The following is a 72,089-nucleotide window of genomic DNA, read 5'->3' on the forward strand; positions in this document are numbered from 1 at the left end:
GCTGTTGGGAACTGGCACTTACCTCCATCCAGCTGGCAAGGACAAGAAAACTGGCATCGACAGTTTTTGACTTAGCTAACGACTCTAGACAAACACTGTAGATCCCTGTTTCAGATTAAAATGCCCTAGGCAGCATGCAGTTTAATCATTGGAAATAAGTGGGTTAAGGCTAGGAATGTGAAAAGGGAAATAAATAAGACTACATGAACAAGAAACATTGGGGTGACTCAAAGAAAACGATTGCTTGCGGTGGTGTGAATGATTGGCAGCCAATCATGAGCAAACCAGAGGTGTTCATCCCACGTATAAGTCAGGGGGCACGGAAGGAAAGAACAGACTTTTGCTGAAATCAGGACCTTAAAATAGGTGAAGAAAAACAGAAACCTGTTCTCCAGTGACCTCACATGAATATAGGACTTTGTAAGACCACTGTTGATTCCATGTTCACTCCATATGTGTTTGATTATTAGGGTTCCTAGTCAACAGCTTGTGGTTTCCTGGGCCCTGTTTTTATGGTGTATCCCTGCAAAACCCGCTGTTTTACTCACCCGGAGTGCTGTTGCGTAATCCTGAGGCCAAGGAGGGAGTGCCGGGTTTCTGGAGGTCATCCAGAGCTGCCACCCTCCCTCTTCCTGGTGGAGGGCAACCAATTGCCTGTTGCCTTCCACCAAACCACCCCCTGGATTAGCCCTGGGAACAAGGTCAGACGGTGAAAGTCCCTGACTTTTTCAAAACGCAGCTTCACGGGAAAGCCCCGAGATAGCTGCGAAGCTGCAGCTGTGGCATATAACTGACGCAGCACAGCTTTGTAGCCACCACTGTTCTTTCCCTGTGTATAGACAGCCCCCTGGTCAACAGCTGGTTGGCCACTGTATGAACAGAATGCTGGATTGATCCAGCATGGCTCTTTTTATGTTCTTAAACTAGTAAAAAAAAATGGTTGGACTGGAGTGTTAGCTTTTGTCATGTGAAGCTATAACATTTGTGGGCCTAAAATACTTTGCAGCCTTTGTAAGTATTTATTTAAAATTGCTTTGCTTTAGGAGTTGTTGCTTATTGGGGGATAAGTACATGAAACTTTGAGGAAACTGTAATCCAGTCCCCACAATACAGCCCCATATTTTTTTTGAGGTCCAGAGATTTTCTTTGCTGATATATGATCTTGAGGTATTGGATTAACATAAATTTCTTGGGTAGACATTCTGATTCTTGCACAAAATTTTTTTAGGGCTATTTTCAAAATGGTGGACAATTATCTTTAGGTCATTAGTTTTCATCAACCATGGAAGTAACTATCTTGTGTTTGGTATCAAATTACAGGTTTTCAGGATCAAGGAGTTCAAAGATTATGCTATTTTAATTGTCAGAATACTCCTTCTGCCAGATGGCGCTGAAATGTATCATTTTCTCAACAAATCAGCATACAAATGTGATTTTGGCTTTAAACTATAGTTTTTTTGGGTTAAGCAAGTCAACAATGACATTAATTTTGATGGAAGGACAGTCCTTCCACTATTTTTAAAAATGGTGGCCAAGCGTCTGTTGATATAAACTATCAGACATTTTTCTGTCTTGTCCAGAAGAATTCACTGATCTGTATCCCATGGTGGGCATGTTCCATATGACAAAAGAAGCGTTAAAGTGTACAGTTGAAGTGGCATGGATGATGCCCTTATTGAAGCAGAAATTTTTGGTTGTAAAACTATCCAGTCAGTGCTGAATGGAAGTGTTATGTAAAATTTAGCTAATTTCCTATGATTCCCTTTGTCCATTCTCCCCTCCTCTTCTTTTGTCCAAGATCCTCCACTTCCCCGCCGTGAAACACCATCTTTTGGGTGATTTCTAAATGATTTAGATGAGTAGAGTAGACCCTTTACTCCCAGGTAGAGAGGGAAATCCCATTTACCTAGGAGAGTAAGTCTGCTTACTCTCATGTAAAGGGGCAAGCTCACTTATGAGCGGTAGCGAAACCTGATCCGGCGCCATATTTTGGGACAATAGCTTAGTTCTAGGGTCTCCTTCTTCCTCCTTCTCTTTTCCCATGGTTCGGTGGGAATCAGAGAAGGAATGGTGAATTGGGATTGGCTAAGGGAAGCAGGAGCAGAAAAATCTCTCCAGACAAGGGGGGACTTAAGTAATCTGGGATAGGAATGTCCCAAGGTGCATTGCTGAAGGGATCATGCAGTAATGGAGAATATGCAAAGCTAACCAATTTCCTCCCTATCTGAGCATGTCAAGAATTCTGGAAGTGACATCAATTGTGATGAATTGGGCTGCTAGCCAATTACAATTGTTTAAAGTTCATCCTCTGTATAAAACTCAAGGTTAACATCCCTTCGGGGTCTCTCTCAATTTTGGTCTGGAGGGAGGGAACCCTTTGTGCAAAGGATCTCATTGTTACTTGCAGCGTTGGAATAAAGTATTTTTCTTTGAAACCAAAATCATCGCATCCGGATTGCTTTTTATTGGATTTAGTCACAAAATTGGTTCGTATTATTCCTATTTTTATAACAGAAGTTATTATATTCAGTCTTTCCAAGGTATGATAATAACATCAGAGGCAATACAAACACTACAGTGGAATGTTTTTTGGTGCAGAGAGGTCAAGTCAGTATTTTTGGAAGTCATTCAAGAGGTAACAGAACAACAACAACAACAACAAGCTCACAAAATGTTTGATGCACTAAGTGGGAAGGTCGTATATCTGAGAACCAAGTTTGAAGCTTTTGTTAAAGAATGTGGAGAGAAATCTGAACTGTGTAGGTATTGGGAAATCTTCCTCAAGATAGTTTCACTAGTGAAAAACTTGATTGTTGCTGATCGTGATGGTAACTGGAATCTTCATGTTGACTCTGTTGGGTCTTTGCTTCCCATTTTTTGTGAATTTGACTGCATCAATTACCTATGGTATGGCAGCTGGTACCTGGAGAGAATAAAGGAACTGGAGCATGAGAACCCCTTCCTTTACCAAAACTTCATTGAAGGACATTTTGTTGTGAAGGATAAAGAGGGGAAGTTCAGTGCTGTAACACCTGATATGAAGTTGGAGCAAACCATTCAAAACTCCCAGAAAAGTTCAAAAGGTATTGTCGGGCCTTGATGTCTTAAGACATGGTACAGACCTGTATCAGCAGCTCAGGCAGGAGAGATTTCAATCAAAAAATAAAAAGCTGTCAGACACAATCTCTAAAGTGTCACAATCTCTTTTGCCACAAAAAGCATCACAGAGCCTACCACACCCAAACTGACAACTAAGAAAGTAATTGCTCAAGCACACAGAGAAATGGAGATTGCAAAAGAAAGGGGACAATAAATAGAGAAAATGATGGGACCTGATGTACTGCCAACAAACATGCTGTTTGGTGTTGATGCACCTACAAAACCAGCAAAACACATTCTCATAGCACAGCTTGAGAAGCATCTCTCCCCTGAAGATTTTGAATTCAATGCATATTCGCCATTGAAAACCACTGTTGTAGTTGACTTTATGTCCCAAGTACGAATGGTTAAGATGTCAGCAATGAAGAACTTTGGAGAAGTTGTTAACAACATAGTGAAGAAATCAACATCTGCATGTGGTCTTCAAGAACTTTGGCAGCTTTTTGCAGTTATTTTCGACAGCTATTTGCCACTGTCAGTAAAGAAATGTGAGAGGATAAGAAGAGAAACTACCAGTGGTACAGCAGATGTGGGCGTAATTGAAAGCAATATACCAATACCTGTTCAGCTAGCATGAACAAAATTGCAAGAGGAAGCAGGAAAAGCTATACTTCCACTGATATCTAATGGTTCAATTGTTGCTGATGAGCTGGAACCTGCTGTTCTATTCATAAGAAAAGGGACTCATGTTCTTGAACAACTAATGAATAGATTGGAAGAGGCTAACCTTAGAATTGTTCCACAGGTAGCCTGGGCAGTTCGCAACAATACAGAGAGAGTTGTGCTTTCGAATGATACTGATGTCATCATCTTGCTTCTTCGGTTTATATCCAATTGGGTTTCCAAAGGTATGTCTCAGTTATGGGTATGTTTTAGAACAGGGGAAAATAATCGCTTCATTCCAGTTCATGAACTCTTCAAAATGTTAGGTCTACAGATGTTAAGAGTAGTCATAAAGGCTCATATTCTAACAGGAGATGATGACAATGGAATCAGTTACCTAGGGAGGTTGTGGGCTCTCCCACACTAGAGGCATTCAAGGGGCAGCTGGACAACCATCTGTCAGGGATGCTTTAGGGTGGATTCCTCCATTGAGCAGGGGGTAGGACTCGATGGCCTTGTAGGCCCCTTCCAACTCTGCTGTTCTATGATTCTATGATATGAGCAAAATCAGGATAAAAGTTGGAGCTCTGAGTGCCTAAACAACAAAACATCTTACTGAATTTTGGGAAACATCTGATGACTGTCATTTTGAGGAAGTGGAGAAGTACCTTGTACATGTCTGGAAATCTCACTCAAAATGTGACACTTTTGATAATCTGTGTTTCAGTAAATATGAAAGATCTGGACCAATCAGTGAACTTCCTTCTCCATCATGCTCCATACAAGGGCATATCACAAGAGCATTTTATCTGGTAAGAAGATGTATGTGCCTTTTCGAGAGTGTTTATCCAGTAATAGACCCATGTGATTTCAGTTGGGAAAATGATTACACTGTCCTACGACCGAGAAAGTTCTTAAATTTCCTGCCAAGTGATATTTGAAGTGTAGGTTTTGGTACAATGAGATGCCCATGTTGAAACACAGTGGTCAAAGGCACAAATTTCTGTAAATGTTTGGGGGGAAATTGCAAAAGCGCTTATGTTAAACTATTTTTAATATTTCTACATAAATATGTTTTTTTCTGTTTTAGCAAGTCTTTAGATACAATAGTAGCACCTGATGAGTATACAAAATAAAATATATTCAATTTTTTAAAAATGAATGATGCAATACACCATAATATTTTAGCATACATCATGAAAAAAAATCACCATATAAGCTAAATATTCACATTACATGGCCTATTGTAGGGATAAAAGTTTGGGTGCCATTTTTAAAAATGGTGGAAGGACTGTCTTTCCATCAAAATTAATGCCGTTGTTGACCTGCTCAGCCCCCAAAACTTATAGTTTAAAGCCAAAATCACATTTGTATGCTGATTTGTCGAGAAAATGAGACATTTCAGTGCCATCTTGGAAAATTGCAGAAGGGGTATGCCAAGCCCCCCGTCTTTTCTGATATATCTTTGAAGATTTATAAGAGCCAATTTTTGGTAAAATAATTACAATTACATCAAATTCTTAGGCTCAAGGTGGGGATAGTACTAATACGTATTTGGCAATCAATATTTCTGTTTTTGTTTCTGCTTTTCAGGTCCTATTGGAAAATTTTGCATTTGGGGCATAAAAAAAAGTTTTTAAAAGTCTGTGTAAATCCCCCCCCCCAAATGATGAAGAACCTGTAGGTTGAAATGCATTTGGGATTATTGTTTGTTGTATGTTTGTGGATCATTCTGTTCAAATTTTAAGTGTACTTAAAGTTTGGTTGTGCTTTTTATATTGTATTTTGTATTTGTGTTTTTAGACTGTTGGTTGTTTTATTATGCTCATCATGGTTTTAATTTTTGTGAACTGCCCAGAGAGCTTTGGCTAGTGGACGGTATAAAAATGTATTAAATAAATAAATAAAGAAATTGTTTTATGATTAAATATATTGTCTATGGACACATGATTTTATTTCAACAGGCCTTGCTACACTTGAATTTGGCACATTGTTTCAAATCAGTTTCCTTAAACCTATTTTTTTCTTTGGTTTAAGATAACACTCTTTTATCAGGTTGGTGTCACTTATTCCTCCTCCATGTCCAGACAATCCCATTGATTTGCCAAGAATATCCACTTAATTAATTAATCAATCAATCTGTGAGGAACTGTGAGTTCTCTGAGGATGAGGACTCTGGGGACGAGCAGCCACAGGCGGGACCCAGTATCAGCCTGGCTGATCAACAGCCAGCAGAGGCTTCATCCAGTGCAAACTTAGAAGAGGAGCAAACAGACTTGTTACACGTGCCCTCGTTCAAACAGCAAAGGGCTGAGAAGGAGGCTTTATGCCGATCCAAGCGGATTGCTAATAAATGCCAGCTGAACAGGGAACAGCTGTGAGGCTGAGCTGGTGTATTTAGGTAGCAGTGCGCAGACCAGCAATTTGTCAGAGCTTATCTGGTTTGCCTGGGAGAAGCTCTGGACCGTGTACCCTTGACCGTGCCGTGTTCCTGTTGGATCGTTTTGGACTCTGGACTTCTTGGACCCCGTGACTCTCTCCTGCCCTTTGAAACTTGGACTGGCTTATCGACTCTGGTGACTTGCTCTCTTGTGCCTTTTGAACCCTGGACTGTTATATGGAATTGGCTTGGAACTTTACGTGAACACTAAAAGACTGTTCTATTTTGTGTTTAACTGGTGTGCTGAATACACATTATTATTTATCGTTTAGTGCTGTGTTGTCTGATTCTTGGCGGGCTTCCCAGTCTGGGCACACTGCCCAAAGAGATAAGCGAAAGTGGCTGGTTACAGACTAGCTTCTTCAGGACACAATCAATCAATCAATGTGTGCTCATCTCCTACAAGGCCATGCAGTGGGTTCCCAGAGGAAAGAGGGAGTCTACTTTACAGACTGAAGCCAGGATCAGGATGTTTTTTCTCCAACTTCAGTCTCTGGTGGAGAAAGACGAGTTTTACTTTTTGCTTTCTGAGATAGCCCTAGACAATCTAATGCATGCCTTCATAAAACTGGCCTGTTGTAATATGAGGTTAATTCATGGGGCTGTACGGGAGATCTGTTAGGAGCCTTCAGCTGCTGGGCTTTCCAAGATAATATCACTTATTCCTAAGCAATCACATTGATTTGCCAAGAGCATCCACTTAATTATTTCCTAACCTTCTGCATGGGCATGAGGAGAGATGTTATTAGTCTCTGGCCTCCAACTGCGAAACTTTCCCACGTCTGAGCTTGGAGTGGGAAATTTCATTGGGATCGGGGTTTGGTTGCTGGCGTTCAGATTTCTTTCATCATCCAAAACCCCATGAAAAGACAATGGCAGTGACACCTGTGTCACCCACAGAGGATTGGTATGATACAAACCTGGTTGGAAATTGGCCAAGGATTATTTTGCTATAAATACGTTCAGCTTTTGTTTGAACTAGACTGAATTAATTTCAGTGGTTGCTATGTCCCCAAACTTTGATTCTTGGAAAGTTCAAATTCAAATGGCTGCCAAAGAAAAGCAAATTCATTGTTCCTGTTTGCTTGTTCTGTCTTTCAGGATGTGTTCGCACAAGATGATTTCCTAAAAGAAAATTAGCTTTTGTTTTGTTCTGCTTAAGATTTTATCCCCAACTGAAAGGAAACCCAAGTATGTGTAACTAACTATGGTGTAGTGGTTGGAGTGTTGGACTGGGACTTGGGAGACACAGGTTCTAGTAGGGTGACCATATGGAAAGGAGGACAGGGCTCCTGTGTCTTTAACAGTTGTATAAAAAAGGGAATTTAAGCAGGTGTCACTTGTATGCATGCAGCACCTGGTGAAATTCCTAAAGCTGTTGTGCTGGCCACTCCAGCTAAAGAGGCCAGGGGTCCTGCAGCTTTAACTGTTGTGATAAAGAGGGAATTTCACCAGGTGCTGCTTGCATACAAATGACACCTGCTGTAATCCCCTTTTCTATGCAACTGTTAAAGGTACAGGAGCCCTGTCCTCCTTTTCATATAGTCACCCTAAAGCCATGAAGTTCATTGGGTGGCTTTGGGCCAGTCACTGACTCTCATCTTAACCTACCTCACAGGATGACTGTGACAAGAAAATTGAGAGGAGGAGGACCATGCAAGCCACCTTGGGTTTCTTGTAAGGGGGGTGGGAAGGCAGGATATAAATGTAAGCACCAGTTGCTGGGGAACATGGTTGAAGGGTGCTGTTGCACCATGTCCTGCTTGTTGGTCCCTGGCCAATGGCTGGTTGGCCACTGTGTGAACAGAGTGCTGGACTAGATGGACCCTTGGTCTGATCCAGCATCAGGGAACTTCTTATGTTCTTAATCCCTTATTTTCTCCTGCTTCTGTCCATACAGCCTCCCACCCGTTTTCCCGATCTCCCCTCCTACTGTATTTGTCAGAGTTCCAATTGCTTTTGCAGTTCTGTAAAGCACCATGTACAGCATGTGTATAGCGGGTGTGCTTTACAAATGTATATGTTTATAAAATTCATATCCCTCCTTTCTGCCAAAAATGGCATTGACGGCATCAATGATGAAAAAGCCCCATCATAATAGTGGTACAGAAAAGTATGTGCACAAACGTATAGAAATGGGTAATAAGAACTAGGGGTGTGCACGGACCCCCTGCTCTGCTTCACTTGCAGATCCGCCATTTTCCAGATCGGGCCGCTCCGCCCTGCCCCCGCTCCGCCCACTTCCTCTCCGCTCGGAGCTCCGGATCCGGATCGGAGCTCCGTTTTCCCCCCCCCCATAGGCTTGCATTGAAAGCTAAAAAATTATACAACTTTTTTTCTGTTCAAGTTAGAAACCTCACGTTTGGCACCATGACACCTCATGGGGGTATACACACGCATGCCAAGTTTCAAAGCAATCCCATCATCCCCTGATTTTTGGGGAATTTTTGAAAATCGGGCACCCCATTCACCCCTTTCCATAGCTCCATCAATTTGCACGTTAAAAAAAAAACCTCAAACTCACCACCATGACAGCTTATCCAGGGATACATACGCATGCCGAGACTCAAGGCAGTCCCATCATCCCCTGTTTTTTGGCGGGGCTTAAACCTGCAAAATTTGGAACTTCCAAAACTCCAAGTGAGCGCAGGAAGGACTTCTCCCCTGAGTCAAAGCCACACACACACAACATCCCTGCGAGGTGGGCAGGGGAGGAGGGAGGGAAGGCAGGCAGGCAGGCATGCAGCTGGCATTTCTGGGGGCATAAGGAAGTGAGCCAAGGATAAGCCAGTAATGCATATAAAATGGAATAAATCAATAAATAAACAAAGGAGGGGTGGAATTAAAAGCAGCAGTGTTGCTCAATAAACAGCAAGAAGATTTTTTTTAAAAAGGCTATATCTGTCTTTTACCAGCAATAGGGGGACGTGCCCGGGGGAGGGGGAAGCAGCTGCCAGTTCAACTCAAGACAGCCATTGCTTCACCAACAGCTCTGAGATTGAGAAGTAAACGCTCACTTCAACTCATAATAGGCATCGCTCCACCACTAAGAAGTAAACGCTCACTTCGACTCATAATAGGCATTGCTCCACCGTTTTACTCTCTTTGGAAGGCTCTAATGGCCTTCCAGTGCAGGAGAGAGTGGGGGCACGTCCACGATGAGATGCCCTAGGGGAGCTCATCCCCTTGCACCACATCTTTTCAGTTGTTCCCCAAAGTTAGGGTGGGTAGCAGTGCTGTGTTTCTATCTCTTGTTCTTGGCTTAGTATATGATTTCAGGTTGTGTTTGTGCATTTGGTGGGGCTACTGTTTTAAAAAACACTGGGAAAAGCCTGTTCAGATGAAGAAAGAGAAGTTTCCCAGAATCCCAGGTTACCTGTTTTGCCTATGCCCTCCTCTAACTTTGGGATCATGTGATCATGACCGGGAGCTGACTCTGCCCCTCAGTCCTTTGAAAAAGGTATTTTTCCCGCCGATTTTTTAAAAAATTCTAGCGCGCGACCCGCACGACACAGAGAGGTGAGAGTAGTCTCAAAATGACCCCCATCCACGACTCTCTGTGCACAAGAATTTTCAGAATGATAGCTTAAAAACCAACCCAGTTATGCCCGAGTCTTTCCCTCAATGCAATCCTATGGGCGAAAAGCCGAAAACGCCGTTTGAGCCGCGCAGTTGACCCGATTTTCAAAAAAATATAGCACATGACCCGCACGATGCAGAGAGGTGAGAGTGGTCTCAAAATGACCCCCATCCACGACTCTCTGAGCACAAGAATTTCCAGAACGATAGCTTCAAAAAGAACGTAGTTATCCACGATTATTTGCCGCAATGCAATCCTATGGCGAAATGTTTTCAAGATGGCGATCGGAGCGCTCCGCGGAAAGAGAAGCACTCCGAAAATGGCCGCTTCTCTTCGCCTTGCTTCTAGGGGTCCACGGTCCGCTCCTACTCCGCCTCTGGGTAAGGCGGAGCAGGCCAATCCGCTACTGCTTCTACGCTCCTAATCGGAGCGGATCACACCCCTAATAAGAACACACTGTGAGCACATTGACAAGGGCAGGCTTTGCTCACACACGCGTCTGCCTGGGAACAATGAACCACTTCTGCTTCTTGGTGGTCCCCATGTGATTGCTTGCAGGAGGGCACAGGGCTACCAACAGACTTTGGGACACAACAAGGACTGCATAAAGGAGCTGATTGTATCCCTTGCAACCAGCAGACGGGAGTTATATGCATGGCCTCTGCTGTTTGTGTGATGACAACAGGTCTCCATGTGGAGTGTTGGTTCATACAATTGGCACCTTCATGCGATCCCTCCATGAGAACCCTGCCCATGGCCTATAAGCAATCTCATAAGGGCCAGTAACAATCTGAACTAGGCCACTGGCCAATCTGTTCCAATTCAATGTGATTTTTCCATTTGAAAGCAATGCCAAGCAAAGTAGCATCAATTCATAGTCATACATGCAGTTTCAATCAACTTCAGAGAGTATAATTGGCGTTTGTTTAAATATTTATCTTGCATTGGATTTACATTTTGCAGAGTTGCATGAGAATCAACAGACGCTCTCCATGGGATGGGATGAGCATTCCATCACTTAGAATAAATGCATTTGATTTATTTAATGGGAAGAATATTCCATCATTTATTTGATTTATCCCATGCCAAGCTTCAACCTCCGTACAAATTTCAGGACGTAATTTCTAGTGGTGTGCACGGACCCCCCACTCCGCTTCACTTTAAGATCCGCCATTTTCGGATCGGCCCGCTCCGCCCTGCCCCCACTCCGCCTGTGCCCACTCCGCTCCGAGCTCCGTATCCGGATCGGAGCTCCGGTCCCCCCCCATAGGGGGGGTTACCGGGCCCTGCCGCCTTCGCTGCCCATGCGGCGACGGCAGCAGAGCCCGGTAAGGAGGAGGGGGGCAAGTGCGGCCCAGGCTGCCTCTCCTGCTGTGAAAATCAAATGGGCAACTCCTTGGCTGGCTGCTCGGCAACAGAAGCAGGACAAGCAGCAGGCAGAGCCACTCTCTTCTGCAACTTGTGCCTGGCGTTCTCTTTTTGAGGGTGGGAATGGGAAAAGTGCCCCTTTACAAGAGGCAGGTGGCATTAGAGGATGAGGAGGAGGAGTATCCCCAACTCCTTCATTATCCTTTGAGCCTACGAGCCCGCTGATGGACCTAGACGAGGTCCTCAGCACAGTGGAGGGGGAGGAGGAGGAGGCGGTGGTCCTCCAGGATGTGGGGGCTGAGGAGGAGCAGCAGCAGGCCGAGGCTCTCTCCCCAGTCTCATCCCACCCCTCTTCCGCTGCCACCCCTGTTTCTGTGGCAACACCAGAGAGCTCAGGCGGGCAATTGGTGTCACCACGGAAGCGAAAGACAAGTATAGTGTGGGACCACTTTGAGGTGGGAGCGGATCCCCGCTTTGCTGTCGCCACTGCAAACTCACCCTAAGCAGGGGTTCATCGACAGGGCATTATGGAACCAGCAGCATGAAGATGCATCTTCAGAGGCAGCACCAGGCGATCTTGCTGGGGAAAGAGGCGGGCAAGGCGACTGGTTCCAGGGGAAAGCCGAAGGCTGCTGCTGGCACTGCCACTCTAAGCTCTCCATCTCCCATCCCCACAAGGGTTAGGCAGGCAACCCTGCAGGACATGGGGTGGGGGAAGTATGGACCCACAAGATGGTGTTTTCCAACGCCCACCCAGGGTGCTACTGTGGTGGCGCATCTGCTGGGACTGACTCCTCCCCAATACTAGATCTATGACATGTCACTCTGCCTGCCCCTCTGCTAGCCTGTCCTCCTCGGTGACCGACTCGCTGGGATGGTTTGCGTTTGCAATGTGTGACTAACTGCAGTGCTGGCTTAGAAACCAGCTATCCTGGCCTCACTTCCTTGTGCCCCCAGAAATGCCCGCAGCCTGCCTGCCTGCCTGCCTGCCTGCCTGCCTTCCCTCCCTTCTCCCTCACCATCGCAGGGATGGTGTATGTGTCTTGCTTTGACTCAGGGGAGAAGTCCTTCCTGCGCTCACTTAGACTTTATCAAGTTCAATAATCCATTTTTCAAGTGTGGAAGAAGATTTAGGGTTATCTCATGGCATGTTGGGATTTCCTTTGAACTGGCCCCATTGAGCTGTCTGCATTGCAACTTTAAATCCCTGACATACTGGAGTGCCCGATTTTCAAAACTTCCCCTAACATCAGGGGATGATGGGATTGCCTTGAAACTTGGCGTCCATGTGGACACGTGGATAAGCTATCATGGTGCTGAGTTTGAGGTTTCTAACATGCAAATTGACGGAGCTATCGAAAGGGGTGTGAATTAGGGTTATGGGTGGTGCGTTAGAGGTTAGAGCCGCGCCAAAAATCAGGGGATGATGGGACTGCCTTGAGTCTGGGCGTCCATGTGGACACATGGATAAGCTGTCCTGGTGCATAGTTTGAGGTTTCTAACGTGCAAATTGACGGAGCTATCCCAAGGGGTCTGAATGGGGTGCCCGATTTTCAAAAATTCCCCAAAAATCAGGGGATGATGGGATTGCCTTGAAACTTGGCGTCCGTGTGGACACATGGATAAGCTGTCCTGGTGCCGAGTTTGAGGTTTCTAACGTGCAAATTGACGGAGCTATCCCAAGGGGTCTGAATGGGGTGCCCGATTTTCAAAAATTCCCCCAAAATCAGGGGATGATGGGATTGCCTTGAAACTTGGCATGCGTGTGTATATGTCCATGAGGTGTCATGGTGCCAAACGTGAGGTTTCTAACTTGAACAGAAAAAAAGTTGTATAATTTTTAAACTTTCAATGCAACCCTATGGGGGGGGGGGGAAACGGAGCTCCGATCTGGATCCGGAGCTCCGAGCGGAGTGGAGCGGAAATGGGTGGAGCGGGGGCGGGGCGAAGTGGCCCGCTCCGAAAATCGCGGATCTGGAAGTGAAGCGGAGCGGGGGGTCCGTGCACACACCTAATATAAACCACCTTTCATTTTCTAGCTCTCAATTCTTATCACGGGGAATTGGGAAGTCACAACCCATCGCTCCCATCTTGTTTAAAATCATGTATCACTCTTCTGCCTTTTTGTTTTTTTAAAAAAAGCCCATCTCAGCCCATTAATGTAATCATTTTACAGATTGAAAGTTATAATCACTTATGTTGGAATTGAGTACTATGACATGAATACCAAATATTCTAACAGGATATTTGAATCAAGGAGCGTCATCAGACAGGGGGATTTTCGCATTTCCCTTCCATTGCTATGGCCTCCTGCTGCTGCCCCACAATAGTGATGGTCTCTTTACACGAGGAGAGTAAGAGGAAGCAGCAATGATCACGTGGCCCATTCAGTGGGCATTTTTATTGTGCTGCTTTTCCTGCACACAGCAGGAAATTGCGGCAAGTTACAAATCAGTTGGATTCTCCAGGACTTTTTTTGCGACGGAAAAACGAGCAGAAGGGGGGGGGGGAGGAGCACATCATCTAAAGAACACGCAAAAAAACGGAGTGGGCAGTAACAAACGTGTGATAAGACACTCATCTGATGATCCCCAAGGGTCCCCTCTGATGACTCAGGGAAGTATATGCAAACTCTTGAGTGGAATGTCCCTCAATCTATGAAAACTGTTATCCACATTTTAAATGGAACAGAAACATATTTTTAATAAAATCACTTTGTATATTAAAAGTTGCTCTCTAGCCCTATCAAACTAGCTTTCAGAGTATGTAAAATATGATAGTAAGTGCTGGTGAAGAGAGTGGTACTTCTGAGTAAACAAGCTCAGGATTGCACGGTTGTTTCTCCTCTAATTGCAACTGTTTGTATGTTCAGAGTAATTCAGAGCTTGCTTACTATGGAGCAGTCCCACGTGGGAAGCCTGTAGCTCCTGGATTAGGTGCGTTGAATTCCAGGTTGTTTCTCTCAGTCTTGGGCCCTACAATTTGTAAGAGGCAAATTCCCTGAGGGAAAATGTAGAGGACCAATGTACAGGATCACAGCAGTGTAAGAACATAAGAGCCATGCTGAATCACACCAAAACCCCATCTAGTCCAGCATTCTGTTCCCACAGTGGCCAGCCAGATATCTATGGTAAGCCCACAAGTAGGACCCGAATGCAATAGTCCCCAGAAATAGGTGAGCAGGGGGTTGGAGCTGGTGGCCTTACAGGCCCCTTCCAACTCTGCTATTCTAGGATTCTGTTCTATGATATATGGCGCCATAGGGCCTCCAATACATAGTCACCGTGACTAGTAGCCATTGATATCCTCCATCAATTTGTTTAATCTCCTTTTAAAGCCATCCAAGTTTAAGGCCATCATTTTAACTTGTGGTAGCAAATTCCATAGTTTAAGTATGTGCTGTTTAGTATTTCATTTCATCTGTCCTGGATCTCCCACCAATTAGCTTCATGGAATGACCTTGGGGTCTAGTATTATGAGGGAGGGAGAATATGTCTCCCTATCCCCTTTTTCTATTCCATGCATAATTTTGTACAGCTCTAACATATTTATTTTATTTTATTTATTACATTTTTATACCGCCCCTTAGGCAAAGCTCTCTGGGCAGTTAACAAAGGTTAAAACAGTAAACATTAAAAACAAATATACAAAATTTTAAACCATAAAAACTGACAATATCTATTTAACATGTCTCCCTTTACTCTTTTTTCTAAGCTAAACAATCCCAACTGTTGTATTCTTTGAGTTGCTCCAGGACCTAGATCATTTTTGTTGACCTTTCCTGCAACTTTTTCAGTTCTACAATATCCTTTTTGAGGTGTGGTGACCAGAACTGTATACAGTATTCCAAGTGTGTTTGCATCATAGATTTGCATAAGGGCAATATGATATTGGTACTTTTATTTTCAATTCCTTTGCCCATCATGTCCATTATGGAATTGACCTTTGTTACAGCAACCACACACTGGGTCAACATTTCCATCAAGCGATCCACCAGTACCCAAAGATCCTATTCTTGGTCTGTCATTGCTAACTCGGATCCCAGCAGCATATATGTGAAGTTGCGATTTTTTTGCCCCAACATGCATCACTTTACACTTGTTTAAATTGAATGAACTACTCCACATAACTAATCCCTTGGTAATTTCTATACATTGGAAGTAATACACACACACCCATTTTGAGAGACACGGGTTGTGTGTTACTGGCTCTATACATGCTATTACCAGTAGATAATAGCGCATAGGGTCATCCCATGAAACTGATTGGTGGGAGATTCAGGACAAATAAAAGGAAGTACTTCTTCACACAGCGCATAGTTAAATTATGAACTCACTACCACAAGATGTAGTGATGGCCATTAATTTGGATGGCTTTAAAAGGAGGTTGGATAAATTCCTGGAGGCAAAGGCTATCAATGGCTACTAGCCCTGATGGTTGTGTGCTATGTCCAGTATTCAAGGCAATACGCCTGTGTGCACCAGTTTCTGAGGAACAAGGGTGGGAAAGTGCTGTTGCACCATGTCCTGCTTGTTCATCTCTGGCCGATGGCTGGTTGGCCACTGTGAGAACAGAGTGCTGGAGTAGATGGACCATTGGTCTAATCCAGCAGGGCACTTCTTACGTTCTTAGATATTTATTATTTATTTATTTATTTCATTTTTATTCCGCCCAATAGCCAAAGCTCTCTGGGCGGTTCACAAAAATTAAAACCATAATTAAAAAAACAAAAACCTTACTTGGACCTGATACAGATTGGATGCAAGATTAGAGCCTTGCTTAATAAGCTGCTCCAAGGGATTGTGGTATTTCCACATGTGAGATATAATGTGAGCCAAGGAAGAGTGATTCTGTTGTCCTACTATGCATTGAGTTTACACATTTTCTCAGACTCAACCATTTGGTAAAAGCAGGAGTGATCACAATATGGATTCTTCAAATGGAGATATGGATGTAAACGTTCACCACATAAACACTTCCAGGAGAAAAAAAAAAGTCTTAGAACAATTAAAATGTACTCCAACAAAAATGTTTTATTCAAAAGAATTCACACAAAGAACTACCAATAAAGGACGAAAAGAGACAGGAAAAGGTGAGCTGCTGTCCTATTTGCAATATCTATCAGCTTTCAATTTTGCTCTCCTAAAAGACAAGGGGGGAAAAAGGATGAATTAAAATGAATGACGTATCTATCTAATGCGAGTCAACAAAGTAAACGGAATACTAAAGTACTTTTACAAGCCATTTGGTTTTAGGCAAGCTACAGACCCAGCCCTACAGAGGTTCTCCATCCAGACTACACAACCTCCTTGGATTCCTGCAGGGGCCGGGACCCTGGAAGATCCCTCACTGTTACCTCTGATCTGTGATTTCCCTGCGTGCTGCTTGTCCCCTGCTGTCATCTGGCCCGCAAAGGGACAAATGAGTGGTGTGTGTGTGTGCACGTGTGTGTGTGTGTGCACCATTCAGCACCTTTCCTGAAACTGTTCCCCATCCCTCATGTAAAATAAACCTCGGAGACCTCAACCGATATATACACGTATCTGTGAACCAGGCTTACAATGTGGTGTTTGTACATTTGTTTACTAAGCGCACTGCACATTTTCCCTCGCCATAATACACAGTTGAGACATGAGCAAATGTGCAAAATGTGTTTTCATAATATGATAGTAAGCAGTATTTAAAGAGTCAGCATTGCTAAATCCAGAGCAGCTCTCACCAAATACTGAGGCTAAGAATGGGGGAGGGTGGGAGCAGGCTAGTCATGGAAGCCAGTACAAAAAAATAAAATAAGATTTGCACTTAAAAAAAAAAGGTCCCACTACTAGATTTGAATACAAAGTTATATGGTAATAGAGCTATTATAAAGACAACAATTGTCCAAATTTAGAGCATAATTTGGCTCCATGGAAGGATTCTCCCAGGACTCAATGGCACCCTCTTCTCTCCCTGGGCATGCCAGCAATTCCCTGGAATTTGAGTCAAATATGCTGCACATTTCACTATCCAGCCATCGGTCTGTATCCCAGGCCTCTAGAAGGGAAATTATATGAACCTAGTACATGTCAGAATTGAGTGGGGAAAGAAGGCCCCCCATAGGCCTCATTGTGATCACTTTACATGTGAGGCTGTAATTCTGCAGGGATGGATTGTGCCCTTTGTTAAAAAGTGGAGAACGCAAAGTCGTTGTCCAGTAGCCTTATACACAGTGAAGTGCGCTAGTTTGGATAGATGCAAGTCTTATTAACATTTCATTTAGACAGGTTTTGGATGTGGCAGGAGAAGGGAGAACAAGAGGGCTACCACCAGTAAATAATTGCAAAAATAGTTTGGAGCCTAGCATTAGTACTCAAAATCTTTGATTGAAAATTGGCATTTTATTTGAATGGGAATAATACCTGTCCAACAGGGCCTCATGGAAAGTGCCTTCTTTCCTAGCTTTTTTCAGAGCTTTACTGTCTTCTTGGCTTACTTTGAGTTTACGGTCTTGAAAACTCTGAAACTTCTTCCTGGAAAGGAAATAATAGGCTATAAATACCTTCAGTTTGAACGAAATGTTATAACTGAGTGCCCTATAACAGCAAACTTGTGTGGTTGAGTGTCAGAAGAGGACCACTGAGACTCAAAAGAGAGGTATTGTTATGCTTAGGTGTGAGGTATGCAGAAATACAAAACGTTTTTAAAATGCCAATAAAACAGCCCGATTTTTTGGACTGAACACGCTCAGTGGCCTTTGGGAACTATAGAATATTAGTTGGAAAAGAAAAAATGCAAAACCAGTCGGTGGGGGAGTAAATAGTAATTGACCTGCTTGAGTTCCCTATGGCTCTCTCGGCTGGCTACAATCCTGAGTAAGAAAACCCTGCTGTTGTTACAGGTCCCATTTTTTTAAAAAAATATTTTATTTTATGTTTTTATACTGCCCAATAGCCAATTAAAACCATAAAAATACAATAAGTATAAAATAAATGTAAAAAGTTAAAAGCTTTAGAATGCAACATAAAATCAGATAAATTACAGTCCAGGGAAAGCCTGTGGAAAGAGGTACATTTTTAGGAGGCGTTTAAAAGATGTTATATTTTCCGCCTCCCAAACTGCACAAGGGAGGGCTTTCCAGAGGGTGGGTATTCTTCATGGCGACATTCCTCCTCTGAGGATCATAACTGTCATTTGGATGTATAATAGCATATACCAGAGATTTAAAGTTTCATCAAAAAGGTTGTGGGTGGTGGGGAAGAGAAAGTATGGATGGTTAATGAGGACTAGAAGCATATGAAGTCAAGTTCATCCAGGCATCAGGACCGAAAAGCCTTGAAGGCTTCTAACAGGGAAACTAGGAGTTATTTGTTCACCAACACAATCCACTTGTCTTGCCTTAATTTTTTTTACAGATAGTCAAAATGCCCTTGCTACATACACGTAGTTGATTTCACACTGCTTAACATTTCCTTTGTCTTCTGCTGGAATGTCATCTTTTTGCTTGGCTTCTCTTTCAGCACATGTTCGGATCTAAACACAAAGGAAGAAAGAAACCAGAAAAGCTGTCTATTTAACAAAGTCAGAAAACTTCTTAATTTTCCTCTTGGTGAGAGATTCCCCCCCCAAGTTTTGCTTTCCACTTCATTGGGCGTAAGAATACAACAGTCACATCAGTAAGCAACTCATCTATTCTGACAACATCTCATTGTACAGCCTTTGCACATACAAAGTGAAGTAGTATCATCTTTCTATCATGCAAGCAGGGCATGGAGGCAGGGCTTGATTACTGGAAGGACTCCCAGGGAAGGAGGAATAAATGGAATCTGCAGTGCATGAATGCAGGTAGGATCAAACCCTTCTAGCTAATGCCTAATTTCCTACATCTAGGGAGGAGCACATGACAATGCAGACAAGGGGTGAAATCTAACAGCATCCAATGGAAATAGACACCATTGATGGAACAGATTCCTTTCCCCCTGCAGCCCCCCAAATCCGCTCTAAATGGTTGGGGGACCCTCTGGAGCAGAGTTCAGGGGGATGGAGGAGGGGAAGGGAAAGTTCCGCTGTGTGAATCAAAGTCCACGTTGTGCAACATAAACCCAGGAGCCCCTTAGCTGAAGCTTGAATTAGTTTAATCCAAAATAATAGTTTTTCTCCTCGCCAGGTAGTTCAGCTAAAATTGCTCAAAAAAGTATTCAGAGCCAAAAGAAATATGGGTTAAAAGAAATGTTCTAAGTTATCCAGTTTGTCAACCTTCCCCAACCTGCTACATTGCAGATGTTTTGGCCTACAACTCCCATCAACCCAGCATGGCCAACAGTTACGAAATGATGGACACAGGTTGGGGAAAGGCCAGGGGTGGACAGAAAGTAGTTCTCCAGATGTTTTGGTCTTCAACTCCCAGCATTTCTAATGACTGGCAGGAGCTTCTGGGAGTTGAAGTCTAAAGGGGCTGGAGCATCTCCCCTAGGAAGGAAGGTTACATCAACTGGGATTGTTTAGCTTGGAAAAAAGGAGGCTAAGGGGAGACATGATAGAAGTGTACAAAATTATACATGGTATGGAAAATGTGGATAGGGACACATTTTTCTCCCTCTCTCAAAATACTAGAACCCAAAGGGGTCATCCCATGAAACTGATTGGTGGGAGATTCAGGACAAATAAGAGGAAGTACTTCTTCACACAGTGCATAGTTAAATTACGGAACTCACTACCACAAGATGTAGTGATGGCCATTAATTTGGATGGCTTTAAAAGGAGGTTGGATAAATTCCTGGAGGCAAAGGCTATCAATGGCTACTAGCCCTGATGGTTGTGTGCACCAGTTGCTGGGGAACATGGGTGGGAGGGTGCTGCTGCACCGTGCCCTGCTTTTGTTCGTCCCTGGCTGATGGCTGGTTGGCCACTGTGTGAACAGAGTGCTGGACTAGATGGACCCTTGGTCTGATCCAGCAGGGCATTTCTTATGTTCTTAAGTCCCAAACAGCTGAGATCTAACTTCTGCCCACCTCTGAATTAGACAATGTATTGCTTATTACCCAATTCTTTTGCCCATGACAGCTGCTTACCAAATGTTACATGGAGATGCACCACTTGTTTCTGCGATGTTCCTTAGAATATTCATATAAACGGCAGTTTCGGGCCATACCTTAATCATTTCCTCGTTTCCTGCAGTTTTGCTTTTGGCTACTATATCACCTTCTTCATTACAGCTGATAAAGCAGCTGTTTGCTGCTAAGAGAGCCATTTTCCCCTGCAGGAAAAAAAAAAAACAGCAAACCAAATTAGCAACACTACGATTATGTTCAAACAAAAATGTTTTATGATTTTTATCCTAGATGACTTCAATAGTGAAAGAACGAAATTTCAAAGTCGACCACCCCGCTTCAATCCAAACTCATTAATTTCAATTTAAAAATTGAAATCATGAACGCTGATTTCAAAGTCACAATTATTCCTCTTCGTTGTTTTAGGAGTGTTACAACTTTGGCGTTGGAAAACATGGCAAGAGTAACGACATAAAAGCCCTGTTTTTTAAAGTAACAAACCCAACAAATTAATCAGCTTTCCAGTTTTATTTCATTTTAACAACATATTTCATCTTTATTTAGTATATTTATACCTTTCAACTGTTTGTTGCACACTTAATGACACCTGAGGTAAAGAGGGGTAAAATTAATGGAGGTAAATTTATGTTGGCTGCAGGAGTGGGGGAATTCCCACATTTTAGTGTTGGTACCAGTGGGGTGTCCCAGGGAAGGGTGTCCTTCCACACCCTGTATTTGTAGATTAGCGTCAACTTTTCAAGGGCATGGTTTGTCCGTCTGAACAGAACAGCCACTCTGGAAATTTGGTTATGCCCTCATAAAGCATGTTCCATCACAGTCCTTTGGTATCAATTCAAGCTCTCCCTCTAGAGACAAGCCTACTTTACCCCTCTGGCCCAGGGACAGGGGACCTTTTTCCTGTTGAAGTCCAAGTTACCTTGGCCCAAACCTGTTGGGGTCCATATTCCAGCAGTGGGCATGGTCAGAGCCAAAAGTGGATGCGACCAGTGGGCAAAGTCATAGATGTGCCTCTTCTTACCTTTGTCCAGTATGCAACAACAAAAAAGACATCTATATCCAGGCATTTCCTTCCCGAACTTGTATAAAGTTCCCTCCAGCAGCCTCCCCCCCACCGCCCCAATAAATTTTAGTTTGAAATAAAGATAACAAAATAAAGTGAAGATCAGACTGTAGTTGGGGACAGATATCCCATCTTTTCCCTTTCTTGCAAGGAGCCCAAGACAACTTACGTGGCCCTCCTCCTCTCCATTTTATCCTCACAACAATCCTGTGAGGAAGGCTAGACTGTGAGTCAGTAATTGGCCCAGTCACCCAGCGAGCTTCTTGGGCAAGTGGGGACTAGAACCCAGATCTCTTGAGTCCCAATCTAAAACTCGCACCACTGCACCACACTGGCTCACTGTGGTACACCACTGGATGAAGTAAATAATAGCAATAACCTGGAGCACGGCTGCGAGGAGGTGTGACCCAGGAAGCGTACAGAGGTTGGCATTTGGCCTGCAGGGCGGAGGCCCCTCACCCCTGATCTAATCCATTATTGTCTACTCTGGCTGGCAGCAGCTCTCCAGGGTCTCAGGCAGGGGTCTTTTTACCACTGCTTCTATTGACTGGAGACAGTAGGGATTGAACCCAGGTGCTTGCAAAGGGAACCACTGAGCTATGATTCACCCCCGCCCCCAAATGAGGAAAAGCTAAAACGGGGAAGGGGGATCATCATACTGTACATTAAGAATGACTGCTGAACATTTTAGGACACTTGCCTCTTCAAACACAGGCTCCCACTGCTCCCTCGAACCTATTGCATCGGAACGTCCAATAACCAGCCCGTCTGAATTAATGCCAAGGTATTTGCCATAGCCTGATTTCAGTGCAATTCTTAAAGGAAAAAGGAAGTAGTAGTAATGGCATTAGTAACTGAGCAGATTTTTACTGAGACTGATGGTTCAATACCGATGTAACACTCATGGTTCCAAATTATGTTCCAGGAAATCTTTGGATGCTTACGGGGGGGTAACAGAAGCTTACCAAGGAGAACATCAGTAATGGGGAACAAACATCCCTAAATGACAGTTGGAAGTCCACCACTTCCAGCCTTCCCCTGGCAAGGGTAGCTGCAGGGGAAGTGTGCGCTTGTGGTTCACTCAGGGAGACAGCAAAGTCCAGAGTCATGTGAACTCACTGTACACCCTACAACATGGCCCAGAATGTTCTGAAACACAAAAGGATTTCATGGGAGACATACTGGGGTTCTTTGGCAGAGAGGTCAATATGAGAGAAGTTCCTTCAAGGTCAGATGCTTTTAAAAAACAACCACTGGGCTTAGGTTAAAGCAACATCAGAGTGGGAGAGCACTCTGATTTTATTTATTCTATTTATACTGCACCTTTCTCCAAGTTAAGTGTGTTAAAACACATCAGTAAAATAAGAAATATATACAGTATGAACAATAACAAGAAAAAAAACGTGATCAATGCTAGGAATTGAAGTTGGAGGGCTGTATGAATATGGGGTGCATTCCAGTGAAAGGACTCCAATTTCAACGGGAAAAAGGTCTGGTCCAACTTTTGCCTAAAGACAGTTAGACTAAAACTGCATAAAGTCTAGGGGAACTCATGCAAGCCCATCATCCCCACTACATGACAATGCCTCTTGATATCTTTGTGCGTTGAGACTGAAGCTCTAAAAAAGGGTTTTCTAAGTGCATTTGACTGAATGTCCTTTAGAAGCCTCTACTTGAATGGGAACCATACCTTCTCAAGGTTCCCAATTGTGTAGGAAATATGTTATAAGTATGTTCAGTTATATACACTGGAACTCTTTTCAGACCTTTGAGCTCAATATAGGTACATACTGTATGTACCAGTTTATCAAAGGGGAACAATATTGTTTCAAACTACGATTAGAAAGCAGATCTGGGGAAAGACAATCTATTCCAAACACCCTTGTAAGCAGAAACCTAAGAAATCCTGATTAATTCTTTAAGGCCCAGGAGAGCAATTACCTTGAATCTGACAGCTTGACAGCAGTAAATTGTTCAGGAGGGATAGGACCTTCATCTGAATGTATTAAAAAGATATTAGACAATATTGTAGCTAAGGCTGAAGAAACCTGTGAACAATTCTTGATGCACAAGACTCAAAGAATGTACCCATCACACTGGGAACATTAATACTTTTTACATTGTTTATTTTGTCACTCTTATTGCATACACTACTCTATATTCCAGAGTAAAACAAGTAATCAACTATTTATATAGCAGTCGGTAGGCTCAATGAGAGATGTAGGACCAAAAGAACATGAATTTTCCACCCAGATATTGGAGCACAAGAGGCAAACATGTACAATCTAAAATCTAACAATCTAACATAGGTACACTGTCATAAACTGATGACTAAAAATATGGTCAGCATCATTTATCCGAAGGCTGATTACATATAAACTGTTGAACAGAAAAGACTTCCCCCTTTATTTCTTTCATGGTCTTAGCCTTCCACAAGTGATTAAAATAGGTACATGTACATGTAGGCAGCTGTCTGAAATATCTTCTGTGTTTATTTGCAAAAATGGGCTACAATACAGATGGTGTCAAAGGACAATAGAGAATGCTCTAAGACAGCCTTCTCCAACCGGGTGCCTTCCAGATACTTTGGACTACAATAACCATCATTCCTGAACGTTGACCATGCAGTTTACAGCTGATGGGAGTTGTCCAAAACATCTGGAGTGCCCCAGATTATGGAAGACCCCTCTGAGGATGTGTATTTTATGCCTGTTATTGGACAGATTAATAAATAAATAAATAACATTTACTAATTTCAAAGGTAAGAACATTTATCTCCACTTTCACAGCAATACCAACCTTTATGTGGTGCTCCAAGAGTAAAAAGGCCATTATCAAGAGCATTGATATAGGTTCCAAGACCCATCTCTATTGCTACCGTTCCTGTGATGTCGCCAAAATTTGCTACTGTCCACCAGCCTTCTAACATACAAGAGGAAACAAGAAGAAAAAATAACACATATGTTGCATGATTCACAATATATAAATGATGGTAAATGCTTACTGGGAAAGCTTTGGAGATATGAAACATTCAAACAGCTTTTACTTGCAACATTTATTTTAATGAAAAATGCTGAAAAACATAATCAACAGTGACAGTTATTTAATCAACAGCCTTGCAAATTGTCAGTGAGAAGCACAAGAAATTGTTGGAAGGATCACTTTATAATTTTCGGTTTGGAAGGGGCAAGTTCTCTTGTCTTGAAAGTAGTGAAAGTAGATGCTTGAGAGAAAGCATAAAGCAATGGGACTCCAGCAAAAAATTTGACTGTGTATTTAATTACAACATGAGTACATGTTGTGCCTTGTGGCACCAGGAATCACATGGATGCTTCCACCACACTCAGCTGAAGATCAGAGGCTGCTTTGGGCACTAGCAACATCTTGCAATCAATAGTCTACATCTTTAGTTTATAGTGATGAGAGAATAACAATGGAGAGAGCATGAAAGTAAGGCATAGTGGTTAGAATGGAGAGGTTCAAATCAGATTCAGATCACCACTCGACCATGAAGCTCACCAAGGTACTTGGGGAAATCGCAATCTCTCAATCTAAACTAGCTCAGTGTTACTGTGAGGATAAAAGGGGAGTATTCCACCTTGATCTTCTTGATGGAAAGGTGTGATATAAAAGCAATTTATAAATAATAAAGATACGTACACCCTTTTTAAAAGTCAAAATCTCAACATTTCCAATAAATAGTATGTATGTTGTGTAGTGCTTGTGAAGCAAAAGCATCCTCAGCGCCCCTTCTGCCAAATGCAGATAATATTGACTGTTGTAAGGACAACAATGTTTTTTTAATTTTGTTTTTGAAGTTTTAATATTTATTTTAGATATAACAGGAAACAAAACAGTCCCCTAACAATAGGTACAGCTGTTACAGAAACTTGTTTAATACAATTTTAGGGGGAGAAACAAGAACAAAGAAAGCAAAAAAGAAAAGGAAAGGAAAAGAAATAAATAAAATAATTAATGTGTGCTGTGTAATCTTCATCTGTTGTTATAATATCCAAACGCTCAGAGCAGAAGAAGGCATATATTGTTGTAAGTCTGACTGTGACGTATGTTGAATGAATCTCCACCATATAGCATAAAATGCTAATAGTTCTGTTTTTCCTTGGATCAAAAGCAAATCGTGAGTTATTTTTTCTGATATTGCCACAGACCGTATATTTCGGTGCCTTGCAGGTAAGTTCAAATTATCCAGTTTTTTCCACTGCTGGAAATAATTGAAACAAAATAATGTATGTGAAGTGTTTTGAATACTACCTAAATGCTGAATATTATTATGACTAGTGGTGGGTAGAGCAATCCTAAGGAGAGTTGGGAAGAGGGGAGCAGTGAATCTCCCACAATAAGCCAAGCTTTGCCGGCTTGCAGCAGCAAGAGCAGAAGGGGGTGGTGGTGTTTCACTGGGCTTTTCAGCACAGTGGATATCTGCAATCATAATTCACCCACCACACACATTGACAGTATTTGTGGGTGCATGTGGGCGAGTCATAAGCTACACCAGCCTGGGGACTGGTCTGATGGGCCTAGAGCAGGCCCATCTGGGGAAATGGAATTACTTTGGATCCAGCAAATCTAAAGACTGCTCCTCTCTACCCTACTCCTAAACACCCCGTCTTTCTGTCAACAGCAGCTTTCTGCTTGCCTGGGAGCAGTGAGGGCCTCCACCCCAGTGGAAAGCCCAAAATGCAGTCCTAATGTCCTCCACACATCAATCCTGGGTCATGGTTTGGGTGAAGGAAAGCTTATACTCATACTAAGAGCACAAGCATACATAACACATAATGTCTGTTTCAGAGGCAGACAGACTGGCATAAACGTTTAAGACTGGGATGTCAGTCCTAGACAAAATTTTAACGTCTGTTCAATTTAGAAACTAACAGGTCTTAGCTTGGTAACCATTCGAAACACACACACACACACCCCTTTGTAAATAATTGCCATTCTTGGCAATTTCTCACTCATCTACTTCCATGAAAAAGTCAGCTTACCAACAATATCAAGCTGATCATCAACATTTTCTTCTCTTTTCCTTTTTTTATCTTTGTTTTTCTTCTTACTGAAAAATGACACACAAAGATAAATGAACAGCAAGCTCTACACACACAGTGCATAATCTATAACAGCTCATTGATATACCTTTCCTTAGATCACATACAGTAACATTCAAGTGCAGCAGAGAGAAAAGGCATGTGCAAGGAAAATTCCTGCCTACAGTGCTAATTTCTGAACTTGTGGCATGGATTCCCAGTTTTTGCCTTTGTGATCTTCTCACTCTGAAATTTATATGCCCCATGAATCCACCAAGTAAGACATTGAGAAACGTATGTTATGGGAAGATACATTTGACTTCAAAAATGAAATAAATTACTAAATAAATTCTTGGGGTTCATATATGTCATTATCAAAATTTATTTTAGAGTATTATTTTTTATTTTTATTTATTTAAGGATTTTTATGCCGCCATTCAGCCAAAAAAGGCTCTCACGGCGGCTTACAAAAGTATTTCTTGACAATCCCTGCCCACAGGCTTACAATCTAGACATGACACAAAAGGAAAGGGGATTGGGAGGGAGGAGGAGGAGGGGGGAAAGGAAAGCAAATTCAGGCACTACAATCTTAGTTGGAAAGTTCAGCAGTTACGGTTGACAGCAGGAGGGAGGGGGCTCTCAGCTGGAGCTGGACCCAGGCACGGTGGAGAGGTGCCTGGCTCCTGCTTCCTCCCTCACTGGTGGCCTCTGCAGAGACAGTTGGTAGCAGGAGGGAGGGGGCTCTCAGCTGGAGCTGGACCCAGGCACGGTGGAGAGGTGCCTGGTTGCTGCTTCCTCCCTCACTGGTGGCCTCTGCAGAGACAGTTGACAGCAGGAGGGAGGGGGCTCTCAGCTGGAGCTGGACCCAGGCACGGTGGAGAGGTGCCTGGCTGCTGCTTCCTCCCTCACTGGTGGCCTCTGCAGTGTATTAGTCACAGAAGTGATTACAGGCAGGATCTACAAACTTTCACTTTGCCTTTCCCCCTACAATTACACACAAGTGCAGATTCCCACTTCCAAAAAAATACTGCCAGAATGTAACATGAAAACCAAAACCAAGCTGAGAAACAGAGAGAAAAATCGCATACGCTAAGAAAGTGATTGTGTTGTGCCTTGTGTACAAACAGGAGATGCAGAAAACAGGTACTAAGCATGAACTGTGACTAGGTACAGATGGACAAAGTAGTACAGGAAGTTTGACCAAGACCAAAAAGCATGTCATGCAGGGAAAGATGTGCATACTGGATGTGCCCAACTGATCAAAAAGTCTCAAGGTGAATTTGAGCAACTATGTTTACTCAGACAATAAGACCACTTCACTTCAGGGCTGCGCAGTTTAATGGAGAAAAGAGTATGGGAGAACATGAGTAACCAAGAGCTTTTATCTGCATTAAAGGGAATGCAGTATCTATGCAAACTCCAGGCTAAGCCCTTGCTGGCCAATCTAGTTGTGAATGATTTAAGGCAACCTTCCCCAAAACTGGCACCCTCCAGATGTTTGGGACTAAAACTACCATCAGCTCCAGCCAGAATGGGCAATGGTCAGGAATGCTGGGAGTTGTAGTCCAAAACATCTAGAGGGCACCATGTTGGGGAAGTCTCAGTTGGAGGAGCACTAGTGACGGAGCTAAATGGAACCTGCACATAAATACTGAACCATACAAGTCACGGACCTGATACTCATGGGCGCTACCACGGTGTAAAAACATGGATCCTCATGATTTTTACAAGAAAAATACCCCAACCCACTATCACAACACAGAACACATCTGCCTCCATGGACTGAACCACAAAAATCATGGATCCACTACTCAGTGCAAAAAATAATGAGGTTCCTTTTTGAATCTCAGTTTTTTTGGGGGGGGATCTCCCTGTAAATTAGATCATTCTGATATTGCTCTTTAGAAGACAGAGACAGGACATTTTCAGAGCTATTATGTTTGGTTATGACACTCTGATCTTGTGACCATTGATCTTAATGTTGGGGTCCCCTTGTAGAGTTGCCCTATGAAGCACAAACTCCACCCACCCACCCACTGACTCTCTACTACCACTCAGTTCCAGCCTGGTTGATGAGGGCAAACCTCCTTCCCAATACCTAAATTCTTAATTTCTCTTCTTTTGGCATTGGACTGGCAGCTGTATCATTACATAAAACAGCCTTCCCCAACTTGCAGCCCTCCACTTATTTTGGACGACAACTCCCAGCATTCTTGGCCATGCAGGCTGGGGCTTTTGGGAGTTGCAGTCCAAAACATCTAGAGGGCACCAGGTTGGGGAAGTCTCAGTTGGAGGAGCACTAGTGACGGAGCTAAATGGAACCTGCACATACCGAAGCACCGTGGTGCCGACTACTGGCGAACAGCAGGGGGAAACCACCATTTTGAGCCTCGCTCACGAGCTTTCAGCAGGGCCCTCCCCTGTCTTTCAAAAGCTCGCCTTAATTTTTCACAAGAAAAGCACTGGAACTCAGAGGTCGCCCATATGCGGCACCCTCCTATAATCATCCTAAACGTGTGGTGGACGATCTAACTGCGTTTAATCAGCGGTGAAACAAAGGCACTCTGTACAAACTCAGAGGCACTCTGGAATGATGATTTCCGCCCCAGCACCCGAAGCAGGTCCCGAGACTAGAATACCTCGAGCTCCAAACCCTGAGAATAAGGGAGAACCCCCACCCCCACCACCCCTAACAACAGGGGAAACCCAAAGTAAAAGAAAATCCTCACTTTTTTGATTTCGTCCCTTTAAGAACCAGCTTGGTCTTTTTAACACAGGAATACTCGGCCATGTCTGCTTGTGTACTACGGAAGCCGCGGAAGGACAAACGCCGCCTACTGTTCGTCCTACGACCATACGGTGGCTCTGAAGGGACACACTGGGTTTCCTTCGCCGGATGGTGTGCGGCTGCGCAGTGCAGGCGTTGCCGCCGGCGATTTCACGTGCTTGCGAGAGCTGGCCGAACTGGTGTCTGGAAGAAAGGGCGACGCCGTGAGAGCAGTCCGTGGGTGGGAGCTCTTAGGGCAGCTCTAGGTTGGCGGTGGGGACTTCTTGCATGGGCTCACATCTTTACTGCTGCCATTATCATTGGCTGTTGCTCTTTTTTTTTTTGTTCCTCGCCAGGGAACGAGCTGGCAGGGCAGAGAATTAATTAAGAGGCTGGGTAGAAATCGGATCCCTGAAGTAAAAAATGGATTCTGGTGATTCCACGTGTTTTTTAAAGGGGACACCCCTAAAACCACAATCAAATCACAGCGTGCATCTGCCCCTGCAAACTGAACCATAAAAATTATGGATCTGCTACTCATGATTTTTACAGAAAAATGTTACAAACCTCTATTGCGTCACAGAGCACATCTGTCTGATGAAAATCATGGCTCTGGCTCTCATTAACACCACCACAGCACGAAAACATAAGCCACGGATCCTTATGGATCCTCTTGATTTTTACAGAGTAAATCCCCCCCCCCCGCAAATCACACTCAAATCACAGAGCACCTCTGACTCCACAGACTGAACCATACAAGTCACGGACCTGATACTCATGGGCGCTTCCACGGTGTAAAAACATGGATCCTCATGATTTTTACAAGAAAAATACCCCAACCCACTATGACAACACAGAACACATCTGCCTCCATGGACTGAACCACAAAAATCATGGATCCACCACTCAGTGCAAAAAATAATGAGGTTCCTTTTTGAATCTCAGTTTTTTTTGGGGGGGGGGAGGGAATCTCCCTGTAAATTAGATCGTTCTGATATTGCTCTTTAGAAGACAGAGACAGGACATTTTCAGAGCTATTATGTTTGGTTATGACACTCTGATCTTGTGACCATTGATCTTAATGTTGGGGTCCCCTTGTAGAGTTGCCCTATGAAGCACAAACTCCACCCACCCACCCACCGACTCTCTACTACCACTCAGTTCCAGCCTGGTTGATGAGGACAAACCTCCTTCCCAATACCTAAATTCTTAATTTCTCTTCTTTTGGCATTGGACTGGCAGCTGTATTATTACATAAAACAGCCTTCCCCAACCTGCAGCCCTCCACTTATTTTGGACGACAACTCCCAGCATTCTTGGCCATGCAGGTTGGGGCTTTTGGGAGTTGCAGTCCAAAACATCTGGAGGGTACCAGGTTGGGGAAGGCTGAGACAGTTTGGTGGCCACCTTGGGCAGCTGGTTTGGGTGTTTCAGGCTCTGTTGTCATCATTGTATTATTACTTCCAGGGAGAAGATGTGCTTGTTGGATTTAATTTTTGTGAACCGCCCAGAGGGCTCCGGCTATTGGGCGGTATAGAAATGTAATAAATAAATAAATAAATAAATAAATTTACTCCCTCAGGTGCCAAAATAACTTGTAGGCCCCTTCCAACTCTGCTATTCTTTGATTCTATGATCAGTTCTCAATAAGCATTCTTACGTAGGTTCTCTGGGTAAGTGTGAGTATTCTGAGTTCTGGCCACTGCATGGGAAAGGATGTTGGAGAACATGTCTGTGCAGGATACCGTGACGTAACAAATTCTTACACTAGACCCGTCGCATAAACCCTTCCCAGGCTAAGCACCTCTACTTGAAAACCTGAGGAAGGGTTTATTAAAACCTTTCCCTTAGCTATGAGGGAAACAGGTTTAATACAGGATCTTCTCTAAATATACTGTGGGTATAATATGGGGTGAGTGTTTAATAACTGTAAGGCAGGTAAATAATGCTAAGCTGACATGTATTTGGTAGCTAACAAAATAATAATAAGTTTTTTGTTATTTAAAAATTTTAAATAAAAATATAATACTTTCAATCCTGCCTAGTCTAAACTCTCCACACTCCAGCCACATCTCTCTCTTTACACCAATCCTAAGTCTCTAGAATCTAAACTCTTCTTACTTTACAAATAAACACTACAAGAAAACAAAACCTAAAAAAATCTACAAACTCTCAACACACTCCTTATATACTCCTCTCCCCCCGACCTATTACATCATAAACCACACTCACTCAGTTCTAACATTCCCTACTTACCAGACATACTAATCTAGACATGGGGCTCATCTACACCAAGCAGGATATTCCACTATGAAAGTGGTATGAAAGCGGTATATAAAAGGCAGAAGCCACACTATTGCTTTAAAGTGATATTGAAGTGCACTGCAGGATCTATACTACTGCCTTATAGTGGTAATGAAGTGTAATGGGGCTCATGACACAACTACACCAAACAGGATATCACTCTATGAAAGTGGTATGAAAGCAGTATATGGTATGTGTCAACGGGCCACAACAGTTGTTAGTGCACTTCAATACCACTATAAAGCAGTAGTGTGACTCCTGCCTTTTATATACCGCTTATAAAACACTTTCATAGTGGAATATCTGCTTGGTGTAGATGAGCCCATATACAATATAATCAATTTTGGGTAACGCCACATATTCTTCTCCTTTCTTTTAAAACCCGAGTGAGGAACTGGTTTAACACTAAGTCCTTGATGCAAGGAGAACACCTCTGCTCAGGGTACCCTGAGGTGGCTCTGAATATTTGGAGTTCTTCTGAAGGAATGCAGAATCCCCTGTTGGAGAACTCCCAGCCTGGCCTTTGCAGTGGGCTTAATCTCGGAATCTAATTCCTGCACATTGCTGGAGCTGGAATTGTTTTGTCTCCATTTTTGTCTCTCAGCATTCTTCCCATAAGTTATGACATAATCAATGAGGGAAATATCCCCAAGAAGTATAAAGAGTTTCCTTGCTACAGTTGAATAGTCGGTTCTTTCTAGTGAGAGTTCATCAATAAAAGCTGGTAAGTAAAAGTTTTCTTTCTACACCTTTCTTCCCTACAAAAAAAGACGAGAAATGTGTGGTTTCGATAATTCCACTCTTTTCCACCAGATGTTGCTGTAACTACAAAAATAAATGTTGATCTAGCAAAGGAATATGCCTTCTCAGACATTCATCATTCAAAAGGCTCCGCAAGCGTTCTGCCAATGTAACGAAGAAAGTGGCGTTTGTACTCTGGTCATCCGAGTCACTACTAAGTAAGAGCCACCCAAAATTGCATACTTTATCAGAGAGCTTTGTTTTTTTTTAAAAAAAAATATTTTTATTTTCTACACTATATAAACATACAACATTACAATAATAATGATAATAATAAAACATCAAACAACTGCTACATACATATTGAATAAATGTTGAGTACATATATGTTGAATAAGTATTACCTATACATTATCATACTACAACATAATCATTCTTAACATAAAAGTGCGCCCCCCACCTCGGGATCTATTCCTGAATCCAAAATCTTATCATTTCTTCTGCTGGCGGTTTCCCACTTCCCTTAGTAAACACAAATATTAGGAACTGTTTCCAGATTCCTTCAAACTCATTTATTTTAGTTACGCCTTTTCTCCACTTAATATTACATGTCAATTTATCATTAATGGCTATATCCCATACTTCTTTATACCATTCTTCAATGGTATAAAGAATGGTATCAGAGAGCTTTGTTGTGAGACAAGTTCTATGATTTAGTACTGTGGTTTATTTTATTTATTTATTTATTTATTTATTTATTTATTTATTTATTACATTTTTATTGTCTAACACAGAACCCTGAGGTTTCTTGGGAAATCAATTGGAATTGCCTTCTCAGAAATGGCCTACAAGCTTTCTTGAAAGACGGTTTGTCCATGCTTGTTTTAATGCACAGCTGCAACAGCGTTGGGTGTGTTCCACAGTGCACTCTCCCTAAAACAGACCCAGAATAATTTGCAATCCACAAGGGCTCCTCAGTAGACATTACGGAAAGTGTTCCGTATGACAGAAAATAAGCAGAAACTAATTAGTAGGGTTGCTATTTCCTCAGGTCCCAATATGAAGGACAGAACAGGCTCTTCTGAGAGAGTTTATAAGCCTCTCTTTGAGAGACAGAAGAGGAGACAGACTGTCAGAGCTTGTCTAAATTAGCAATTTATTGCATGCTTGTGATTGGACACTCATGGGATTGTGTGAGTTCTTTACATGATGTTGTCAATATCCAGGACATCTCCCAAACTCCCCCCCCCCCCTGAAATCTCACTTTTTTTTTTAAAAAAGAATGGAGATAATGTGATATTACCTGGGATATCATGGGATTTCCCAGTGCATAAAGTAAGTGTTACACTATAATTCTGCCATTAGATGGTGCTGTCTTGTCAAACAATGGACCTTTCCGAGAAGGGAAGTTTTCAATTCAAAGATCACATGTAAAGGAGTGCATCGTGAAGGTAGAAAGACTGCGAAGGATGAAATCCCCAGTAAGGCTGTAGCTCTTTATTTTATTTATTTATTACATTTTAATACTGCCCAATAGCCGAAGCTCTCTGGGCGGTTCACAAAAATTAAAACCATAATAAAACAACCAACAGGTTAAAAGCACAAATACAAAATACAGTATAGAAAGCACAACCAGGATAAAACCACGCAGCAAAATTGATATAAGATTAAAATACAGAGTTAAAACAGTAAAATTTAAATTTAAGTTAAAATTAAGTGTTAAAATACTGAGTGAATAAAAAGGTCTTCAGCTGGCGATGAAAGGAGTACAGTGTAGGCGCCAGGCGGACCTCTCTGGGGAGCTCACTCCACAACCGGGGTGCTACAGCGGAGAAAGCCCTCCTCCTAGTAGCCACCTGCCTCACTTCCTTTGGCAGGGGCTCACGGAGAAGGGCCCCTGTAGATGATCTTAAGGTCCGGGCAGGTACATATGGGAGGAGGCGTTCCTTCAAATAACCTGGCCCCAAACCGTTTAGGGCTTTAAATGTCAATACCAGCACTTTGAATCGGGCCCGGACCTGGACTGGCAGCCAATGAATTTGTAAAAGGACTGGCGTAATGTGATTCTCGCCTCAGAAACACTGAATCGGTCTTTCAATAATAGTCCCTAGTTTACTGTAAGCTCTATACTTTTGGGTGTTTCCAGATGGATGGATCTTAGCACTTCTAATCAAAAGACATTATCCAGATATTCCTTCTTTCCCTCCTTAATGGATTTCTTAATGGTGAGAAAACATGGGATGATGATCCTTTGTAAAATTCCATGAATGAGGCAGAGTGATTGTTCAATCAAAGCCTGGTCTGGAAGTACACTTTGTGAAAATATGAATTCTGTGTAAGCTCATGCACAAGTAAATAGCGACAAGGTAAACAGAAAGCACTAGGAACTAGCAAGTAGAATTCTTAATATGCAAGTACATTTTTTTTTAAAAAAAGTAACCATGGAAATTGAAAGTCAACCATGCAATGAATTTAATAGTCATTTGTTATAGTCTTACACCTGATTCAGCAAGCTGAGTTCTTTCCAAACAGGGAGCTGTAATTTGTGGAGGCTCTCAGGTTAGCAGCGAAAGGAGAAAGGCTGGTGAGGAGTGGTTGCACAGTTTCAGCAGCAGCATCTCCTTCCCAAGAAGGAATTGCAAGCCAATCCGTGATTTGATGGGGTGGGGCCAAAGAGGCAGACCCAGCAGAGTGAGATCTCTCCTTTGTTCTCACTCCAGTTCAACCTCAGACTCATAAAGGCAGACTTCAGATTTTCCCACCCACCCACTCTGGGTAGTAAGATGTCTTGCAGTGGCAGGAATAGTTGCTAGTTAATGGTGCTGGGAAGGAATTTTACCTGCATATTAACTGGAAAAGACTAACATGGGAGCACCAAGACCAGACTGGCATGAGGGCTGGGAGCTGGCCACATCCGGGGTGGTGGAAAAGGGTTCACATTGGCGGTTCGCACCGTGGTGTGCCCCTGGCCCTGCCATCCAGCACCAGTGTTCCTGGCAAACAGGCCAGGAAGGGGAATTGGTCAGCAGGCGGGCTGTCCGATTACAGAATCCAAGCCCTATGCAGCCACCAAGCCTATTCAAGTGAGTCAATACAGCTGTGGCTAATTTATTATCCCAGGTATGCTTGTGTGTCTAATTTGTTCTTTTCCCTTCGCCTACTGGACCCACACAAGTGAGATCTGCACATGGATTCTCATATACAGCCAATATAGATACACATTTGAATGCACATCTGTGTTGTAGTGTCCATCTGAACTGGCGGATGTGTCTTTTCATGTGCATCTCAACCCAGGACTCTTGTTGCTGCATATAACTGAGCTAGATTGGAACCTGAATATTGTATTATTTCCATGTAATTTGAGAACAGAGCAAAAAGGATGATTACGAAAAAGCAAAGCAATTACAGCTGAATCCTCATGAAGTGCAGGTTTTCATCATCTATTTCCTTTTATTCTTTTCTTTTTTTTAATTGTCAGTAATTATATACTTGAACGTAGGCAGGTCCCCCACCCCAGCTTTTAGTGATATACTAACTTGATCATTATAGTACTGCCTTGAGGTAGCAAGATCTGGCTCAGTAAAGTTTTCTTATCAGTTAACAAGCAGTGACTAAAACAGGTCCTTTTGAAGATAATCATTTAAGCTGCAATTTGTCAGCTCATATTTCTCTTATTTAAAAAAGAGAGCAACATTTACGCAATGGGCTAGTTATGATTGGGACACTTCATTTTCTTTGATGGCAATGGAAAGACTTGAAGTTTCATGTTAGTAAATTTAGAAAAGCAGTCAATTTTAAAAAATTGTAGCTGTGGTTTTCTGCTGATTTAGAAGTTGTGAATGCAGCACATTTGACATAAGTAGCATTTCCAAAGTGTGCACCTTAATCATCAGGGCATCCATGCCTTTAGCACATTATGGAATGTGAAGAGAAGAACAACAAAGATGAAGTCACCTGCACTTTTTTAATGACTTATACTGAAGAAATATGAGCTACTTATTATTCTTAAGATGCTAACCTTCTCCGCCCCACCCACCCCCGGCATCTTAATAAAATATGAACCCATAATGGATGATCAAACTAAAATGAATGAATTGGAAAATATTTCATTATTGTTATGATAAGATTTTTATTGTTGCTTTTCTTCCGGTTTTAATGTTGGAGTTAATACACTCTGGGAAAAACATGGTAAATACAAAAAATGGAAAGAGAGATGTTCAAATAAAAACCAACATGCTTCCATTTATTATTTATTTTATTTATTTATTTTAGATTATTTTTATCCCGCACCTCAGCCAAAAGGCTCTCAGAGCAGCTTACAATTTATCAATAAAGAAGACGGTCCCTACCCTCAGGCTTACATTCTAAAAAAGCCATGACACACAAGGAAAAGGGGATGGGTAGGGAAGAGGGAGAAAATAAAAAGAAATTAAGGAGACTGTTTAGGCTGGTGGGAAGGCCTTGCTCCATTCTCTCATCTCCCAATGGAGGGGCAAACCAACAGCTCCTTCTTCTTCCCCACAGGATGAAGATGTTAGCCCTGTGGGAGGGGTTTCCAACTGAAGCAGGCTCTGATGGTCCCTGCCTGCTCCAGACCCCCCTCGCATCTTCTTCCCCACAGGGTGAAGATGGCAGTTAGCTCTGTTGGGGGGGGGGTCCAACTGAAGCAGGCTCTGATGGTCCCTGCCTGCTCCAGACCCCCCTCGCATCTTCTTCCCCACAGGGTAGCCTTTTAGCCTTTTCATGATTTGGTTAAAAGAGAAGAGTGTATACTCACATGGATGGATGATATTAAACTTCTCATGGAGTTGCAGAGAGTAAACTACAGATGTCAGATACTGGCCCCAGTCAGAAGACACCTTAAACCATGGCTTTAACCATGGTGGTTAAGCAGAAACCACCGCCCAGAGAGCTTCGGCTATCGGGCGGTATAAAAATGTAATAAATAAATAAAATAAAATAAAATAGAAAGCCAGACTGTGTTCAGAAGACACCTTAAACCATGGCTTTAATTATGGTAAATAAAGCAAAAAGCCTTATTCAGCGTGGTTTAAGCCATGGTTTAAGGTGTCTTCAGAACAGGCCCACCTGGACAGAGTCCAGGTCCAGTTGAACATGGGCTGCATCTGAGTGGTAGAGTACATTCACTGGCCTGGTTCAGACAACATGCTAAACCATGCTGCTTAACCACAAAATGGAATGCATTAGGGTTAATGCATTCCCTTAACCATTTTGTGGTTAAGAAGCATGGTTTAGCGTGTTGTCTGAACCAGGCCTTTGTGTATATGTAAGCTCCCAGGTTCAGACAGGGAGTAGGGCTGGCAGAGTTTTGCTTGAGGTGTGCTGTTGGTTACAAGGCTAGAGAGACCATAGATCTGATTTCAGACTAGGAACATAGGAATCTGCCTGATACCGATTCAGAGCCTTGATTCATCCAACACAGTACTGTCTACATCAGGATGGGCAGCTTCTGGCCCTCCAGATGTTTTTGTGGACAATGCCCATCAGCCCTAGCCAGCATAGCCAATGGTAAAGGACTTTGGAGACCAAAACAACTGGAGAGCCACATATGGCCCATCCCTGGTCTACATTCAGTGGTGGCAGCTCAATGAACCTCTATACTTTATTGGGAATGTAGCACTTCATGCCATACAAAAGGTGTCGTTTGGCAAGCTTCTTCAGGCTCTGGCAAGCCTACTGATTTTCTGGAAGCCCTTTATAAAGCTCTTGGGCCCGACTAGCCCTCCGTACGAGACATTTTCGCAGTGTCCCTGGCCATAGGCTTCTTTTCCAGCTGTAAATGCCCTCCTTGATGCTGCCTTCCTTGGCTCTCATCCCTATTTACTTAAGTTTGTTTACTGGACTGGTGTTAATGGACTACCTGACTGCTGTAATGGCTAACACAAGCAACTGATAACATTGCATCACCAGAATCTTTGGAACCATTTCACAGGCCATTCCTATATGGCAGGAATAAAGCACAAGCCAAAAATAATTATAGTATGGCAAAAAATTTTTTTTAAGAACAATGTTGGAGGAGTTGCATTCACCTCGTGATGTTTTATGTGATCAAATGACTGCTAAATCGTGCACTGAGATTGGATTTTTCTCTGAAGTCACTCACTGCAGGCTGAAGACCAAGTTTCGTTTATGTGAATTTCCCGTCTTCCAGTCTGACAGCTGAATTCCATCTTGGAGAAGCTCAGGGAGTGGGGGTGCACCCAATACATTCTAAAGGCAAAAGGGGCAAGACCCACATTCCAAAAGTAACAGCGGATTTTATTTTACAGCTGTCGCTGTCAGTAACTAAGCCTTAGAGAGGCATTTCAACATTTTTGAATGGAGAAAAACCTGCCGGGAAAGCCACCAGCCAATTGGTGGCCAGGGGAACGGGGTTGGGCCACACTGAAGAGCCCAATTTTTGTTGTTGTTGTGATGATGATGATGATGATGTTCATTTCTATACTGCCCAATTGCTGAAGCTCGCTGTGCAGTTTACAACTATTCATCAGATAATAAGATACAGCTCAAAATGCAGCATTAATATAAAAATATACAAAATTTAAAACAATTTAGACAGCTAAAAACAGTTTCAAAAGGATACTAGACCTGTTTAGATGGCTGGCATATATGCCCCCATCATATGGCATTAAATGCCTGGGAGTAGAGGACAGTCTTAACCTGGCGCTGAAAAGCTGACAGTGTTGGCGCAAGGTGGGCCTGAGTGGGGAGCTCATTCTAGGGGGGGGGGGCACCACTGAAAAGGCCCTCTCCCTTGTCAGCATCTTCTGAGTGTCCCTCAGAGGTTGTTCTTGGAGCCCCTCACCCCGATTTTGATCTTAAAGCTTCATCCCACCTATACTTTTGTTCTGGTTCTCCCTCGAATTATCCCATAGCATATGAAAGCTGTTGCTGTTGTTGAGCTCCATCACACCAGCCTCCGTGCCTCCACCCTGCTCCGCTGTGCGCCCTGGGAGGGCTGGGCCTGCTCTGGGTTCTGCGGTGCTTCTTTGGGGGCTGCTGAAGGAGGCGGCTCCTCACCTCATCATCCTTCCATACCCTCAGTGGCTGCTCAGAGTTCAAGAAGAATTGCACTTTCCGAGGGGAAAAATACATCACCAGAGGGGGGGAAGAATTGCAATCACAGCAGGACATAGTTGACGTCATCCGAGTCCTTCGCTGCGATAGCAGACTAAAAGGTGGATGTCACGGGAGTCTTTTGCATGAAATTTGCCATGAAAGCACAGTATCAGTCTGGTGTGATGGAGCTCTTAGTGTCTGTGTATATTCAGGTTAGGAGGGGTGTTCCATCAAGTACTGCAGTCCCAAGCTGTGTAAGGCTTTATAGGTTAAACCAGCACCTTGAATTGGGCTTAGAAGCAACTCCTGCCCTAAGCCATTTCCTCACATTACAAATGCTTGTCGGAAAACTTCCCTCTTCAAAGTTGTTCCTTTCCAACCCAGGTCTTTAATGGGGGGGGGGGGAAGAATATTTGAGCACAGCAATACAACCCTGGGAATTCCCCTACTTGATCCTCAAAGGGTTGCATTTTCTCCTTGTACATCATGACTGTTTCGTCTATATATCACTCCTAAAGAAAGACAACTTGCACCCTCCCCCTTTTGCCTTGTTAGCACTGGACTGTTGATTCTTTGTAATGTATTCCCCAACCTCAAATCTTAGGAGAACAATGCTCCATGTCATTTATAGTTTCCCTTGGCGTACACACTGGCAGGGCTTAAAAGAAATGAATCTTCAGCAGGATGTTAGTGTTTGCTGCTGCTGCACTCCTCGATGATAAAACTATGCTCCCCTGGCCACTTTTCTGTAAAAATTGTATCTGCTGTCCCAAAGGAGTGCTAGATCATTTCGTTATACAAATGCTTCTAACTGGCCTGAAGTGATTGCTCCCCTGTTGGGGGTTGTTTGCTTTGCCTGTTTGGATTTGAAGGGTGGTTTGCCCAAAGTGACTTTGCTATGTTTTATGTCCTCTAGTGTTGGATACCGGGGGAGGGGGGGGAATCTACACTATGCAGTGTGTCCTGGGCCCCAACAGTTGTCAAAACTGTTATAAAGCGCTTTAAAGCAGTAGTGTAGATCCCCCCCGGGACACATGTCCTGAATCCAGATGTTCTGTTGACAAGAGGCTGAAGTTCTTGAGTTAAAGAGAACTTCATCCCTTAAGACCAATGTGGGGGTGGGGGCATTTGGCTCCATAAATGGCCTGCAGGGAAGAGGGGTCAGTCACTTTTCCATATCACAGACAACATGGGTTTTTCTATAAGGGTACTTTGACCATGGAACTAAGTATTGAGAGTGGTGGTGGGCTCTCCCTTATTGGAGGTCTTCCAAGAACAGGCTGACAGCCATCTGTTCAGGATGTTCTAGCCTGGATTTCTTCCATCCAACAGAGGGCTGGATCAGATGGCCTACAAGCCCCCTCCAACTTGACCTGGTACACACATAATGACAACACAGAGACTTGGTTGAGTATGGGTTGTTGAATTCTGGGATGTCATTACATGCAAATCTGGAACTATGGGTTGTTTGTGGTGAACAGCCCATAGTTCCAGGTTTGCATGCAAGAGAACACATGGTTTATTGTTCGGTTGTGAACTCTGGGTTTTTTAAACTATGGGTTGTCATTATGTGTGAACCCAAAACCATGGATTGTTCATATTTACCTGGCTACAATGGAAGTGGCCAAGACTGATCCCTCCCACCCCCGGCTGCTGAACATGTCAATACTACAGCACCACAAAGGCATTTTGGATTCGGGGAAGGAGCGGGCACTTTGCATGATCATCTGCACTTGCATGATCATCTGGCAAACAAATCATGGATACATTCTAAGTAAGACAACAACCCATTGTCTTACTTATGATTCTATGAAGAGTACTATATTTCTGGATTTTATGAAGCATAAAAAGATAGCTCTGACAAATCTCCTTGAAGAACATTTCTTTCTTTCTTGATGTTATCCTAAAGCAAGCATTTGAACCTTGCTGGGGATCGTACTCCTGCCTCTTAAAGCAGAAATAACATCCCTACATCCATGGAGTTAAAGTGGTTTAAATGAAAGTATGCAATCTTATCCAATTAGAGGCTCATGATGTCTACAGCACCATACGCAAGAGCGTTTAACAAAAGTGCTGCAAAAGTATTTGTTTTATTTGCAAATATAACAAGTCAAGCTGATTGAAAGCTGGCAGATTCTGAAGAAAAGGCAGCATAGCTGCTAATCTCCAATTCAGGATACTTCAGCCAACTCACAGCTGTGCCTCTTCTCTGTCTGAGAGTATCTCTACATGAGGCTGTTATTGTGCACTCATGATTGCTCATGGTGATTTGCAGGTCCTTTACACAACTTCTTCATCCTCCAGGGACTCTCCCATGCTTTGAACAATTATTACAGGTTTTTTTTCCTAATGAGGAAAGTAGCATTTCCCCCCGAATGGCATTATAAAGCCCCACATATTTCTGCAATTCTGCTATACCATAGCACCACCTAGTGATTGTGTATTGGAACATATAGAAAGCCTGAGAAAGAAACCCTCCAGAAAAGAAAAGTGTAAAGGAGCTGTTCTTAATCCCAAAAAGAATTTGGAAGCAGAAGCCCCGGTAAAGGTGTGGGATAAAAGCCTCATGTCGAAATGCCCTTATTTTCTTTAAATTCAAATGACACAGTTTCCAAGCTATTTCACTGCCCCTTACCACTAGCTGGAAATTGTCACTTTTCCCAAGTTCTGATGCATATTTCATAGCGTTAAGCAAAAATCTCTCCTTTGTCATTTGCCACCCTGCTTATTGAGTTGGATGGCTCAATGGTCTGACTCAAGTTAAGACAATGTCCTATGATGCTACTATACATTTTATCTACGCTTCCATTGTAGGCCTCCCTGCATCCTAAGTATATTTGACCCTTTTGATTTTTTTCAGCTTGAACAAATCCCTTCATTTTTGAGAGATTTCCTTTTTAAAATTAAATGTGGCCTGTTGGATTTTCTGGATGACTTTTTGGTACATATATGTTGACTCTGATAGCACTGCTCTGATAGCACAGTTCTCAAGTGGTTTGATGCCAGTTCTCGAATCTAAATCTGGACACCACTCTGTTTTTAGACCATGGTCACTTCTCCTCTACTTTGCTTAATTACTAAGGGCTCATCAACACCAAGCAGGATATTCCACTATGAAAGTGGTATGAAAGCAGTATATAAAAAGCAGGAGCCACACTACTGCTTTATAGTGGTATTGAAGTGCACTGACAATTGTTGGGGCCCATTGACACATACCATATACCGCTTTCATAGTGTTATATCCTGCATGCTGTAGATGTGTCATGGGCCCCAACAGTTGTCCGTGCACTTCATTACCGCTATAAAGCAGTAGTGTAGATTCTGCAGTGCACTTCAATATCTCTATAAAGCAGTAGTGTGGCTCCTGCCTTTTATATACCGCTTTCTAGTGGAATACCCTGCTTGGTGTATATGAGCCCTAAGTTATTCCAAGGCACTGTGGTTTATTGTTTCTAGAAACAGTGTCTATTTGAAACAGGATCTACAAGTACCCAGTCAGTGTGAGGGTAGTTGGTCAGCCATCAGTACAACATTTTCTCTTTTTGGCTGCTCACTGATTTCTTTCTTTTTCTCTCCAGGGCCAAAACAGACATTTTACATGTCACCAGGGTTGTGAGTGATCTTTTATTGGTCCAATTAATGTTTAAAATTCTGAAAATGTGAGTTTTTGAGTGAAACTGGCATATTTTTCATTATTACATTTATAGAATAGATTTAAAAGAAAAAATAGTGTGAAAGGGGATAAATCCCAACATTCAAACATAGTTTCTAAATCTCTACCTATAAAGATGAAAGTATGTGTGTGGAATGTATGTCCAGAAATGTTTATCCACTTCTAGATGAGTTTGAAACTTGAAATTTGGCATGCTGATAGGTTTGGCAGCACAATGTACCAGAAAAATCTAAAAACATGATTTTTGGGATTTTAAATATTTTTAAAAGAATTTTATATAAAAAAAGCTAGGCTTCTGCCTACAACTCCCAGCATGCTTTAGGCAGAAATCCCAGCATGCCTTGGGTGGGAGGCCAGACTTACCAGCTTTTGGTGGCCATTTGAGTGCAGAGGTGGATGGCCGCTCTATGCCTTTCACAACCCAGCCTCCTAAGGTCTATCTTAAGTAGTCAACCCAATTCCACATAAAAAGTAACAACCCACATAAATGGGCTGCACCCATTTGCGGTGCCTTCTCCCACCCGCCATGCATGGTTTTAAAAACATAACTAGATGCAACAGTTTGAACATGCTCAAAGTCACCCCATCCTGATATTGGTGTTTTCTCAGAATCTGGGGGAAGTGCACATGCAGCCTTTGCACCTTAAGAAGGAGGGAGGGAGGAAGAAGGGGAGGCACTCTGCTCATGCCCAGAAACAGGCTTGACAAAGGGGGCGGCGGAAGTGCCCTACCTGAGCCCTTCAGTACAGAATCCTGATGGAGCACCTGTGGGTGAGAAACACAGGCTGAGGCAGGCCCAGCAGGACTTGTCTACAGACAGCTGCTTGCCTCCCCTCCTTGGTGATGCTACTCCTTGATGCTTTATCGAGGAGCAGCATTGGCAACAAGAGGAGGGAAGCACCTCTCAGAGGATGCAGGCACTTGTGGTCCACAAAAGGCACGCTGGGAGGTGTAATACCGACATGTAGAGTGGCTGATTTTAAATAAAGCATGCAAACCAGGTCACTATCTCTCAACCCTAACCCACTAACTGACTTAGTTCTCCTTCTACCTGACTTTCTCCAACAGCCACTCACCCTGCCCGCCATTCCATTCTAGCCTCAGCTGTCAGTCATTCCTCCATTCACTCTTCTGTTTCAATGGTATAGTCAGGCTTTTACATAAAAATCATAAACTTTATTCAGTAATTCCTGCATCTGTCTTGGAATGTTGTGGTTTAGTTATAACGGAAAAATGAAGCATAATTTTTTTCATCAAGTTAAAAGTCCTTGGAAAATAAAATTTAAAAAATGCACTTGGCACTGGAAAGCCATTAATGCAGACACTAGGCAAGCCTGCCTGGGACAAAGAAATCCATGATCAGGGTGCCACAAGTAAGAAGGCTCACTCTCCAGTTGTCTCCCACCACATCACTGATGGTGTTCAAAGATTAATACGTTATTCAGAGACCTAGGCGTATGCCTACAACTCCCAGCATGCCCTGGTTGGGAGGGAAGATTTTTCCGGCTTTGGCAGCCATCATCTGGAAGTGATTCACCATCCTCGGCCTGAAGGGAGAATGCCTAGGGCCAGATGCCAGGCACCATTGCACCACAGCACCATTGGGAGTGGGAGGGAAGGACCGTGCAGTTCCAGGCCCATCGCCAACAGCAACAACCGAGCTAACCGTTAGTCAGCCGACCGGCTCCCTGACAGCATAGTTATGGGCACCAATTGCACAGTGTGGTGTGGACTGGCTTGGCCAGACTTCACTTCCTGTGAGCCTCAGCAGCAAGACTCCCATTGGGCAAATCGGACACTGCGGTGAAGGGCATGCTGGGAGTTGTTTTCATTTTCTGTGGGGACAAGGAAAATCATGGCAGTGGCTTCAAGACAGCCCTGGCCGTGTGTGTGTGTGTGTGTGTGTGTGGTGTGTGTGTGTGTGAGAGAGAGAGAGAGAGAGAGAGAGAGAGAAAAGAAACAAATTTAATTTGTTTTAAAGTTACCTCACAGGCCTAGCACTGGCCTACCTTGCAGGGTTGTCATGAGGGTGAGAGGGGAAAAAGAAACAAATTTAATTTGTTTAGAAGTTAACTCACCGGCCTACTACTTTAAGATAATTACCTCGCAAACATTTTTTGGGATGTGTGTGTGTGCGAGCAATGCTGGGTATATTAGGTAGTAGGTAATAAGATTAACCATGTTTTTAACACTGTTAACATGCCTTGCCACAAAGTATGAATGTAACATGCATTGTTAATCATAACCATTGTATTTCATACGAGTGTTATAATAATCTGTGTATGCTAACTGTAAGTATAAAGTGAATAGCTGTGTATGCTATAAGCTAGCTTTAAGTGCAAAAATGTGTTCCTGGAACTGGGACCAAACAGCTTGCCACAGGTGGATTTGTTAATTCTGGGAAGTAAAAAGCTCATTACTTCAGGAAGCGATGGACCTTTGCAAGGGTGCTTTTGAAATAAGCTGTAAGCCTAGCTGCATTATGAAAGAGGCCCTCCTGAGGTCATGAGTATGAGCTTAATTGAGTCCAAGAAGTCAAAGTCCATAGGTGCGTGTTAAGATAAAAGAATGAGAGCTATTTCTAGGTAGAATGTTATAAGTGGTCCGGTTTTGACATGGCCCTCATCTTCATGACGTTGGGTCTGCAGCGCAGGGCAGCGTGAGGCAGGGCACTGCTGCCTTGATGCTCCTTTCGACCGTCAACAGTGGAAAGAGCGCAGTTGTGGGCTTTGTGGAAGGTGCCGCCACTACCACCACGCCCATCCACCCGAGCACAGATGCGGCAGTTCTGGGGTGCCCGGGACCATCCGTGCCCCCTCTTCCATGGGTTTATTTTTAAATTGTTCAGTAATTTATTTATTCATTTATTTTAAAGCTTTAAATGCAAAGGATAGCATTTACAACTAAATGGGGGGGGGGATCAAGGGGGGAGGAATGGGATGCTCCCTCCCACTCAGAATATCCAACCCCCGCTTTATTTATTTTCTTTTTCTTTACAAGGCTCCGCAGAAGCACAGAGCCTGCCTCCAAGCTAAAAAAGTTGGGGCAAGTGCCCAACTTTTTTAGAGTGGAGCTTTGGGGCTTTGCCCCTGGATCGTTTCATCATGTAGATCACCTGCCACCACTCCGAAGCTACTGCGGGGAAAAGCGCCCATCTAGACAAGCCCCTGGTTGACCAGAGAAGCCTAAGAGAACAAGAAGCCTACCAAATATGATTACCTAAGCTTTGTCTACCATGCCTGCCAAAGTTTACTATTTATGCTTTTATTGTTTATACTGTTTTATGGTTGTAAGCCGCCCTGGGAGGGCTTCTGCCTGAAAGGCAGCTAAGAAATGTTTTAAATAAATAAATGATCTTAATGATGACTGCTTTGCTGTTTGAGAGGAATTGAACTTTAATTTTACTAAGAAGTTTGCTAGCCACTATTTTTATTATGCTCCTAATCATCCTAATGGCATTGCATATAGTAATATGTTTGCTTGTTTCAGCATTGGAAAGTTTTGTTGTTTTCTAATACTATTTGATTTATAAATATTTGGCTTGGGGGGCTGTTTCAGGGACCACAAGCCATATAGATTATTTCTTGAAGCCCAGTATACTTGGCTGGGATTTACACATGTGTTGCTGAGTGGGGGTCTCTCCACACAACCGCTGTTTTCTTTCTTGGTCGAGTGAGTCAGGCACCCTTATTCAGGTAAGAGAAACAAACTAGTCAGATGGAGCGGGAATGATTTGTTCATCTCGGCATGATTGTATTGTCAGATCAATATATGTAAGTATTCCAATACATTAAGAATGGAATACAATTTTCATGGCAGTATATGTTTGGTAGGATGGAATACTTAAGAGAAAGGGGATTCAAAGCAGGAAATGAACTGCCGTATCCAAGCTGGTTGTGCTAGTGAGAGTGACCACTAGTGCAAAAGGGAATCTAGTGCTTCCTAGAGCAGTTGGAAACTAGTTGAAATTAGCATTTCTGGAATGGGACAAGTAAGTGAAGCCCTGCTCTGTGGGCCACTGGCTTGTTCTTTTTGGGAAATACTAGTTTCACCTAATTTCTGGCTGCTCTAGGAAGCACTAGCTTCCTGTTGGACTAGTGGTCATTCCTGTGAGCACAAAAGCAGCTTTGGATACTGCCCAAAGAGTATTTACTTCCTACTTTTATTTTGCAGAACACAAGGAAGTAAATATAAAGATTCTTGATTTCCTGTCCAGTGATTGACTAGACACTGATGTCCTTAACTTCAGTGACCAATCAATGCCCTCCTCCCTCAGGTTTCCTAAGTGAAGGCCGGCCTTTTCAAGTCACATATATTATTTTACCCTGAAGACAAATTCTGGATAGTAGCTGTTGCGACTTGGGCTCCCCATACTTGGTGTATTTGCTGTGACATCTTCTCATTTTGTTTAGAGAGGCAGTGTGGTGTAGTGGCTAGAGTGTTGGACTGGGAGTTGGGAGATCTGAGTTCTAGTCCCTACTCAGTCATGGAAGTATCACAGACTCTCAGCCCAACTTACTTCACAGGGCTGTTGTTGTGAGGAGAAAATGGAGAATAAAATTCCTTAAGGAGGAAAAAAGGCGGGATATAAATGCAATATTTTTTATTATTATTTTATTATTATTTTCTATACGCTGGACATGACAGGGTGCCCTGACCAGGGGAGTAGCAGAGTGCTCAGCCCTTGTGATACAAAAAGAAGCAAGCTTCAAAGGAACTTAAATCCAGTGTGCGTACATACATTCAATTACATTTGAAGATCAAAGCCTTGTTGCAGTTACATCTTGATCATAGTGTACTGATAGGTGAGAATGGCGGTTACAGAGCAATTTGAGAAGGTTTAGAATGTCAAAGATACAGATAGGGAGGTGCCTAATTCAGTTTTAGCCATTGAAAAATGTTTTCATTGTTTCCTTCAGGGAGAAGGACCCTGAAGGACCCCTACATGGTTTGGGTCCAGGCTACTTGTGGGATCGCCTTCTCCCATACAATCTGCCCTGCACACTCAGGTCCTCTGGGAAGAATCTACTTCAGTCAGCAAAGACTAGGCTGACAACCATTACCCAGAGGACCTTCTCTTCTGCTGCTCCCACACTGTGGAATAGCCTGCCGGAGGAGACTTGTCAGCTTGACAGTCTTTTAGCATTCAAGAAAGCTATCAAGACTGATCTCTTCCGGCAGGCCTATCCAATAGAATTTTAGGATGCTTTTAGGATGTTTTTAACAGTATATGCTATGTTTTTAATCAGTATTTTATGATTACTGTTGTTCCCTGCCTTGATCCAATCGGAAAGGCGGGTAAGAAATAAATTATTATTATTATTATTATTATTATTATTATTATTATTATTATTATTATTTCTGAGCAATTGAAGTAGATTGGGTCAGTGAGTCATACCAGCAACTTTTAAAGCCAAGCAGGAGAAGCTCTCCAAATAGACCCTGAGTGCCAAACTACATGTTATGTAGAAGACATGTGTTTGTTCTTCCAACTGTTTCTTTTCTTTTCTGAAATGTAGAGCTTTTCTATACTAGGCTGTTAAATTGGCTGCTAATCTGCTGTATCTACTTTTGGTTTTGTCGCAGAATAGAGATCCAAGCTCTACATGAAGAGCTTTTCCTTTGCTGGATTTCCACTACATTATCTCTAGGTGGCACTGTGGTATAGCAGAACAGAGGAAATACAGAAGAGGAAATCCTGCTTTCTTTCACTTTCACAATTAAATGCTGCATTTTCCCTGCTCTAAAAAAATCTCACAGAAAGTGCAGGTTAGAGACCGAAATGAAACTGAAGGGTCATGAAGTCATCTAAAGAACCTGTAAACAACTGTGAATAGAGAATGATGAGTGTATAATAAACATCTTGTGTAGAAAAGCCCACAGTGTTTGTGTGTGTGTGTAAATGTTAAAACACCATGGTGTTGTAGAAATGGGTACCAACGTCTTTCCTTACGGGCCATTTTCCTTAGAATTTCATGCTCATGCTTCTTTCTCACCAACAGGAAGGGAAAAAAAGGGTTCCTCTATTCTCCCCCACCCATGAGTGGGAAAGCAGTTGTGTGTGGTGGTGATTTTGTTTTCAGAAAGTGTTTAAGTATCCCTTCTGCAAGCACTGCTACTCTTTTGAAACACACTCCCTGCTGCATTTCATGTAATGTGTAATTTGGCCACATAAGAATTGAGATTGTCTGCCTAATAGCTAAAGTTAACTGCCTATCCCATTGCCAACAAGTGTGCTTTGAAAGCTTGTACTGCCACCAATTGACAAAGAGTTTTGTGGCACCTTTAAGATGTACAAGTTATTCTAACATAAACTTTTGTGGATCTTATCAGCCTTCATCAGATAATTCCCCCTGGAAATTGTATCAATTGATAAAAATCAATTGGTTGAACGTCAGCTCACTTGCACTCTCTCTCATCCATAGCTGTAATCGTTCTTCCACTGATGACTTAACAAGGTGACAGAAATATGTGAACCACACCTGCTGGCTTTTGTCCTTTGTTTCATTGATTGCACAGTGACATTGTGGGTGCTGCAGGATGAAAGCTTTTTTAGCATGGTGAAATCCAGCTTTGCTGTATGTCAATATCCCAGTGCCTTTCCTCAGATACTATGGGAGGCTGATTGGTTTGTGGCTTCCCCTGACTCCTGCTTTATCTCTCTCAGAAGACTAATAACATTATTCCAGTCTGCTAGCGTTTTGCAAAGGAAAGCAATGTGTGTTGAATCAATAAAGCAATCCCCAGTTTTAGAGCGAAAAGGCATGTGAAAATGCAGCAATTTAAATCTTTTAGGTTATTTATCCCCCTTAAAACACCTCCAAAGTCCCATCCTTTTGATGTATGTATTGCTTGATTTATTTGGATTCCTCTGATGCGAAGCATGCTTCATTTGAAGCTTTCCCAAGGTTGCTAAATTAATAGATTAGCTTTAGTTGCAAACCAGTAGGAGTTAATCAATTGAATACAACAGCAGCAAGGGTGTTTGGGCTAGGCAGGATTTTGAAGGCTTTAATGCTAATCACCATTGGAGAGCTACAGCTGCTCTGTGCTTGTTTAGTAATAAGTGTTGATGAGGAGCTAATTTAAAAAGAAAGCCCAGACACAGGTGTAAAGTTGCTCCCAATTGTTAGATGACTAAGCTTCACTGTATTAAAGGAAAGGATTTTCTATTGTCAACATGCATAGCAAGGGCATGGAGCAGGCGATCTTCCAGATGGTGGACTGCAACTTCTATCATTCCTCAGCATTGGCTATGTGGGCTAAGGCTGATGGGAGTTGTGGCCTTCCTGTTCTTGATGGATTGCAACTCCCATCAACCCTAGACAGCATAACCAGTGCTGAGGGATGAGATGCCTGCTCCTGATGTCTAGGACTTGAACTTATCCTCCACCCTGGGAAATGTTCTGCCTGGGCTTGGTCCAAAGTTGGTCCCCAATCCAGCTGCAGCAGAGTGGTTAAGTCAGAGTACAGCATAGAGACTGGGATCAAATATAGAAAGGCAGTCCGACAGAAGCATGATCCAATAGCAGGGTTGTTGTGCAAAGCCAAGATTAATATGGTAGAGAAAGCTATGGGACAGGCATGGTTTCAGGAACAAGGTAAAGCTGGTAGTTAGGGGGTCAGAAACATGGAAGGTTCACTGGGCATTGGTGCTACCTGGTGTAACCAGGCATAGGAGCTTTATTGTTCAAGCAATAGATAGACCAGAACTGAAGGATTATTTAGCCTGGTCTTGCAGAGACCACAACCCAGCTGCAAACAGCCCAGCTCTCAAGGCTTCCTATTCCTGAGTTGCCTTCTACTCTTGAGGAGAACCCCTACTTCCAAGGAGCACTGTTACTCCTGAAAAGCATGTTTTTTTCTGGGCCTTAAGGTGTCTGCTTTACCAACAGGAGGCCGCCTGCATCTTCTGGTCCTGGAGCTCTCCAGGGTTGGACAGTTGGTTGGCGTCCTCCTTTGACTCCATGGGTGTGGTAGGTTCATCAGGGGCTCTGCCAGTGGGTCTTGCAAGGTTCACTGTTGCCAAAAGGCCTGAGGTAGCTGCTCTGGGAGTGTGAGGAATGCTTAATGGACCGCTGGGATTATGAAGGGAGTGTTCAGTCTTGGAATCTTCAACAGAGAAGGGAACTGCCTGGCCTGGGTCTAGTTCAGGCCTGAGGGAAATTAAAGTTGTTGTTGTTGTCAACACATGATGCTAAAAGTACCTTTATGCAGTGGATCTTGGTGGCTTTGATGTCTGTGGGGTGGTGAATCTACTCCGGATTTTAGTCAGAACCAGTCAGAAGTCTAAAGGATCTATCCAAGGTGCTTCCACACCTTGGATAGCTCCTTTAGAGTTCTGGCTGGTTCTAAATGAAACCTGGAATGGATTCACTGCTCTACTGGCATTGGAGCCACCAGCCTCCATAGGATTGTGCCCTCAGTAACAAATTGTCAGGCAAAGCTAAGAGACAGAAAGAGAACTTCTCTACTACATTCTCAGTAACTGTGAAACATTTGCACAAGTGTGACCTTAACCAGCTGCCCCAGACGCTCTCCCCACAGTGGTTTCCCACAAGGGAGGTGGTGTGGTTTTTTAAAATCAAAGTTCAACTGATTAATTGACACTGTCTTGTGCATCAAACGAAATTGCTTGCCTTAAGAAAAATAACCAAAACAGCCAGAAAGGTCAAGAGGCTGCTGCAAAATAATCATTTTTTCCGTCTTCCATCTGCAGAATTGGACAGCATAGTCTCAGTGGAAGCTATCTTTCAAAAGCTCGTCCTGCGCAAGGAGAAACGGTGAGGAAAGGTACTTTCACGCCACACAATGCTCGTCTGGCTGATCATGGAAATGAATTAATTTCAGTTGGGATATATTCCCACAAGAAGCAGGTAGGGCACCTTCCCTTTCCAGATGCATACACACAAAACTCCTGAATGCACATGCCGTCAACTTAAATCAGTGAAGGGTAAATTTAAATCTTTGGAGAAGAGGTGATGTAGCACAGTGGCTCTGAATGTCAATTGTGAAGTCCTGCATTCAAATCTCTCCTCTGTCATGAATTCCAAATTGACCTGAAGTAAACAACTATTCTCTGGGAAGCGACCTCCCATCCGCATATGAGAACAACATAAGCTTACTCCGCAGGGCTGTTGTAAGGATGAATACATGGGAAGCACTTTGAACACTGGAAATGTGAGATATAAATGGAATGTATCATTATTGTGAAAACCATTACTTCCATTTCTGTAAACAGTCCTGTTCTACTAGGCCTCATGAACCACCCTGAATCGATTGAAGAACCTTATCTCACTCAAGTAGACAATCAAAACAAAACCTGTTCATCTAAACTAGGTTAGACAGTGAACATAGTGCCTGGCTATTCGTTTGTGAAAGCAAGAGTCCTTTTCCATCATCTTCTAGCTGTCTGTTAAATCTATAGGGTGTAATTGCGTTTTGCGCTGCTCCTTTTCTTACTTCTGAATTCAACCTCTTCTTTCTTCTGAAAAGGTGGAAGGAGGGGGAAAAGGAGGAGATGTAGAGCTTTTCTACACTAGGCTGTTAATCGGATGCTGACCTGCTGTACCTACTTTTGGTTTCGTCGCAGAATTGAGATCCGAGCACTACCCTGGGAGTGTTTCCTTCCCTGTTTTTCTGCTACATAACCTCTCGGCGTCATGGAGGAAACCATGCTTTCTTTTGCTTTAATAATTAAATGCTGCATTTTCCCTGCTCTAAAAAGTTAGATACAGAAGCAAAACTGGAGGGTTACAAAATCTGCAAGGGCCATCAAAGGGCCCCCCAGAAGGGCTATATGGAATACAATAACCCTCACAGTCACAGAAGGCCTCAAATTTAGACTTGACATTATCTCCAAATGAGGTTATACCTACACACATTTGAGATAAACTGATAGGACTGACAGAAGAAGACATTTATCATAAAACTTTAAATTTGTGTCCCATTACTGGCCGCACTGCCTGTAATGCACTATGAATTAATATTTTTTAATAATTCTGTAATTATCTTGTGAATTATATTGTAGGTTATTGCCATCAGGTGTGGAACACTTAAAACAGAATTAAGTCTATAGATTACAAGTAACACATAGCTATCATTCAAACCATAATTGGCATAATACTCTCTGTTTTAATGAAAATTCTAAAGTGAAATTATTTTGCCACAAAGAATCTGACATTTCACATCTGTCAAAAATACTTCAATCATTATACTTTTTGTGTGCAGAAAAATGAAGTATGATCAAAATTTAACTTCAATGTTCTTGTTTGTCAATTCTAATAATTTGTATTTCCCAGAGTGATTTGGTTTTATGATGTTTTTGAATGTATTTTTCATTCCATATTTGAATTGGTTACCATTCGCTATGAAGAGGAGATTCAGAAGTGTTGCAAGCATCTGCATAAACGAATAAGTGAAGCAGCAGCTAAAGCCTCAAGATCAATAACACCATTTTCCAGCACATCTTACTCAATGGACAGTGTCTTCTTTGTTATCGTTAACTCCATTATATCGTTTGAATCTCTTAATGTAATTTGTAACCTGTTTGGTTTTCTCTGACAATTTAATAGCCTGAGTAGTGAAGATCTACGTACATCAGCAAAACTATTCCAAAGAAAATAAACCAAAGAAAATAAACCAAAGAAATATCAACAGATCTGTGTGACGAGGTCATTTTTCCCAAGCGATTACGTTCTGTGAACTTTAAGCTGGTTTGTAAGTCAAAATAATTGCTTCAAGAAATAATCCAATTTGAACTTTCTGGTGTGTTGTTACCATCATATTGAGTATTTTTCTCAGTCAACCTGTATCAGTAGCTTCAGATGCACAGTCTTTCAATGTGCTGAAACTGTTCAAAAATTACTACTATTCACCTATGGGACAAGATCATTTGAATGGCCTTCTATGCTTAATATAAATGGTGACACTGAAAGAAAGCTAAAAATTCCCAGAATATTTGGGTCCTGATACTGGATCCTGATACTAGAGTCTCCACTTTGGGATGCTTGCATCTCTGCAGGGCTGGAAATGTAGTCCTTGAGAAACAGCTTTCATGTGCTTGGTAGGGAAGGCACGTTTTGCTTGCAGAAGGTTCAGCCCTCGGCATCTTCAGGTGGGGCTGGAAAAATTCAGACCTGAAACTCTGAGGACAATGCTGGGTTAGATGGAATGATGATCTGACTCTGTATAAGGCTTCCTACGTTCTTATGGTATCTAATGGGCCAAAACAGACTTTGACGCTGTTCAGACGACTTGCAAAGCTACAGTGGTTATGAATTTTAAGCTCAACATTAGGTCTTAGTGTGTCATGTGAACCATTCCTAACCATGGTGGTTACATAACCACGGTTTAAACACACTCACTAACCATTTGCTGCGAAAAGGTTAGTGGCCTAACCATGGCTTAGCATGAGTGCATGCGGAGTATTTACAGGCAGCTAAATCTCAAAAGGATATGGAATTCTTGATATAAATAAAAGAGCAAAATGTGGAGAAAGGAAAAGTAACTGCTAAACAATATACATGTCTAGTTTATGGTGGAAATAATTGAACATAGAATATTGTGAAAATAGAAAACAAAAGCTATGAAAAAGAAGCAGGTGGCATTCTGCTACAGAAACGTAGCTCAGAATTGCTGACAAGATATGGAATAAATATATTACTTCCCAAACTCATTGCTGAGAACTTTGGGGAAAGAATAACCATTAGAGAAATTCCTGTTTAGTGAGAAATGTATGTCAGCAGTTGATAAGAAATACGAGAGGCAAGAAACAGGAACTAGAGGACATTCCGCCTGTCCTCACAGACCTCCAACATCGGTTCTTACAAGATGCAACATCTGTCCTCAAAAGGACAATGGCACTGGTCCTCATTGACTTCTCTGCCCTGTTTTGCTCCCAGCTCAGATATATCCTTGGGCAAGATGCTTTAATCTTTAAAGGCAATCCTCCTAAATGTTTCTTTAAAAGCTTAAATTGTATTTTGTTTGTATCCACTTTGCTTCTTCGTATGTTTATTGCTCTAATATTGTAAAACGTAGAAACTGCTTGATGTTTTGTAGTAAAAGATATGCCTGATCTCAGAGTTCCCTGTTTCTAAAAACTCCCTGTGTTAATACCAGGAATATTGTAAACCGACAAATTCCTAGGTGACACCTTTGTTTCTGGAATATGCCCAGGATGGTTATCTGCTAATCTGTGATCACTAAATACCCAAATCCTATAGCATGATATCCCAAGACAATGCTAAATTTGTCATAAGGCTAACAAGAAAGCTGACAGCTAAGAGCCAAGATAGATAATATTATATTCCACTCATTCAGTTGTACCTGTGGGTCCCAGTGCTAGGATAATAGGAAGTTTGCGCTTCGTAAAGCACCCCTTCGTAAAACACAAGCAGAAATGCTCATTTCTGGATCACCAGCCCTTCTGCGAGCTCCACTGACAGAACCCTGTTCTTGAAACAAGCTTTCCCATTCATCTCCACTTGTTTTAGGAACCATTCGCTCCCCATTGTGCTAGGGGTGGGTCCCACTGGGCAAATACTGTCCATTGGTCTAACTCTGTATGAGGTAGCTCTTTATAAATGAAACATTTTTTTGTGGGAGGGAATGTTTAGGATACTATTTTAGGATAGCATTTAGCTTACAAGCCTAAGCTGCCATTTTTTGGGGTGCCATTTTACATTCCCACCTTGGAGGTTTTTTTAAAATAAATTATTATTATTATTATTATTATTATTATTAATAATAATAATAATAATACAAATGACAGTTTGGTGAAAAAGTATTTTCTCCCCATATCCAAGGGTAGCTACAGATAATCAGGCATTGATGGCATAAGAGTTCATGCCCTAACATTACACTTCAGTCTTCATCTCCTGGTGGGTCCAAAGAATCTGAAAAGACTGCTCCTACTTCTTCTCATCTCCAGAGGCTAACAGGCCACCCACATGCTCAGGAAGGTGAGACAAAATTTAAAGCGTTTCCAAGACTCCTTCTTCAGATCACACTAGTCCGTTATGTACTACGGAAGATTAAATACGCCTCTAGTGATGGTGACCCAGTTTTGTTCCCAGTGCTTAAAAACACACAGAAAATAACTTCCTTTCAAGCCTCAGATGGCTCCAGAGGACAGAAAAGGAACCTGACCTTGGGGATAATTTAGGGATTTGGAGAACTATTATTCCTGGATAATAATATATCTAAAATATGAACATTTACCTACTCATTTGGTTGAACTGAATAATCTCCTCAGTAAAAAGACCCTGCTGCTTTAGGTCCACAATTTAATATCATTATAATAAGCAGGGCTTTATGCATTCTTCTCCATCCCCACCATTCTAATTTCATGCTAAGGAAATTCACTATACCCAGAGGTATAGTGCAGTGTGTTTGTGTAAATTCAGCTCTTGCCATGCTGGGTCAGACCAAGATCTGCCTTAACCAGCATTTGGGGTTGGGGGAAGGGAGAATCCCAGGAACTAGCACATTTGTTGCTAAGTAAGTCATATAGACCTCCCTGTATCAAACACTTTTTTTTAATTCTACATAAGTTTACAAAGAATAGAAGCAGATTCTCCCCTCTGTATTGCCCCGGGTGTGGGCTTTCAGGTTTTTCCAGGGTTGCCAAGGAGACAAAAGTAGACAGACTCACAGGTGTGCTTACAAGGAGACTAAATACATTGACATATCTCAATAAAAGTGGACTAGACTGCGAAAGCTTCCTGCACAAAAGACCCTTCGGCAAAATCTGGACCCCTACCCCTGGGCACAGGAGCAATGATAGCATAACCGAACTTGGCATTGCTGCCAAGTTCAGCAAGTGATTAATTGCATAGCTACTAATAACAAAGCAGTTCTTCTCATCATCGGAATCTATAGCATACGTCTACATTGTTGTGATAAACAAGGCATTACTTGGCATTTCTTTGGCATGGGCAAGACCCACTAATTGGGTTTCTAAGGGTCTGATGGCCAGCTTTTCCTCTGAACCACCTTGGAATGTCAGCTCGTTAGAGCCTCCAGGTAAGACAACTGATGCTCTCATGAGATCACTGTAGTTGTGCTTTTGACCCATCTTTCCCCTAACACAAAGGAATGTTGCTGACTGGTACAGACTTTAAAATAACAGTTTGCTAGCTTAAAGGCAGAAGCAGCCATTCACCCCATAAGCCTTTGTGGGCAGCCATGGCTTTGTAAGCCTCCAGGCCCTGCATCCCCCCCCCCCCCAAGAATAGAAGCAGATATTAAGTGCAGTCAGGGCTGGCCCAAGACATTTTGCTGTCTGTGGTGAAGAACAAGATGGTGCCCCCTCCCATTCCATGTACAAAAGCCAACTGGCCTGGCAGTTGAATCTTGCTTAAATACTGGGGATGGGACAGCATCCTCCATTGCACCTGAAGGCAGCTTAGGGGGTGCAGAGCACACAGCTCTCTCCTCCAACACCTTGCTGCCACCTCCCAGCATTTGCCACCTGAGGTGGCTGCCCCATTCTGACTAATGGTAGGGATGGCCCTGAGTGCAGTATTCAACACTGCTGCTCTGCATATGCAACTGGCAGCACAGTAGTGGAAGTGACCGCTAGCGCAATGCCAATAGCCTATGCTGGTGTGACAGGTTTTCTGGATAAACCCATTGCTCCAGCATATGCTATTGGTGTTGTGTTATAGGTTGCTTGCTTATGCTTATACTAGCGCTACATTAATGGCATAAGTGGAGCAGCAGCATTGCTTTCTGGCCATAGCTATTGAATTTATTCAGTCATTAAAAAAAACAAAAAACTGCTGGTTTACAAGACCAGAGGATAAGGCTTTTCCACCTTGGTCCAAACTCCACAAAGCTGGGAAATTGGCCGCTAAGGCTGATGCCTTATCTGATGTGCCCCACGATCAGTCATGATGTTGTGCCTTGGATCCATGTTTTTTGCACTGTGCTTGCACCCACAAGTGGTAGATACCTGATTTTTCTGGTTCAGACCATGAAGGCAGATGCACTCTTTGATTTCATAGTAGTTTGGGGGTATTTTCCAAGTAAATCATGCCTCTGATCCGCGGTTTTGCACTATGGTGGCACCAACGAGTGGTGGACCTGTGATTTTTCTGGTTCCGTCTGTGGAGGCAGATATTCTCTGTGATTGGATGGTGGTTTTGTGGGTGACTGCTTTAAAAATCATATGAAGTTATGGGGATCCCTTTTTTATTTCATGGATCCTTGTTTTACCCAGGCCCCAGATTAAGTATACCTAGGATTGTGCTGTAGAGTTAGGCAGCAATGTGGTGAAGGCTGCAATCCTATATATACACACTTACCTGGGAGTAACCTCACTGGACTTCACTGGACCTCACTGGTAGATACACATTGAATTGTGCTATAAAAAGACTGCTCACTCTTCTGTTTTGAGCAACAAAGCAGAGAAGGAAAAATAAACTTAAAAATAGTTTACACCACAGTAATTCTTCACTTTTAGCTGAGTGCTGTGCTCTTTCCCACAAAGACACACACACGGCAGTCAATCCACCCAATTGCACACTCAATAGAAGGGGGGATTTTATATTATGTATTTATACTGTATTTTATATTATGGTTTTATACTGTTGTTTTGTTTTGAATTGTCTTAATTTTGTAAACCGCCCAGAGAGCTTCGGCTATTCGGCAGTATAGAAATGCAATAAATAAATAAATAAGCACCAAGACCCCCACCAAACAAATCTCCTACTCCATTCTCCCATTCAACAACGGAAAAAAAAGGTTTAACCCTTCACTAATTAGCTTCATTCCTGTTTGCTCACATCAGAAGTCAGCCTCAAATCCTTGAGAGCTCTGATTTTGTAGGAAACTTGTTCTCTGTGGCCTCACTTCTTGGGGGAGTCAGGTTAAGTCCCCAACTTTTCCCATGCACAGGTTCAGGGAAAAGCCCTGCGGTGGCTGTGAATTGGCGGCTGCGTTGTATAACTGATACAGTGCCGATTTGCAGCCACTGTGGGGCTTAGAAGATGTATAGAGAGCCCTGGTTGTATTGAGAAAACATCTGCCTATCCATTCAATTTAGTTGTCAGTGTGCATACAATCTGGAAACAATGGCCTTTTTCCTTTTGAAATTGAGCTGAGGCTGCTTGTGCAATGTTTAAAGGTGCAATCCTATGAGATGCGCCCTTGCTAGTCATAAGCCTCCGAACTCGGAGGCTTGCTAGTATCCTATGCAGAGTGGGAGGCACCTTGCATTTTCACCTGTCCCATGTAGGCTTTGGGGGGGGGAGGTGAGGAAGCTGGGTCAGCCTTAGGATTTCTCTTAGGGCTGCCACCATGGTCTCCCCTTCCTCCTCTGGGAATGCGACCTTCTCCCCATCTCCTGAGCCAGTTACGAGGGGGAGGGGGACATAAGAACATAAGAAGAATCATGCTGGATCAGACCAAGGGTCCATCTAGTCCAGTAATGTGTTCACACAGTGGCCATCCAGCTATCGACCAGGGATCCACAAGCAGGACACAGTACAATAACACCCTCCCACCCATGTTCCCCAGCAACTGGTGAATATAGGCTTACTGCCTCTGTAGGTAGCATATAGCCACTAGGACTAGTAGCCATTGATAGCCTTCTCCTCCAGGAATTTAGCCAACTCCCTTTTAAAGCCATTCAAACTGGTGCCCATCACTAAATCTTGTTTTAGTGAATTCCATAGGAGAGCGCCATTCCCTGGCTTCCAGCTTGGAGTCCTGTCTATAAGCTTGGAGAGAGGAAAGCGAACAATCCTATGTTGTCTAAGGGACATAGGATTGCTCCTTCTGGCCACAGCTAGACTTAAGGTTTATCCTGGGATCATCCAGGGTTTGCCCCTGCCTGAGCACTGGATCCTCTGTGTGTCACCTAGATGAACAGGTTTGACCCCTGGATGATCCAGGGATAAACCTTAGGTCTAGCTATGGCCTCTGCGTCCTATTTTGATTGTCAAGCATTAATATGTTTTCTACTCCTATTAAGGCTTCATAGAAGAAATAGGGTTCACACTTCCTCCAAGCTTCTGACTTAGAGAGAGAGAATGAGAGAGAGAGAGAGAGAGAGAGAGAGAGAGAGAGAGAGAGAGAGAGAGAGAGAGAGAGAGAGAGAGAGAGAGACTGTATATATTGTAAGATGTCATATTGCTTGGTACTTGGTTAATGCATAGCTTCAGTAACACATTTACATTTATATAGGTGAGGAATTCAGCCCTTCTTTAACTGTTCCATGTTCTTATCCTCTTTGATGCAGGAACAAAAGCAAGAGATGCAGGGCATGTTTAATCCTGAATGGCTCCCAAATTCCTTAAAACTTCATCTAGCTAAGCGATATAAAAACAGTAAGCAGGGAGAGGGACATCTCGAAGCCCCCTCCTTCCCTCCCCACCAAAGACATGGACCCCTCAAAATTGCTTCACAAAGTAGTTTAGTAGGAGCTGAGTTACTTTACAGAGTTTCAATAGTGACAATGGGTACATACCATTAGTGCTTGGAGTTCCTCCATTCCTGAGAAGATAGGTGCAGTCCAAGCCCTCGGAGATGATAGGAATCCCTCATCTTCCTTGAGACTTCAGCCAACTCTTTCTTGGGTTTATTCCTCTTGTGTTATTCAGAGTTGGCAAGAAGAAACCCCCTTCTAAAATGCACCTGTGTTCTATGGGCCACTGGCATTGTCCCATGTGGCTGAAGACCCAGATCTGTGGTGGCAAGGGCTAGGATGCTTCACAGCTGACTTCAGTGGGTTGGAGAGTGCAAGGTGGGTAAGCATCCAAGATGAGCAAGAAAAAGGGAGAAACATCTCAGGATGTTGTAGACAACTTTATTGTTAATAAGCCCAATGTGTTTCAGCCTCTTGCTTTCTGTTAGGCCTTCTTCGGGGGGTTGTAACAATGCCTGCAGAAATTATTTATAACAGCTTGTCTTGGGTCTATACCCTGGCAACTATAATTTCTACATGATCCTGATGTAGAAATACTCTTTCCCCCCCTTTTTCTTTAAAAAAAACCCCCCATATTGGCCAGTTTTCATATTCTGTACCCAACTTTTTGTTCAGCATTACCAAAAGTATTAAATGACATTATAAGCAAATCTATATTATTGGACTGCTGTTGTCTGCCTCAATTCTACTTATCTAGGCACAGTTCAGATTTTGTTGTTCTATTGATTTATAGAGCACACATCTGCAGAAAGCAGCAGCCCCCCCCCCCACACACAAAGAAGGAAACCAAGATAGGATAATATACTCATTATCAGTTTAGATAAAACTTATCTGTTGCTTTCTTGGAAAACTGATAGTGATATGAATGATGGCTAAGCTCTCGGCCATGGAAATGTCTAACTGCTACTCCCAAGTGCAATTTCTTGACTAACCTTATTTAGACACATTAAGTGGAATTAACAGCTAAAACAAATGAGCCAAAAACCCATATGATATATCTGTTGCTAGGTATACCACTTTAGACAACAGAACAGGGGTGAACCAGCCCAGATGATGCTGGAACACAATGGGTTGGGGACAACGTTCATGGAAAACACTCTAACGTAGCTTTCCCTAACCTGTTGCACTCCACATATGTTGGAGTATAACTCCTAGCATTCCACAGTCAGTTGTCGGTAGATTTTTTAAAATATTTAACGTGCCCCCACGGGTGGAAGGTGGAATTTCAGGAGGAACAGAAAACTGGCAGGGATAGCTTAGGGTGACAATGGGCCTGTTTGGACAACACGCTAAGCCATGTTACTTTTGCAGTAAATGGTTAGTGAGTGTGTTTAAACCGTGTTTAAGTAGCCACCATGGTTAGGAATGGTTCACATAACATGCTAAGTCATGGGCCGGATCTACACTACTGCTTTTAAGCACTTTATAACAGTTTTGACAACTGTATATGGAGTGTGTCCTGGGCCCCAACAGTTGTCAAAACTGTTATAAAGCGTTTTAAAGTGCTTTAAAGTAGTGGTGTAGATCCTGCCCTGGTTCAAATGACACACTAAGACATAATGTTTAGCTCAGTATGCTTAACCAATGTGGCTTAGCGTGTCATCTGAACAGGATCCTTGTTTGATTTTTCCCAGCTTTCTCAGAAAAACCTCCAAAAGAAAGATCTGAGACCACACCCCGTGCCAATTAATTTTTTTCCAGAAAGCTTAGAAATACCTAGTTATCAATGATTCAGCATTATGCGTCGTTACTGTATGCACAAATTCCCTCTAAAGACAGTGGGTTCTGATTATGTAAATGGATGCCATATATGTACAGGTGGAGACACAGCCAGTAAATATTACCTCCAAGTCACCGGCAGCAATGCAAGTTTCCTGAAGGCAGGATGGCCCTCCCCTAACACTGGCAAATGGTATGAATTTTGATGTTGTCTATAAATTATGGTCCCTTTCTATACAAGGCATTTATTGTGCGTTTGTGATTTCTTTTTCACAATGGCTTGTGGACCCTTTAATGACATTGTCATCCTCAGAACCTCTCCTGTACTTAGCAACCATTTAAGGTTTTTTCTTAATAAGGAAAGTCTGGTATAGCTTGAATGGGGGCAAATCCTCAAGTGTTTCCACAGTTCCACTCTACCATAGCACCACCTAGTGGTTGTGTAATGGAACATATAGAAAGGCAGAAATAAAACATTTGTAAGGGAGCCGAACTAAATCCCAGAAAGAATGTGGTTAAAAGCCTCATGTAGGCAAGCCCGTAGTCCCTAAAAACTTCGCTATTTACTCTGAAAAACCAAGTGCATGTCTAGTTTTTGTGAATATGGATGTCCTAAGTAGTGTTTTCAGTGCAAGCTTTAAGGAAGGTCCTGAAAAATTACTTGTTTTCTCTGGTCTTCCCCTGACTGTGTTTTATTGGACCGTTCAGGTTTGTAGCTGCAATTGTGTTGTAGATCTAGGCCAGATGTTTTATTCCTGGTGTGGTTGATTTTATGATTTGTTTTGTTTTGTTTTATCACTGTCTGGATTTTTTACTATCAGGTTCTATTGTTGTAAGAGGCCTTGGACAGGCTCCTGCCCTGAAAGGAGGCCTAGAATTATTTATACAAGAAATATTTTTGGGGGTGGAAAGAGAGGGTATAAATAAAATAAATGAAATGGAATAAATAATAGTTGTAAGAATCTAGACTGTAGTTGTGATTAAAGATGTGCTTAATAGTAGTAACAGTAGTAGTAGTAGTAGTAGTAGTAAGATGTTATTCTGGGTTATATTTCTATTCTCCCCTTCCTGCTAAAGAGACTTCAAACTTACCTGTGAACTTCTATACTTCAAGCCAGTGGGGGCTGATAGGTCAAGTGCCAGTGGGCCAGTGAATCCGCTCCAGGTTTTAGTCAGAACAGTCAGAACTCTAAAGGAGGTATCAAAGGTGCTTCCACACCTTGGACAACTCCTTTAGAGTTCTGACTGACACCTGGAGCAGATTTTCTGCCTCACTGACATTGAGCCACCAGCTTCCAGTACTTCCTGACAGCTAAACAAACAGCAGCATCAAAGTGTGGACAGCTTTGAATGATAGTGCAGATGGTTCACCTTGTTTCTGATGGTCGCACTGTGTAGTGAAGATTTCATTTTTGAAGACATTTCTATAGAAATGGTATCAGAGGAAGCTGGGGGTCTTGTGGGACATTGAGCATTGTGTTTATTATACCATCAACTGGACACACAGACATCTTACATCATATCATAACATACGTTGCTAGATACTCTGTAAATGTGCTATTTGAAAAGGATATGATTAATGGCCCTATGCTATGCAGAGTTATGCATGTCTAATCCCATTGATTTCAAAGGGCACAGGTACACCTCACTCTGAACAGGATCAAGCTATAATCTCTTTTGTAATCTGTTATATATCTTTTCTGTAGTTAAGCCCATGAAATAAATTGTGCTGTGGTTGCTTGAGGCCAAGGACAGTTCATAATAACTTCTGGCCTTTTGCCGGGACATATAGGGACCATACAAGTTGACCGTGTGCCAGTTTGCACTTGGATAGGCATTTGCTGGCATTGAGCACTAGATGGCATGTTGTAACTCAAATCTGAGCATGACTAGAATGCTTTTGGGGCAGGAGCCAAAGTTCAGGGGAAGAACACACACTTTGCATGCAGAAAGCTTCAGGGTTCATCACCAGCAGCTCCAGCCGCAAGGTTTTCAGGTAGCAAGTCTGGGAATGGGGTCCCTACCTGAGGTTAGGTGAGTGGCTGCCAGTCACAGTTTTGCACTAGAAGGACCAATGTCCTGACTCAGTATAAAACTTCCTGTGTTCATGTGGTCTTCTTTCAACAGTCAAAATCCAGGCCTCTGAGGCTGGTGGTCAGTTCTTCTGGTAGGCAGGGCTAGAGAACCTCAATCCCAGGGGCCAAATATGGTCCTCCAGGCTTCCCCTTTCCCCAATTGCTGATCATTCGGTAGTTTCCCAGCTTTTATGTAGCTTTTCCCCCATTCTAAAAAGTTGAAATGTTTCTCCTAAGGCTCAGTTACTGGCAGTGAGAGTTTAAAGCTAAAATAGGCCAGTTTCTTGGGTATTTTTGTCCCCACACTTAATAATTTTGGGCTCACCTCCTTTGTTTTCAGCCTAACCACCATTGGAATGTGCCCCCCCCCAAACTGCTCCAAAATGGAATCTGACCCTCAGGCAGAAATAGGTAAAGAAACTGACTTCGAAGGGGGTAGTCTGTATATTATAACTTTCGCTTTTTCTAAGTAAATTCTGGTAACATGGAAATTAAGATTCTGAAAAAATATTTCACCTCATTGGCCTGGTTCAGACAACATGCTAAACCATGCTGCTTAACCACAAAATGTTTAACCGTTTTGTGGTTAAGCAGCATGGTTTAGCGTGTTGTCTGAACCAAGCCATTATTTTATAAAGAAGCAATAGGTCAACCCCTCTTCCCCACACATTTCAATGGTTGTGATAACTTTCTAGGAGCTGTTTGTTAAGGAAACTAAAGCCAAAACCAAAACTTTCTGGCAATGATGGGTTTGATAGCTGAAAATATACAGAGGAGGTGTTTAAAAATGGTATGATTTATGAAGATCATGTGATTTGGTACAAAACAAGATGAACTATAAATAGTGATGCACCTTGTAGATGCAGATAATGTCATAATGTGATTTATGAAGAAGGATTCCAAAGCAGATAAGGGGAACCATATGGATTGACTACAAACTCTTAAAACTTTGTGCTTGAAAACTTTAAAATATATTGAGGGCACAAGCTAATCTTTGTCTAGTAAATTGCTGAATAATGATTAAAAGCAGTAAATCAAAGCAATATGAACAGAGAACAGTTTTAAAATGCATTTATGAGAGGGATTAAAAATGAAGTGGCATCACATGGAAACTAAAAGAGATGTACCTGCAGCACCTTTCTTTCCCTTTATTTTCTTCGCTCGACAGTTAATTTTAGCCAGCAAATTATACAGTAAAGGATGGAGTTTTACAAATAAATGAATGTTAAGATTTTGGTAGCCCTGTAAATTGATCTCTGCAAGAGTTAAACGTAAACTCGGAGGTAAACTTTCTTCCAATACCCAAATGTTTTGCTTCCAATTTGCTTCCGGTGTTGTTATTAATGTCTGCATATTCAATTATTAAAAACTCCGCTGGTTTAAGGTCAGAGTTAAGGCTATCTCATGTTGGCTCAAGCTCCACTAAGCCAAACATTGCAAGTGAAGGCTGATGCCTTCACTGACATGCTCCATGAATGATAATGATGTTGTGTAATGTGAGGACTTGTTTTTGCTTACAACTTACCCTCCATGCACCCACACTTCCCCTTGGTTTTTCAGGCCCAAATCCAGACGGGGGAGAATGCATGCCTGGGAACTGAAAAGATGCCGCATGTTGTCCTGCTCCTGAATTGGCTTATGAAGTATCAGGGCCTTACTGTTTTGCTAGAGGAGTCCTCCCATGAGTGGACTCATGCTAGTAGCTGGCAGGATAGGTTAAATGGTGAGAGGGAGTCCTCTTCTAGCAGTAAGCCTAGATGTTTCATAAGGCAATGCAGGACCAGGACAATGTGGGACATCTTTGCAGACCAAGGGAAAGTGTTCATGCATGAAAGTAAAGTTGCAAGCAAGCACAATTTGTGACATTGTCATTGGTCACGTGACATGTCAATTAAGGCGTCAAACTTCGCTTCCAATTTCCCTGTTTTGTGGCGCTTGAGCCAAGATAACTCTGGCAGGTTTTTTGATAGTTGAATTTCCCTGGTTTTTGCAAAGGAAATTTAGAATTATTGTGTGGGCAATCTATCCTCTCCTCAATGTATTTGAATCTGCTTTCTTCCAAGTTTACCTATATGATTATTGGGATTATAAATATTTAACTGGTAGTCATGATTTCATTTCAAGCATCAAGTTTCAAAAATCTCAGGCAGAACATCCATGCATAGAGGAGGCTGTTATCTGCAGCTAGTCACCCTCCAAAAGTAAAAAATGACAAGAACAGTGACTGATGGGGTGGAGCTAGAGAGATCAATCCCACTTCCTTTCCTCACATGTAAAGCCAACACACGATGAGAATGACTGAATAGGGCTAGATCCCCACAACCATCTTAATGAGTGTACATAGAGTATGAACACATGTTCAGTGTAATGTGTGAATATAGTGTGAGAAATAATCATTGTGTATCTTTTTCCTACCACACAGAAAGCAAGAGCAAGGATTGGGCCCCTTGTGATGCATTTTTGTGTTCAGAAAGGCAGTGTGATGCCCTGATCCTTTTGCTTCCCATCTTCCAAATTCTCTGAAGGTGAAACTGCATACTTCAAAGAGGTAGCTAGGTCTCTCTCTCTCTCTCTCTCTCTCTCTCTCTCTCTCTCTCTCTCTCTCTCTCAAAATAAGCTCATGGAATCTCATATGGATCATATGCCTGCAATTTACATTACAACTAGATGCCTTTTCAGCAATGTAAATTGGAGGCATGGGGAGGGGGGGCTGATTGTAATTGGGATCGCAGCGGGGTGGGGTGGGGGATATATAGGCTCCCTACCTTCCCCATGCTAAAGTCTCAATCCAGGTAGTAACATGCAGTCTCACCTTATGTGGTTGCATTCCATAACTCAAAAATATATATGCATTGCACCTAGAATCTCTCTGTAACAGAAATTCCGCTGAAAACCTTGGAGTACTGGCAGCATTCTAGCTTCAGAGTGAAACTGAGCATGCCTGACATAACTTTGCCAGCAGTTGCTGCTGTAGGTTTTCATGGGGCAGAAAAATCTTAATAACTTTTGAACTGCTGCTCAGATCTTCACCAAAACAATGAAATTCTTTTTTTAAATGGTGGTTTGCCTTTGAAATTCGATGGCAAATCACTCTGTAGCAGTCGGTAGCACTCAAAATGTGAAATTTAGCTTGCATTGGCCCTTTTAGTGTTCCATAGTGGCAACAGCACCATTTTTCTTTAAGCCTCACCCCAATCTCAAATTTAGTGGTGCAGCAGGTGCCACTGCTTTAGGACCAGGGGAGTTTGACCTGACCTGCTCAAGCCTGCTGCTGTTAGGCATTTCCCCTGCAGTTCCTCCTTTAGCCAGAATTTGCTGATGATGTGCAGGCTGAATCCCTGACTGACAACTTCCAGGTTCAGGATTTGCTAGTAACTTCAGTCTTGACCATGTGCTTTATCTCTGTAAAATTTCACATCAAGGCCTCATTTAGTTCTGAGGAAACCTTTTCTACCACAGCTAAACCTTGACCTGTCATTCCTCCCCTTCATCTGGTCATTTTGGATCCAATTAACATCACATACGGGTTTTTCTGAATATGGGGAGAAGACCATACACATCCACTTGGAGGTCTTCTGTGCTTATGTTCTGGGCCCTGTGGGAGCAGCTTTGTTTTCACGATAAAGTGAGGAGATAAGATATTAGACCTTAACAAGAGCCGTCCTGGAGTTAGTTTCCTTGCTGAAACAAAACTGTTCCTGTGATTTGCTAATCCCCCTGTTGAACAGGCAGAATGTGTTCTTGCGTCAATTTTCTGTTTGATAAAGATTATATACTCTTCATAACGAGAAATTCTCCCCAAAGCACCCATTTTCCTTGAACTGCTGTTAGGCTATTTTATATTCCTGGAGCTTTTTGTGTTGTTTTGAGAGCGTTGTTAGGCCTTTGAAAATGTAGACAAATGGGAATTCTAAACCTGCAGTTATTTGAATGCCGGCATTTTATTTTCTGCCAGGGATTTCTGCAGTCCCACAGCATATGTGATGGAACACTCCCAAGCTGAAGTGTGACAATTTGCTGATGCAGGCAGTCTTTCTGCCATGGAATATTGCAGGTGGAGGGTGCTGCTTGATGCACAGACTCAAGTCGTCCTTACTCCTAGGAAACATTTTGGATTGCTTTGGCAATTGAACGAATGAAAATATTAAGAATGGCCTTGCTGGATCAGGCGAAGGGCCAATCTCGTCCAACGTTCTGTTTCCAACAGCAGCCGGCTAGGTTAGAGTGGTCATTCACACATCACACAAAAAGAAGAGATGCTTGGTCAAAAAGAAGAATGAAAGAGGGCACTAATTTGCATAACATTTGTATACACATAATAATCATTATAATTTAAATAGAAATACAATACATCTTACCATAGTATGGAAGACTGACTTGGTAGGGGTGGGTCTGTGACTCAGCGGTAGAGGACCGGCTTTGAAAGCAGGAGGTCCCAGTTTTGATCTCTGGCATCTGCAGGTAGGACTAGGAAAGAATCCTGCCTGAAACCCTGGAGAGCCACTGCCAGTCAGTGTTGACAATACCGCAACGGATGGATCGCAGGTCTGACTCAGCAAATAGGCAGCTTCCTATGGTAATCTATGCTGTCCGAGTGCTAACTGTGGATGGACAACTTTAAGGCACCTGCTTATGGTTCTTTGATTTTAAACGATACTTGGACTGAACAAGGTGAACATAGGACACCTTCAAATAGAGGACTGTGCTCTGACAGCTCTTCAAATAGAGGACAGACCTATGTAAAGTAGGACACCTGGCCACCCATTGCCTCTGGGCTTTATGAGCAATGCACTTTCCTTCCCATTCCCGACAAAGTTATGCTGCCTGCTCACATGACAGTTAGTTCCATTTAGCTATTATAGCTAATGACCACCGAAAACCCTTATCTTCCATGAATTGTTTTGCACGTTGTAACGAGCGCTGAAACAGGAAGCAGACTCAGCCATGCTTTCCGTGTTTCTTTGGTGTCACCAATGGGATGGGCCGAGGGTTAATTGTTTTGAAAAGATACACACAAGGTTACTTCTAGTAGTATTTAGAACATCGCAGAAGAACCAATAGGTACCATAGGATCACACGGAGCATTGGTGCATCTAGCTCAGTATAATTTGCACTGATTGGCAGTACTCTCCAGAATTTCAGACAAAGGTCATTCCCAGCTGTACGTAGACATGCCAGGGGCTGAACCTAGAATCTTCTGTATCCAAAGCACGTGCTCTACCACTGAGGTTCAGCTCTTCCTCAAAAGAAAAAGCATTGGATTTGTAGCATGAGACAACAGGGATTTCGGGCTGTGGGAAGGATCCAAGGGAAAAGTTCTAACGCTGTTAAATACTGTAAATGTGACGACCATCATTGCAAAACTATCAATAATAATAATAATAATAATAATAATAATAATAATAATAATAAATTTATTTCTTACCCGTCTCTGATACTGAGGTGGGGAACAACACTGAATACAAAATTACTATAAAATACATAAAACTGATTAAAAACATCTAAAACTAATACATTATTAAAATAACAATCAGACATCTTAAAATTTGACTGGGTAGGTCAGCTGGAAGAGATCAGTCTTTAATTTTCAGGCTGCAATCCAAAACATGCTCTGGGAACTTTGGAGGCTGTTTTCATTCCCCAGGTCTCCCGATGGCTGCACCTCTCCCCAATCCACCTGGTGCTGATTTTTTTTAAAAAAGGGATCTGCCACGGCTACAGAACATCAAAAGAGTCAAAATTAGCTCGTTTTTTGGGTGCCAAAGAACCAAAACCAAAAAGCTTTCAGAAGGGAAGCCCTGGACACCATCTTATTTTTTTAAAGTGATGGGGCAGTCTGAGAGGGAAGCTGTGGGGGGGGGGGAACATGTGTCCCATGGGCCAAACCTTGCCCACCCCTGCTGTATTTTCATATAAGTCTCTTTGAAATGCATGAGATTTACTTTGGATTAAACACGCTTAGGGCTGGGGTATAAGAAAAGTTATTACACTCTGGAGGCACCATCACCAGTTACATAATCCATGTGTTCATTCTGCTTATGAGTTTGTGATGGGCTTGTCATCTTCGTTATATAACTGTGAAAAACAGATCTTCACATCATACCTGTATGGCATTAGTGGAGTGAAGATTCCACTAAAACAGGGGTGCACAGCCTTTTTTTTTGGGCCCCAAGGACTGCAGTGGGCAGTGTCAGGGAGCTGCCCTTGCTTGTGCACATGTGGCACACGTACTCACACGCACGCACACACCCACACCCCCTGGCTAGTGCTAACAAGAGAAACTGTTCCCTTATCAGAGAGATTACAGATAAAGAAGGGATTCTCTTGTTAGCACTAGCATGGGAAATCCTAAGCAGTCTGCTCTGATTTTCTCAGCACCAGCAGGTGTGATTTGATGAGCCGCCTGAAATACATAAAGTCTGCAATCCGTACATTTTGCAACCCCCCTCCACTAATTTCTTTTTGTACAAAATAATAAAACCTCAAAAGAAAAACACACACACAACAGAAGCAACACCATTCTTTCCTTACCTTCTTGCTCACCTTACTGAGGCTCTGAAGGTTAATGAGCAGTCTTGGATCTTACCGAACAGTGCATGCAAGTGTGAGGCCGCCATCAAACACAGAGTGCTTGATGGTTTCGCGTTTCCTCTTATCTCAGTGCCCTCAGATCTCCTTAGTTTTCATTCTAGTACGGAATTGCACCTCACCGGTGATACTGGCTTCCCTCCGTCTCCAAATCGGCTTCTTTCAACTTGAAAGCCAGCAGCAGTGGAAGCAAAGGTTTCCCATTAATCTGCAAGACCTGGTGTGACGTAGGCAGTCCGAAGAAGCTCCGTAGGATCCTTCCTAATAGCTTTGACCCTGACCTAGAAAAAGAGCCTCTCTCTTTTCTTTTTTCACAGAGTGAAGTTGTTCAGTCACAAAAGGAACCTCAATCGAGCTTCTCTGTAGAAGAGGAGGCTGACTTGCGTGTGGCTCTTTTGAGATATAAATGTCCTTTGAGGAGAGATAATGAAACCCATTTCAGCCAGCCCTGTAGATAAGAGTATTTTAAAAGTGTATTAGGAATGTATGTACTCACCAAGCAGTCCCCATTTTAATGTGGTAAATGCATCTTTATTTATTTATTTGTCCAAATTAATGTGAAATGCAGCCATTGTGCAGTGCATAGGAAGTGTCTGACAGGGAAAGTGACAACAGATCATTATGGAGAAACGTTAATTGGGATTTTCAAAAGCCCAGTAACTTTGCAAAAAGTAAAATAATGTCCTTGTCTGGCAGTAGTTATTGTTGCTTTCTTCCTACCTCACTCTATTGATTTTCAGCATGATTTAAAGCATTTGTTACCTTTCCCCATATGTTAATTTGGATTGTTCCATCATTGGGTAACGAAAGGTTTACAGTGCTCAGGTGGGAATAAAAATACACAAGGAAAAATAATTCACAAAAATAATTCATTGTGCAAGATGATACTGATTATGATTCCCCTCCTGAGAATTTGGGGACAGTGAGCACATTTTGCCATTTTACCTGAGAGTTTAGTCTTCACTTTCCTTTCTTTCTTGATGTAAAAACACCTGCAGTCATCTTACATATGGCTTGTTTGTACAGAGGTGGAGTTTGATGCCAGCACAAATCAAAGCACCATGTCTTGAACTGTTGGATTTATCCTTGCCTGATGCTAGAGCATTTGTACTTGGCTTCAAGCCATTTCTCTCTCCCCCCTCCTCTCCTCCCCCCCCCACATAATGCCTGTTCCTTCGTTGTGCCTATAACGTGTTACCTGAGAACTGTCCAGTTATTCTGGTTATTAAGCAGTAAATCACAGCTGGCCGAACTTCCTGGTCTTAGTTGCCACATGCCAAAATCTATGAAGACCAGAAGGTTGCCAAACAAATTGCTCCCGGGCAAGCAGAATGTTTGGGAGATTTGCACATGGCTGGGAACTCATGCCCAGGGCGAGATGCAATTAGATAGCAAATTTCAAACTGGAT

General features: G+C 42.6%; 1 protein-coding gene across 1 annotated transcript; it reads right to left on the minus strand.

The window, feature by feature from the left end:
* Positions 1 to 16,163: 16,163 nt before the first annotated feature.
* Positions 16,164 to 29,132, minus strand: FRG1 (FSHD region gene 1). The gene is made up of 9 exons (XM_063135677.1): positions 29,029 to 29,132; positions 26,261 to 26,328; positions 24,057 to 24,179; positions 23,199 to 23,253; positions 21,958 to 22,072; positions 20,278 to 20,382; positions 18,568 to 18,659; positions 17,549 to 17,659; positions 16,164 to 16,292 (listed from the first exon to the last, which is right to left on the minus strand). Exons 1-9 carry the CDS (start codon positions 29,088 to 29,090, stop codon positions 16,256 to 16,258), a joined length of 768 nt encoding a protein of 255 aa, XP_062991747.1. The 5' UTR covers positions 29,091 to 29,132; the 3' UTR covers positions 16,164 to 16,255.
* Positions 29,133 to 72,089: the final 42,957 nt, after the last annotated feature.

Source organism: Elgaria multicarinata, chromosome 10 (genome assembly GCF_023053635.1).
Source record: "Elgaria multicarinata webbii isolate HBS135686 ecotype San Diego chromosome 10, rElgMul1.1.pri, whole genome shotgun sequence".
Lineage (NCBI taxonomy): Eukaryota > Metazoa > Chordata > Lepidosauria > Squamata > Anguidae > Elgaria > Elgaria multicarinata.

Excerpts from the sequence above, each read along its gene's own strand:
- FRG1 (XM_063135677.1), bottom strand. The coding sequence starts at position 29,090 with ATGGCCGAGTATTCCTGTGTTAAAAAGACCAAGCTGGTTCTTAAAGGG. Across the intron at positions 23,254-24,056 it reads TCTTGGAGCACCACATAAAG|ATGAAGGTCCTATCCCTCCT; the intron begins GTTGGTATTGCT and ends TAATACATTCAG. Across the intron at positions 20,383-21,957 it reads GGGAGCCTGTGTTTGAAGAG|GGGAAAATGGCTCTCTTAGC; the intron begins GCAAGTGTCCTA and ends TTTTTCCTGCAG.